The sequence below is a fragment of the Sarcophilus harrisii genome, chromosome 1, assembly GCF_902635505.1.
Source record: "Sarcophilus harrisii chromosome 1, mSarHar1.11, whole genome shotgun sequence".
NCBI classification, from domain to species: domain Eukaryota; kingdom Metazoa; phylum Chordata; class Mammalia; order Dasyuromorphia; family Dasyuridae; genus Sarcophilus; species Sarcophilus harrisii.
In genome coordinates, this window is record NC_045426.1 from 198,103,562 (window position 1) to 198,173,464 (window position 69,903).

Consider the following 69,903-nt stretch of genomic DNA (forward strand, 5'->3'; position numbering starts at 1 on the left):
GGAAGAAGCTGGGAGAATTGTGCCTGGGTTCGAGACTCCGAGCTGCTGGTTGTGTGGCTACTGGGTCGAGCTAGCTTCTTGACTCAGCTACACACATTGCTATCGCCAATTCTCTTCCCTCAGATCCTTCGCAGAATAAGGGCCCGGCAGTTTTCTTACAGATTCCTTGAGTAAGGAATAGTAAGATAAAAATTCAGGCCTTGTGAATTATAGTACAGGAGCAGCTTGACCAGGACATAAAACCTTCTAAGTCATGGAGATTCCCCAGTGTTTGTTGTGAAAAATCTGGAAAAAAGGAGGATGTTAGCAGTTTAAGAAAAGTGAATGAACAGATGGAAACTATGGGAACTCTTCCGTGGACTTCCATCCTACTCAGTTGCCTAGAGAATGACCTCTTTGGATCATAGATATTAAGGATTGTTTCTATTCTATCCCTCTGGATAAGAAGGATATGAAAAGATTTGCCTTTTCAATTGCTTGTATAACTTAGCTGAGCCTATAAAAGATATGAATGGACGGTTTGCCACAGGGAATGAAAAACAGCCCTACCTGTGTCAAATATATGTACTGCTGTCTCTTGCTCCAGTAAGAAAAGCATTCCCAAAGTTATGCTATTACATTACATGGATGACATTTTGGGATGTGCACCTGAGACAAATGTTAGAGCATGTCTACAAAGATCATAGAAACACTAAGGAATTGCTAGGTACATAGCGCAGAAAAATTCAAGACATGCTCCTTGCCTATTATTTGGGATAGCAAGTATACCTAAGGTGCTTCTAGTTAAAAACTCTCCTTAAGAACAGCTAAACTGATGATTTTCAAATTGTTGGAGATATCCAATGAATACGACCAGTGTTAGGTTTGACTACTATCAATTACATACGTTATATGACATTTTAAGGGAGACAGTGCGTGGTGCCACACTCCAGCTTACAAAAGCTCAAAGGGCTTTCAGAGGTTAATTGGCTATCAATGTGGTGAAAGAGTCACTCAAACGCCAGAGATATCAAGTTTTGCCACAAGAGGCACCACAGCAGTCCTTCACCAAGGACACAGTGTATTAAGTGGTGAACCTCCCAGCACAGCAATTAAGCCTCCCTACCCAGTGCTTGGCTAGAATTTTATTAAAGGCCACTAAGCAAGCAGTACAATTATCTGGGACAGACCTGATAAAATATACACCTTTTATGTTACCAAATTAATGTGTTGTGAGACCATCAGAGTGGCAAATTTTTATTAGCCATGGCTCAGTGCATGGTCTCCATTAAAGATAACTGAACTATTACATAATTGGATGGGCTCTTGAGAGAAAAAGTTTAAGGTTCTCTTAAGACCAACTATCTTCACGGATGCATCCAAACTCGTATTTATATAATGTACTCTGGTCTAACTATAAAGGTAGTCAGAACTCCTTTTCAGATCTCAGCAGAATGAATTATGCGTAATCTGTTCTGGCTCTTGCCAATATCCAAGGAGACTATAAATATGATGCATCTGATTCAGCCTATTCAATAGGTGTGGGCCTGGTGCCACAATGATAATTGCAGCCTCTAATATATCAGCTCTTGAAACTTCAAGAGCAAGTGAGAAAAACATCCAGGTAAGATCTATATGTTACATGTGTCCATTTCTATAGTGGACTTCCAGGTCCCCATACGATGATTCAAGGCGGTATTATATATTGATCATGTGCCTTCCTTTCCCGCGCTCCTACACTGCCTCCAGGAAGACCCTCGTGGTTTGAGACCCAATGAAATCTGGCAAATGGATGTGACCCATTATAAATCTTTTGGTGATCTGTCTTTCCTTACGTTGTCGTGAACACTTCCGGGATTCACTTTTGCAATGCCAGCAGCAAAGAGATAGCCCAGTGGTACTCATTCTCACTGAAAGCATTTGCAGTATGGGTGTTCCACAGCAATAAAACAGACAATGGTCCTGCTTATGCTGAGCATTTGCACTTTTTAGTATGAATTTACACCACTGGCATATTTAATCCTGCGAGACAGGCAATAGTGGAGGAAACAAGAGATATTAAGGCAGCTCCTCCAAAACACAGAAAGGGGGCCTGCAACCTACAGAAGAACTTCGTCTAGGTCTTTATACTATTAACTTCTTGATTTTGACCAAAGATTTTTGTCCGGCAGACGGGTTTATAACTTTTAGAGAATTCAGTGTCCAGTGCGAGCGACTCCTGTCTTTAGATAATCCCAGGTGATGGAGGGCCCAGAAAATGGTGAATGGGAAAAGTTGAATAAAGCCTTCTGCTGCTTTGGGGAGAGGTTTGCTTGTCTCACACAGGTGGAGAAGAATCAGATGGGTGCCAGCGAGCCATATTCGCCTTGTCCATGTGAGAGAGATGGAGCAACCCTTGAAACAAGGGAGAAGACAGAAATATCGAATTGGTTCTGTTGCTGATTGTGCTCACCATTGAAAAGAAGCTGTGATTATGGCATTTGACTCATGGACATCAAGATTGGGACTTCCAAAACCCTCAGGAATCATTGGATTCTCTGAGCCACTTGGACTAAAATATCAGGGATGTTGGATTCTTTGGGACATAGGACTTGGCTCTCAGGAATCAAATCATTGGGTTCTCAAAGTGATGAACTGTTGAACTGAAATCTGCTTGGAATCATTGGATTCCTAACATAAAGACTTTTGGGACTTCAAAACTCAGGGGATCATTAGTTCTTTATTTGTAAACAATGGACAATAGATTGGTTTGGACTATCTCTGGCTGCTGAAGAAGGTGTATGTGTGACTATTTTGCCACCTTCAAACTGGTGATCTTTTCCAACCCATGTTGATTTATATTGTTTGCTATTCTGCGCACATGTACAATTCATGTTGTTACCACACATCGAGCCTGCACTGACTGAGGAGGGTCTTCCTAACCGCCTCTACGTTGTGCTGGCAGCATGCCTCCCATGCTGATGGGTTTTGTGCATAATAAGACCTTCAGCCCCTGGGGAGAACCCCGCCAGTAACCCCATTTCCCTTTGGGGCTTTCATCTCCTTCCTGGATGTCCAGGTAGGGCGTGATCATCTCCTTTTGGTGCTTTCCTCGCCTTTTCTGAGAGTCAGGGCTGTGATCACCTGCTGGTCCTTTCTGCCTCTGAGGAAGTTAGGAAGGCTGTGATCGCCTCCCGCCAGGGGCTCTGACCTCCCCTGAGGGTGGGATGGCAAACCACCTGTGTTCTAAAATAAAGCGAGAGATGGGAGGCTGAGGGTTTGAGTTGATGCTGGGGTCCCAGTGCAGGCTAAGTGGTGGGCTGCCTATTAATATACATGATTGGATAAAGAATGGTCCTGCCTCTCCATACAAGTCCTGATGTGTTGTATAGGAAATGACGATTTTGGTGGGTGGAGGCAGAGAGAGAGAGACAGGAAGAAGCTGGGAGGGTGGCCTGGGTTCGAGACTCCAGGCTGCTGGTTATTAACACTGGTGAGCTAGCTGCTTGACTCAGCTGCATACATTGCCATCCTTGATTCTCCTCGAGTCTTCTACACTGACAATGAAGACCTTGATTTTCCTAACCTAGATTCCTGACTCCTGCTGATTTAAAATACGATCTTCCACAGTTGCTCACTTTTTTCAGTTATATCCAACTTTTCTGCAGTTATATTTAGGTTTTCCTGGCGAAGATACTGGGAGTGGTTTACCATTTCCTTCTCCAGCTCATTTTAGATGAGGAACAGGCAGAAGTGTTTAGTGACTTGCCCAGGATCACATAGCTTCTAAGTGGCTAAGACTGGATTTGAACTCAGGAAAATAAGCCTGAGAAGAGGCAAGGGTTAAGACCTGTCTTAGGCAGAGTGCCCGGGGGGATACTTGGCTGGCTCAACCTGTATTGAAAACACCACATCCTACAGAGTAGCCTGCCTGGTCCAGCCTGGAAGCTGAGTGACTAGCCCAGTGCAGCCGGTGGTTGAGTCTAGCTCAGCAAAGAATTAACCTATCCATTGGGTATGCCTTTTTGAGAAGTAAGCAGGCTCTCCATCTTATTCCCTATTCCTAGAGTTTTAAGAGGTGCCTCTAGATAATAAAGAGATATGAAGGCTCTGTCATTCCGCAGTGATGTCTTTGTGATCATGTAGCTAAGAAGGACATGAAGTGGCTGGTCGCTCAATGCATAGAATACTAGGCCTGGGCTCAGGATGGGCTAACTGTGCTGTGTCACACTGGTTTCTGTTGGCCTCCATTTTCTATTTAAATAGAGATAATAGCCTATATAGGATTGTTGTGTGGATCAGTGATATGATAATATTTATAAAATGCTTATATAATGGCTGCTTTACAGTAAATACTAATTAATTCTATTCTTTCCTCCATGCTTATTCTTCCCAAGTGAACAGATATGGAATTCTCAGTTTTGAGGGAAGTCTTTTTGGCTGTTGCCCTTACTGTACATTTGCATAAACACCTTTTGTAAAGAATTGAAACTAGGGGCTAATTGTAACAGGGAAGCAATATAAGTAAGGACAGGTCTGGAGACACCAAGATTGAGGTTTATGAGTTAATGTCAGGAGGACAGCTACAGGGTATCATAGTTGCAGAATAGTAGCAGCTACCCTTATAGGGATCCAAATTGCTGGTAGAGGGAAGTCAAGAGAGTGAGTATAGAGAGAGGTGTCCATTCAAGACAGTCGGACTTTCTTAATTTAATAAAATCAAATCTTTTACTGGAAGGCTTCCCCAAGTCTTTTTCATTCCAGTACCTTCCCTTAGTTAGCTAGTTCTTCTTTATCTTCACTTTACATGTTTGTTTGCTCCTATAAAATCTTTTGCCTCTTTTTTGTATTCCTAATGCCTGGCACAGTGCCTAGCATATAGTAGGCACTTAATAAATCTTTACTGGTTGATTAAACCTGAAGGAAGAGGCTATGGACAATATGTTCTATCTAAAAAGCAAAACTCAAGCATAGGTGGATGAGCAGGGTAGGCAGCTGATGTGAGATACATTGCACTGAGCAATTTTCTAATATATTAATTTTTATAAACATACATTTGAAAAATATAAACACAGAATGGCATAGTGGATAGACAGTTGGCTTAGAGGTGGTAAATCATGGGTTCATATCCTTTCTCTGACACATAGTACTGAGGTGACCCTGAATAGATCACAATTGTTCAAGAATCTAAATTGCCCAGAAAGAGTCTATCTCCATTGCTGGAAGGAATTTTTTCACCTATGTGCTCCCAACCCAGATTTAAGCCTTATCTCTATGTATTCTTATGCCAAAAATAATTCCACTCTCTTTGCTATATATGCAGGTATTAATTTTTCCATATATCAAATTGCATACAATCTTTAAAATCAGGAATTTTAGTTTCATATTCAGAAGGATATGATTATCAAGCCTGCATAAGGCCCATACGTGTTTTTGATTTTGAAGCCAGGTCATATTCTTTGGTTCTCTCAAAATGGAATCTCAAATGAGAATGGAAGAAGAAGAAGAATATGAAGAAAAAAAGAAGAAAGAAAAAGAATATGAAGAAGAAAGAAGAATATGAAGAAAAAAGAAGAATATAAAGAAGAAAAAAGTACGAAGAAGAAAGAACATGAAGAAGAAGAAAGAATATGAAGAAGAAGAAGAAGAAAGAAGAATATGAAGAAGAAAGAAGAAGAAGAATATGAAGAAGGAGAAGAAAGAAGAATATGAAAAAAGAAAAAAGACGAAGAATATGAAGGAGAAGAAGAAAAAAAATATGAAGAAGAAAGAAGAAGACTATGAGGAAGAAAGAAGAAGAAGAAGAAGAAGAAGAAGAAGAAGAAGAAGAAGAAAGGTGGTCAAGGTCATTGGTCTAAGTGACTACTATGGGAAGCTGTGAGATGGAAGAAGAGTTTGGAGTCAGAGCCCTTGGGATGAAATCCTAGTTCTTCCACTTACCTCCTTGGAAAAACCATTAATTTTTCTCGGTCTCCATTTCTTCATCTTCAAAACAAGGTGATTAAACTAGATGATCCTCAGAATCTCTTTTAGCTCTAAATCTATGCCCATATGGTAGACAGAGTCCTGTGTCTGGCCTCTCCAAATATGTCCTTCAGGTGATGATACAGGTTCTCAAAAATAAACAGCAAACATCTGTTAAAGATGTCTCTGCAAAGCCTTCTCATCATGGATTGACTCCTCATCACATAGGAACCATACCTTAACTGCTATAAACTGCTTAAGGAAGGGGCTAAATAGCACAGTGGATAGAACACCAGCCCTGGAATCAGGAGGATCTGCCTCAAACACGTACACTTCCTAGCTAGGTGATTAGACAAGTAACTTAACCCCAACTGCCAAACAAAATAATAATAATAACATACATACATACATGCACACTTTCCTTGCTGTACACAGCTCCCTAGAACAAGGGAGGGGCAAAAAGATCATTCAAGATAGTGAAGCCTGTCCTTGTCTCAACAACAACTCCAAACTTCATAAGAATCTTGTTCTTATTCTATGCTCAATTCAAGCTGCCTATCACTGTATAACCATATAACCCCCACCATTTGGAAAAGCTAAATTAAGTGACTGTCATAAGTAGCAGAGCCATAAAGCTCTTTGACTCCTAAATCCACCCTTCTTTCCTTGTATTAAAGAAACCTATATATTTTAAGAGCCAGTTTAAACCATTTGGCACTAGTAATCGTCCTTTTCTTCCTTAAATATATCTGGTGATACCATTTAGCAAGCTGCAGTTCCAAGAGGAAAAGAATTCATTGGCCTCACCGCTGTCCACTCTCTCAGTGCTGAGCTAAGCTGGGTTTCAAATTCACTATCACTGCTGATAACCTTTTAACTGCTTCTCAAAGAAACGATACCGGTGTTGATTAATGGTAAAGACCTTTGTTATCCAAATTAGGCTGAGATGTAGATGGCTAACTTTCAGATCCAAGCTCTTTCCCATTCATGAGCTGTAGGGTTACTATACCAAAGCCAGTTTAGGATGGGCTACACTTCAGATTTCACTGTTATGGGAAATGGTATATTGTGAGTGAATAAGGTATTGAAATGGGGAGAGTGGAGAAGGGAGTTGTAGAATATGGGGTTGATCTTATGGCTATAAGAGAGTTGCCTTTTGCAAGCTACCAGACTAATGAGTAGTAATGTGAAAAAAAGACTAGGAAATAATTTTCCAACTTCTCAGTGGTTCAATGGCTGCACCAAACATTAAGTAATCTGGTTTTGTTCAGTCCTTTCAGTCGGGCGTGACTCTTTGTTGCTTGTCCCATTTGAGATTTTCTTGGCAAAGGTACTGGATTTATTTGCCATTTACTTCTCTAGTTCATTATATAGATGATGAAACAGGCTAACAGGGTTTGATGACTTGCCCAGGATTTGTAAGTATAACTAGTACAGTGTCTGAGGATGGATTTGAACTCAGGGAAACCGAGTCTTCCAGACTTTAGGACTCAACAATAAAAACAAAAGCAATATGGAAGGAAACTCGAAAATAATTTTCCAATTTCTAGGTGGGTTAATGGAATGGAAGAAGTAGTATACAACCATACCTGGTCCCAGACTTTTAGATCTGGATGAATGGGAATTAGTAGAAGAGGATCTTTTGTCAATTCTGTAATAAAAATGGCTTTAACTCAATTTCTAAAGACATATTTAATACATATAATTTAATACAACTGGCTATAAGAAGTTATTTAAGTATTAAAATGAAAAAGAAGAAAGTGCCAACTAAACTAGGTGATAAGAAGGAAAATTCAGATAATGGAGTTAAGTACAATTCTAAGTGTGATACTTCACAGCAGGAGGAATTAGATCATTCCTCATCTGAGGAAGAAGAGGAAGAGAGAGAGGCAGAAACACAGTCAGCTTCTCCTGTGAAGCAGAATATGACAAGATTAGAAGAAGCATTAATTAAAGCAAAAAATAAAGGAGAAGATATCTTCATTTTATACATACATATCCTGTGATGGAAAAATTTGTTTTCAGGTCAAAAGAGGCGATACACTCCTTTTAATTTGGAAAAACAAATTGAAAAGGGTTTACTCTTTATAGGGCTATATCATCTTACATGAAGATATTTGCTAGATAATTTGTCCTATAAATCTTAACCCTGAATGATTGAAATCTTAGCGAAAACATGCTTAGAACGGGACAGAATTTTGTTTGTGGCTTTCAGAGTATCGTGAATTATGTAGGCTTCAAGTTCAATGCAATAGGCAAACAGGAACTATTGAACAAATCACTTTTGACCAACTAGCTGGTGAAGGTCAGTATGCAGAGAATTCAGAACAGATTAATTATCCTATAACAGTGTATGAGCAGATATCTAAGGCTGCAATAAAAGCAATTCCTCACAGACAAAAGATCAGGGAAGCTTGCACAAAAAATACAACAAGGTCCCAATGAACCTTTACAGATTTTAATGAGATGTTTGCAAACAAGCTGTAATCAGAACCATTGGAGATAAATACTTGCTATAGAAATAATGATATGAGACATCTGGCTAAGGAAGGCGCAATAAGTTTTTAAAAAATTATATGAGGACTAGACAAAGATGCTCCTTTAGAGGAGATCATAAGGCGCTGTACAGTGGCTAAATTCTTATTATACAAACTATGATGAACATGGAAAGACAGGGTCCCTCCTGACTTCAGGACCAGAGCTCTATCCACTGTGCCACCTAGCTACCCCTTTCCCATAATTTTTTTTTCATTTTTTTTTTTTTAATTTAATAGCCTTTTATTTACAGGTTATAGGCTTGGGTAACTTTACAGCATTAACAATTGCCAGCCTTTAATTTCCTCTTACCCCCCACCTCCCCCATATGTGGGATGATGATAGATGTTAAATATATTAAAAATATAAATTAGAATAAGTATACATCCCATAAGTTTTAGATTTTTTTTTTATTTAATAGCCTTTTATTTACAGGTAATATGCATGGGTAACCTTACAGCATTAACAATTGCCAAACCTCTTGTTCCAATTTTTCACCTCTTACCCCCTCCCCCAGATGGCAGGATGACAGTAGATGTTAAGCCCATTTAAAATATAAATTAGATATAATAAGTATACATGACCAGTGTTGCTGTACAAAAATCAGACTCTGAAATATTGTACAATTAACTTGTGAAGGAAATCAAAAATGCAGGTGGGCATAAATATAGGGATTGGGAATTCAATGTAATGGGTTTTAGTCATCTCCCAGAGTTCTTTCTCTGGACGTAGCTCATCCCATAAATTTTTAAGACAGTTTTTCTCCCCCAGAAATTGAGGGTATAAAAAGGATGACTCTTCTTCTTCTTCTTCTTCTTCTGTAAAGAATTAAGAGTTATAGATACCATGCCAAATTTGAAAAAATGCTTTTCCTGCAGTCTGTATATATACCTAAGCGATATAAAATTTTCTTGTTCCCTCACCAAAAAATGACTATTACAACTAAAATCTTGAAATTACTATGAAATTTATTATAAATATTGATTACATTAAAATTTCCCTGTTTGAGCTCTCAGCTCCCCAAGTATATTTGAAAGAAAAAGCTGGTGCGATTCATTTCCTTTCGGATCAGCTTCTGATTGAGGGATATATGCACAACATCTTGTCCAAGGAAGATAGGTGCGATGAAACCTTCTTGCAGCACTGTGATTGGGCAGATCTCTTTCGAAGAAGCAGATAAGTGGAAATTCCCATTCTATTAATTTTTTCCCTGAAAAAGATTGGTTTTGACGTTGGAACACTCTCTGTCACGATCTGGACTTTGGTCTCCACACTGGAGATTCCAACTTGCTTTCATAGGCGTTAGTTTTGGGGCCACAACATCACTATCCTGTGGTTTGGTGAAGTTTTTGTTCATGCACCACTGAACAAAATACTGCCTGGCAGCCTCTAAACTTTGCTCATCAGTTTTCTTACAGTACACTCGGATAAGCTGTTCAGCAAATTTTTCAGGTAGAAGCTGTGAAACTTGATTTTTTGTAATCAAGACTGCTTTACTTCGGTCATTCTTGCAATAGAAATAAACATGATCAATAGGATTTTTTTCTTGCATTCCATAATCCATGTTGATGACATCAATTATGAAATCTTCAGCCTTTAATTCAACTTTCAGATCTGTAAGTTCTGGTGTGGAAGCAGCAACATCTTTTGCAAGTTGCTCATATTGCTCCCTTCTAATCTTCTCTTGCCCTGTTGGCCGAGTTTCACCCACAAACTTGTATAGTTTACGACTTTGCTCTGACCACGAAGAACTCTCTTCTGTTGAAACAAGAGGTCCTGCGATTTGTTCTTTGATAAAACATATATCTTCTTCTGGAACAAGCCCATATTTCTTCATTACATTTTCAATTCCATTGGCATTAACCAGGTATTCAAACATCTTGACTGAGCCCATTTCATGCTTCCAATCATATCCTGGGCGAGCAGTCGACCTATCAAACGATATGATGGTCCATGACTAGATCGCGATAAGCTGGCAATCTGAACACACAGCATATCCCGCTCAGTTATTTGTAGTTCAGGCTGCTTTTCACGCAGTGCACGGACCAGACATCCTGCTAGATACCCGACACCTAGACAATGCTCAAATCGGTTGTGTGAGCCACCTGGAAAAACATAGTAAGCACCTCCCATCTGTTTAATATATCGAAGTCGTTGAAATTGAGGTGTGTCAATGATTCGGATAAGAAGAGGGTGAAATTCTATATGGCCATGAACAGGATCATTAAATATCTTCATTGTCTCTTCATGGTCTTGATTCAGTTGATTGATACAATCCAGCAGTTTCTGTCTTTCTTCTGAAGAACTTACTCCAAGATTTTCAAGAAGCGATTCATCAAAGCTGAGCAGCTGAGTGCCTCCGATTTTGTTTTCCCGTATGCGGCTGAGGAGCGTCGGGTTGCAGAAGCCGCGGTCGCGGAGGAAAGAGCACAGCCAATCGGGGTCCCAGCTCTGGGGATCGGCGTCGTCCTCGGGCTCCGCGGCGGCTCGGGCAGCGGCGTGCTCCGAGGTGGGAGAAGGAGTCCTGGGGCGAGCACGTTTTAAAGGAGTTCGGTATTCCCTCATGGCCTTTCCTCAGCCGCTGCCGCTGCCGCCACCTGCTGAGTTCCAGAAGCCGGCTATGCAGCTGACCGTGCAAGCGCACAACCACCCAGCGCAGGCTGCTATCTCTCTGCTTATTCTTCGCTCTCCTTGGCTTCTGCCTCCTGCTTTCTTCAGCCTCCAGCCAGCACCAGAGTGAAGGTGCAATGGATCTCTCTTGCCTCGAAGATGGGGCTTGGGCTTTCTGGAGTCCTCTCTCTCTCCTCTCTCTCGGTCCCACAAGAAGAATAAGTAGCTTCAAAAGCTCCTATTTATAGATCTCCAAAGGTTAACTCCGCCTTCTGGAGGGAGAGGGATTCTAGGTTATATCCCAGAGTACTCTCTGGCCATAAGGGAGGTGTGAATTCAGACTAAGCCCTACACGTGTGGTGTGAACTCCATTGAGTACTTAGATACTTATTGAGCTCTCTAAAGGTGTGAACACAAGCATTGTTCTATCAGTTCCACTTATTACCTTGTTTCAACTTCTGTTGATATCTTTCTAAGAGCAAATGCTCAATGTCTTAACACTTTGTAAAGATTCAACACCTCCCCTTTTTCTTTTCATTTTAGAACATAGGTGGTCATAACCTCCTTGACTTCTTAAAGAGTGAGAACTCCAAAGGTGGTCATCTACTCTGACATCTCAGGAAGGAGATGAAAATACCAAAATAAAATCAAATCAAGATCATGATTCTAAAGGGGCTCACCAGAAACAAGGTGTACATGAATCCATCAGTAGTAGTCATTTTAATTATAAGCACATAATATAACACAGGCTAGTAGTAATGTAACAAACCTTGAATCAACATGAGAATTTACACATTTACACATTGTCCATTAGTTCATGTGCCAGGAACCCAATGATTCCTGTAAGCTTTGAGGTAAACAATTTTTCGTATACAACATTATACATGTCCATAAGTCCTAAAAATAGTCCAAAAGGGACCCATTGTCCATCATGCCTCTTTTTCTGTAAAATGAGGATAATAATAGTATCCACCTTTCATAGTTGTGAGTCTCAAGCAGAATGTGTATAAGGCATTTTGCAAATTTAAAAATACTATATAAATATTAATCATAATAATTATAATTGTATGTGCTTTATGTTAGCCATGATAAATACATCTTAGCTATCAAAAGGACTATCACAGCAGTTCTTTCACTGTAGAGAGCACTGAATTAGTCCTCCATTACCATGAAAATTTTGGTGACTTGGAAGTACTTGGGATATGATGCATAGTAAAAATAATATAAATAATAGTTTTCATTTATTTGGTACTTTTAAAATTTATAAAGAGCTCATTTGATCTTTACAACAACTTTGTGAAGTAGATGCTATTATTAGCTGCATTTTACAAATGAGCAAACTGAGACAACTGAGGTTAAGTGATTTGCCCAAAATCACACTTCCAGGAAATGTCTTAATCTGGATTTGAACTTGGGTCTTCTAGCTCCAAAGCCAGCATTCTATGTAACATGCCACCTAGCTGTCTAGTAAGAGGTTTTTTACATAAAGGAACTTGTCCAATGGGAAAGTGATGGACCTAGAGATTAAAGTAAGACCATTTGGGCCATGATTATCAAACTGATCCTTTCATTTGCCTATAAATTAAAAATGACTTTTAGATTTTTAAATGAAATTTTATTTAATAATCATTTATTATTAATTTATTTAATTATTGATTAATAATATCAAAAACCATTCTTAGTCCTCAGGCTACAGGAAAGCAGGTGGGCTAGATTCCATCCAAGGACAGTAGTTATCTGAAGACCCACTCTAGCCTGAGGGTATCTGGGGAAAGTCTTTGGATGGAGAAGATAATATTTATCCTCAATTGCTGCAAGTATCCTTTAAAACAAAGAGAAGAGGGCCATTAATGTCATACTTTGAAAGTTAGAAGACCACTCAGAGGCCAGGTATATAATCCTATCCTCTCTTTTTTACAAATGATTAAACTGAGGCTAGGGAAGATCAAATGATTTGCCCCAAAGTCAAACATGTACTAAAGGTCAGGAAGATTTGAATCCAGATCCTCTGGCTCCAGAGTCAGTTTCTTTCGATCTCTGGTTTCTGTCTGTGTAAGAGAATGGTAAAAACCAATTCACTGGTCAATGATTTTGTTGTTATGAGCTATTGGGTTTTCCAAAGGCCAAAACACTGGCACACAAAACAATGGTAGATTAGACATGTACCTACATAGTCAACACTACAGATTAACTGAACTAATCAAAAAGTAGCAGCCACCATCTATGTGGCTCTGGTGCTACAGAAAAACCAGTTTGTCTCACTGGTATGTGGGCTTGTGAGTCGTGCCTGGGTCTTCAGGTTCTACTCTAGGTATAGAATCTTGACTGGGTCCCTTGAGGAATATGACCTCCTGGCAGTTCTCAAGAGGGAGTTTGTCTGTCTGTTTGCATTATAAAGCTAGGCAACCCATCTGTTATATTAGCTTCAGTGGAACTAACTACAGTAGAACAGCTTGTTAATGAGACTAGTTTTAATTGTTAGTAATTTTTACCTTACCTGAAGTTTAAATTTGCATCTTTGTAAATTCTAATGATTATTCTGAGTTCTGCCCTCCAGTGTTAAAAACAAATCCTATTCATTTTTCCCCTTTTTCCACTCCCTTCTTCCTTTCTCTCTTGCCTCCTTTCCTCCCCCTCTCTTTTTTCCTTTCTTCCATCCTTTTCTTCTTTTTTCTTCCTTCCCTTCTTTCATTTCTTTTTATAAATGATTTATTTAATTTTTAAATTTAAAATTTATTTTATTTTTAACCTTGAATTCTCTTCCTCCCACCTCTCTCTTATTTCATTGAGAAAGCAAGAAAAATAAAATCTATTACAGATATGTATAAGCAACAACAGATTTCTTCATTAATTATGTCCAAAAAATATACTTCTATCTACACTTTGAATCCATTATCTTCCTATGCAAGGGTGGATAACATGTTTCATTATGGATAGCATGTTTCATTATAAGTCCTCTGGAATTATGATTAGAAATTGCATTGATCAGAGTTCCTAATCTTTCAGAATTGATAGTCCTTACAATGTTGTTATTGCACAATTTATTCTTCTAGTCCTACTTAATCACTTTGTATCAGGTCATATAAGTCTTCTCAGGTCCCATTTTCCACATTTATTCATTTATTCCATCATATCAAAATTTTTCATTTTCTATGTGATGTCTTCAAACATTTGAGGTTGTCTCTTCTCTTTTTGAGACAAGGGATGATCTGAAGGCCCTTCCCCAGTGGATAGATTGCTGGACTTGAATCAGAAAGTTCAGAAAGACCCAGTTTAAATCTCAACTCTGATACTTAACAGCTATGTGACCATAGGCAAGCCATTAAGTCACTCTCAGCTTCAGGGTCCTCCTTGGTAAAAGGAAGATAATGAGAGCTACACTACATCCTCACATGATTGGGTTATTTATTCTGAACTCCACAAACATAAAACAAAATGAACATCTCCACATACAAAATGGAACAGGAGTATATATGAAACCACAACTGTCTCTTATGTATGGCTTGCTTTTCTCTTCAAGCACATAAGGATATTCATCAAGTAACTTCCAAAGTTGTCCTTCTTGTCTGTGTTTTTTTCTGGTCTTCCTTCTGGGAGGAGCTGTTGTCACGTTCCAATGAGATTTTATATAGATATATATATACACATACATATATATTTATTTATGTATACCCTTTGAAAACTTTAGAGTTTTACATAAATGTTAGTTATTTTTATCATTATCGCTCTTTTCTGTAAATTCTCTTATTTTCCATCTCTTTTATATTGCAGTGCCAACATTTGGTATGCAATTGGATGTATGTGGCAAAGAAGATACTGGATCCCTCCCTTCTACAGAATGGATTCTTAACTTTTTTATGTCATGGATTCTTTTGGAAGTCTCATGAAACTTATGAACCTCTTCTCAGAATAACATAAGGTAAAATACATAGGAATACCAAGAAGCCTGAAATATACTGAAATAGTTACCAACCATAACCACGATAACTACAGAAAACAAGTTTACAAAACACTAGATGAAGAACCACTGTCCTGTGGGGTGGAGATGATTTGTGTCAATAATTTGTGTCAGCAATCCATAGGCTTTAGGGGAAATTAGATTGTACTAGAGCAGAAATACAAATAAGGTATACTCAGCATAGAGCAGATAATGAAATACAAGGAGGGAATGCCATTCAGCCCTTAGAATAGACATATGGTTTCTCACTGTCTACCCACAAAAGCATCCTTTAATGGCAGAGGCATATTCCCATGCCCCTTCTTTCCCAGTTGTGTCTTTGCCTAGGCTGGAGGCAAGGATGCTTCTCCAAAGCAGACCTACCAAACAAGATTTGGGGAAAGGTTATCAAGTTGATGCCAGTTCTCAGAGGATGGTGCAGGAAACAGAGCAGGTGAGAACCAGAGAAGCTAACAGCTGAGTAAGGGCCAGGCCAAGTACAGAGATCACAACTCCCCAGAGGCTTCCCAAACAAGGGCACTGTTGCTTGTCACCCTGTTAGGGTAATTCATTTGCTCTTGAACAACTCTGCCTTTTTGGGGATGGCTAGCATGCTGGAGAATGGAAGGATGAGGGGACATCCTTAAACTATCCTTAAGACTGTCCTGTCCTTAGGACATCCTGTCCTACCTGGACAGTCTTAAAGGGACTGAGCCAATGGGAAGGACTTGATTACACTGGGCTTGTAGCTTCTTTCCTCCTGGAATCCCCTAAATTTAATATTTAAAGCAGGATTATGTCCACAGGGCAAATAGAGGTTCTATTCAACAGAAAGATAAGAACTCCTAGAATCCTCCTAATAGTAATTTTTTTTTTCTTGACTGGGTGAAAAAGGAAATTCTTTGCCTCAGTTGCTACCTAGCCTTAATCATTGAGTGGGTATGCCATTGAGTGGCTCAGCCATCTCTGTCTTCCAGGAACTAATATTCTCCTTCAGAGGTGTCCTGGATGGACAACACTTAAGCAGATGAACTCTATCCAGGCTGATTTCAGTAAGGAAGAAAGCATTAATGATTAGGGAGATCAGAAAAGGCAAAGGTGTTCAGGGAGTGGTCTCTCCAGGCAGGAAAGACAACCTGAGCCAATATACAAAGTCAAGAAAGGGAATGGCAAATTCAAGGATCAGCAAATAAGCTGGTTTAGCTGGAATGTTGGATTGGCAGGAATAATATGAAATAAACCCAGAAAGGGAGGTTGGAATTGGGTGTGAAGACTTTACAAACCAAACAGCAGAGCCTGTATTTATACTGAGAGTTGCAAAGCAGGCAACAGAACTTTTTGAGCAAGGAAGTCCTTGTTCTTTTAGGAAGGTTATTTTGGCAGCTATGTGAAATATAGTTTGGAGATGGGACAGACTGGGCCCTAGTAGGGGACTACTACAAAGGTCTATACAATAGTTTTCAAGTGGATGAACAGGATGATGTGTGTGAATGAAAAAAAGAAATGGATTTAATAAACAAAGTGTCCCAAAAGTCTTAGTTCTGTTTTGTATTATTAATAAGTTTTAAATGCACTAAGAATTTGAGAATGCCCTGAATATTGAGAAAGGAAATCACACAGGATTTAACAAGTAATGGGTGAGGGAGAGAGAAAAATCAAGGGTAATAATAAAGGTTATAAAAACTACATGACTGAACAACCGTACCCATAACAGAAATAAGACAGTTTAGACGAGAGGTAACTGAAAAAGAGAACAAGTTCCATTCTATCTAGAAGATATTCAGCTCAAGATATCTAAGAGCCAATGGATGTTGCAGGACTAGAGTTTATAAGACATATCAAAGCTGGATATTAAGGTTTGGGCAGTTAGATAGCACCATAGCGCCAGGTCTAGAATCAGGAAAATTATCTTCCTGAGTTCAAATCCAGCCTCAGACACTTACTAGCTGTGTGACCCTGGGCAAGACACAGCCTGTGTGTCTCAGTTCCCCATTTGGTAAAATGAACTGGAAAAGGTAATGGCAAGCCACTCCAATATCTTTGCCATGAAAAGTGGGAGGCAACTGAAATACAGAACAACAAGAAATTAAACTTTGAAAGTCATCTATAGGATAAATTATACCTATTATTAAGGGATTATTGAGCTGATGAGATTACCAAGAAAAGAAGCTGTAGAAAGAGAAAGGATCCCAATACGGAGCCTTCAATTAGGAACAGACATAAAAGATGATCTAGCAAAGAAGTCAAAAATAATGACCAAAACCAGAAGGAATTGACCCAAGAAAGAGCAATGTCACAAAAAAGCAGGGAGGAGAGAATCAAAACAGAAAAGTCAAGTAGGATGAAGACTGAGAAAAATCACTGGATTTAGCAATTAAGAGATTGTAACCTTAGAATTTTAGTCGAGCAGTTAGCTTGGAAACTTTATTACAAGCAGTTTAAAAGTATATGGGAGGCAAAGAAGTAGAGGTAATAAGTATGGATGGCTTTCAGAAATTTTCCTTCTTTATTATGAACTTGAAAAATATCGTAAACATAGTTCGCGCAAAACAATTAAAGAATGATATATGATGATAGTGTATGTATAATGTGGGAGGATTTTTCCCTCTCCAAAAAGGTCTCTTAAATTTAATGTGGAAGAACAAAACTAGCTTGTGTGTGTTCTCTTCTGAATTTTCCTCTACTCTGATCTTTACGTTTTTAATGTTTCATTGATGTTATTTTCTTTCTTTTCCTCTTTTTTTTAAATTACTGATTATTACTCGCCATATTTCTCACCACATTTCCCTCCCCCTCAAGAAAAAGCCTTATTGTGTAACAAATAAGTATAGTCAGGTAAAATAAATTCTTGCACTTTTACAATTTGGAATAGGGAGGCTGTGATCACCTCCTTTTCGGTGCTTTCACCTCCTTCTCTGAGAAGTTAGGAAGGCTGTGATCACCTCCCTTGGGGGGCTCTGACCTCCCTGAGGTCAGGGATGGCATGACCACCTGTGTTCTAAAATAAAAGCGGGAGATGTAATGGGCTGAGGTTTGAGTTGATGCACTGAGGTCCCAAGTGCCCAGGCTAAATAATGGTCATTCTCTACTCTTGTGCATGATTGGATAGAATAGTGCCTCTACTTACAGAGTCCTCATGTGTTGTATAGGAAATATGATTTTGGTGGGTGAGAGCAGAGACAGGAAGAGAAGCTGGAGAATTGGGCCTGGGTTCGAGACCCCGGGCTGCTGGATTTATTATGTTGGCTGCTGGGCGAGCTAGCTTCTTGACTCAGATTTACTTGTTGCTGTAGCGATTCTCTTTTACCTCGATCCTTCTTCACTGAGCTAAAAGACTGACAGTTTCCCTAACCTGAATTCCTGACTCCTGCTGATTTAAAAATACTGATCTTCACATTTGGCCCAGCGGTGGGAACCAAGCACTGAAGAAGTCTCAGGTGACCAGGAACTTGGGTGAGTATTGTTAATAGACAAATAGGAACTATTTTCTTAAAACTAAACCAATGTAATCTTTTTTTGGCTAAAATGGGACAAATGCTACCTAAAGACTCTCATCACCCCAATCCCCACCCAAAGTGGTGCTATAAACTTGTCTTAAGCTGATAGAAATACATGGGTTACTTATAACTTGGAACAGATAGAGATTTGTGGGTATATTAAAGAGGTGCATCTCCTTGGTTGTAGAGGAGGAGCAGATCTCTCGAGATAACTGGTCCCAGGTTGGACAAAGAGATGTCATACATTTCAGAGAATACGTTCCTCATTCAATTTCCATCGAGGCTATTTATACAATATTTTCAATTTTAAGGCCTATCCTAGAGAAAAGAAAAACCTGGCTCCTTCTACTCCTTCTCAAATTAGCCATGATATTAAGGAGGAAGACAATGAAGAGATTAATGACCATATCCCACAGGGCATGGAGACTTAAGTGAGCAAGGGTGTGACCTTCCCCCTCAGGCAGCTTCATTTCCCACCCAGGAGCAAGTGATTGACTCTCCTCCACCAACTCCACCCTCTAGGATGGAAGGAGGAGGGCAGTGGGGGGCAGTATTCAACACTAGCACCTCCCCAGCATCCCCAGTATCCAATTTTGAGTAGGCTGCAAGAGGGCTTAATGAAGGCAAAGAAAAGGGTGTGGACATCCTGGAACTTCAGCCACTTATCTGTCCTGTAATTTCCCAGTCTAATGCCTCAGGTCAACAAAGTCAAAGATACGCCCCTTTTAACTTAGAAATCATTAAAGATCTTAAAAAGGCCTGCACTCTTTATGGGGCTACATCAGCTTATGTTAAGATGCTGTTACAGAATTTGGGTTTGAAATCTTGACTCCTGATGACTGGAAATCTCTATAACGAGGGATGTGATGGAACTTAAAATTACATGTAGCTTTCTGAATATAGTGAGTTCTCTGTAGGATACAAGCCCAACAAAATAGTCAAAATACTGTTCATGCTGCGATCACCTATGACCTACCTGAGTATAGGTCCATACGAACGTCACAGCACAGATTAATTATTCAGTAGCAGCATAGAGGCAAATTGCTGCTAATGCTATCGTGTGGCTGCTGAGTCAGGCTAGCTTCTTTGGCTGGCCATACATTGCCATCGCCGATTCTCTTCCACCTCCGATCCTTCTACACTGACAATAAAGACTGACGATTTTCCCCTCACCTGAATTCCTGACTCCTGCTGATTTAAAAATACACGATCTTCACAGTTGCTCACTTTTTTTTCGGTTATATCCAACTTTTCACGGTTATATTTAGGGTTTTCCTGGCAAAGATACTGGAGTGGTTTACCATTTCCTTCTCCAGCTCATTTTACAGATGAGGAACAGGCAGAAGTGTTTAGTGACTTGCCCCAGGATCACATAGCTTCTAAGTGGCTAAGACTGGATTTGAACTCAGGAAAATAAGCCTGAGAAGAGGCAAGTGTTAAGACCTGTCTTAGGTAGAGTGCCAGGGGAGATACTTGGCTGGCTCAACCTGTGTTGGAAACACCACATCCTACAGAGTGGCCTGCCTGGTCCAGCCTGGAAGCTGAGTGACTAGCCCAGTGCAGCCGGTGGTTGAGTCTAGCTCAGCAAAGAATTAACCTATCCATTGGAGATGCCATGCCTTTTGAGAAGTAAGCTGAGCTCTCCCATCACTGACCCTATTCCCTCTAAAGTTTTAAGAGGTGCCTCTAGATAATAAAGAGATATGAAGGGTCTGTCATTCCGCAGTGATGTCTTTGTGATCATGTAGCTAAGAAGGACATGAAGTGGCTGGTCGCTCAATGCATAGAATACTAGGCCTGGGCTCAGGATGGGCTAACTGTGCTGTGTCACACTGGTTTCTGTTTGCCTCCATTTTCTCAGCTATAAAATAGAGATAATAATAATACTATCTACCTCCAGGATTGTTGTGTGGATCAAATGATATGATAATATTTATAAAATGCTTAGCATAGTGGCTGGCACACAGTAGGCACTAAGTCAATTCTTATTCTTTTCCCCTCCCATGCTTATTCTTCCCCCCATGGTAGACTCAGAATTTATAGGAGAACATTTCTCAAGTTTTTGAGGAGAGATCTTTTTTGGCTGTTGCCCTTACTGTACATTTGCATAAACACCTTTTTATGAGGAACAGAGCTAGGGGCTAATTATGAAACAAACCTGAGACAAGTCTGAGACACCAAGATTGAGGTTTATGAGTTAATGTCAGGAGGACAGCTACCTACAAAGTTATCCTTAGGATGCCCAGAATAGTAGCAGCTACCCTTATAGGGATCCAAATTGCTAGGGCCAGAGGAGATCAGGAGAGTGAGTATAGAGAGGGTGTCACATTAAGATAGATCAGGACTTTCTAACCAGTCCCAATTAAAATCAAATCTTTTACTGGAAGGCTTCCCCAAGTCTTTTTCATTCCAGTACCTTCCCTTAGTTAGCTAGTTCTTCTTTATCTTCACTTTACATGTTTGTTTGCTCCTATAAAATCTTTTGCCTCTTTTTTGTATTCCTAATGCCTGGCACAGTGCCTAGCATATAGTAGGCACTTAATAAATCTTTACTGGTTGATTAAACCTGAAGGAAGAGGCTATGGACAATATGTTCTATCTAAAAAGCAAAACTCAAGCATAGGTGGATGAGCAGGGTAGGCAGCTGATGTGAGATACATTGCACTGAGCAATTTTCTAATATTTAATTTTTATAAACATACATTTGAAAAATATAAACACAGAATGGCATAGTGGATAGACAGTTGGCTTAGAGGTGGTAAATCATGGGTTCATATCCTTTCTCTGACACATAGTACTGAGGTGACCCTGAATAGATCACAATTGTTCAAGAATCTAAATTGCCCAGAAAGAGTCTATCTCCATTGCTGGAAGGAATTTTTTCACCTATGTGCTCCCAACCCAGATTTAAGCCTTATCTCTATGTATTCTTATGCCAAAAATAATTCCACTCTCTTTGCTATATATGCAGGTATTAATTTTTCCATATATCAAATTGCATATTACAATTAAAGCTGAAAATCTCTTTAAAATCAAGGGGTACAGTTTTCATATTCAGAAGGATATGATTATCAAGCCTGCATAAGGCCCATACGTGTTTTTGATTTTGAAGCCAGGTCATGTGAAAGACTTGGTTCTTTGAAAATGGAATCTCAAATGAGAATGGAAGAAAAAGAAGAATATGAAGAAAAAAAGAAGGAAGAAAAAGAATATGAAGAAGAAAGAAGAATATGAAGAAGAAGAAAGAAGAATATGAAGAAAAAGAAAACAGAATACGAAGAAGAAAGAACATGAAGAAGAAGAAAGAATATGAAGAAAAAAGAAGAATATGAAGAAGAAGAAAAAAGAATACGAAGAAGAAAGAACATGAAGAAGAAGAAAGAATATAAGAAGAAGAAGAATATGAAGAAGAAGAAGAAGAAAGAAGGAAAGAACACATGAAGAGAAGAAGAATGTGAGAGAAAGAAGAAAGAACATGAAGAAGAAGAAAGAAGAATATGAAGAAGAAGAAAGAAGAATATGAAGAAGAAAAAGAAGAAGAAGAATATGAAGAAGGAGAAGAAAGAAGAATATGAAGAAAAAGAAGAAAGACGAAGAATATGAAGGAGAAGAAAGAAGAAGAATATAAAGGAGAAGAAGAAAAAAGAATATGAAGAAGAAAGAAAAAGAATATGAAGAAGAAAGAAGAAGACTATGAAGAAGAAAGAAGAAGAAGAAGAAGAAGAAGAAGAAGAAGAAGAAAGGTGGTCAAGGTCATTGGTCTAAAACTGTTTACTGTAGGGCTGCAGGATAGAAGAGTTTGGAGTCAGAGCCCTTGGGATGAAATCCTAGTTCTTCCACTTACCTCCTTGGAAAAACCATTAATTTTTCTCGGTCTCCATTTCTTCATCTTCAAAACAGTTATTAGATGATCTCCGTTAACAGCTCTAATCTGTACCCATATGGTAGACAGAGTCCTGTGTCTGGCCTCTCCAAATATGTCCTTCAAGTGATGATACAGGTTCTCAAAAATAAACAGCAAACATCTGTTAAAGATATCTCTGCAAAGCCTTCTCATCATGGATTGACTCCTCGTCACATAGGAACCATACCTTAACTGCTATCAACTGCTTAAGGAAGGGGCTAAATAGCACAGTGGATAGAACACCAGCCCTGGAATCAGGAGGATCTGCCTCAAACACTTACACTTCCTAGCTAGGTGATTAGACAAGTAACTTAACCCCAACTGCCAAACAAAATAATAAATAATAATAATAATAATAATAATAACATACATACATACATGCACACTTTCCTTGCTGTACACAGCTCCCTAGTACAAGGGAGGGGCAAAAAGATCATTCAAAGATAGTGAAGCCTCTCCTTGTCTCAACAACAACTCCAAACTTCATAAGAATCTTGTTCTTATTCTATGCTCAATTCAAGCTGCCTATCACTGTATAACCATATAACCCCCACCATTTGGAAAAGCTAAATTAAGGGACTGTCATAAGTAGCAGAGCCATAAAGCTCTTTGACTCCTAAACCCACCCTTCTTTCCTTGCTCCTTAAAGCTTCTCTATATGGCCCCAGAGCCAGTTTAAACCATTTGGCACTAGTAATCGTCCTTTTCTTCCTTAAATATATCTGGTGATACCATTTAGCAAGCTGCAGTTCCAAGAGGAAAAGAATTCATTGGCCTCACCGCTGTCCACTCTCTCAGTGCTGAGCTAAGCTGGGTTTCAAATTCACTATCACTGCTGATAACCTTTTAACTGCTTCTCAAAGAGCAATGCTACAGTGGTGATTAATGAGTAGAAGGCCTTTGTTATCCAAATTAGGCTGAGATGTAGATGGCTAAGTTTCAGATCCAAGCTCTTTCCCATTCATGAGCTGTAGGGTTACTATACCAAAGCCAGTTTAAGATGGGCTACACTTCAGATTTCACTGTTATGGGAAATGGTATATTGTGAGTGAATAAGGTATTGAAATGGGGAGAGTGGAGAAGGGAGTTGTAGAATATGGGGTTGATCTTATAGCTATAAGAGAGTTACCTTTTGCAAGCTACCGGACTAATGAGTAGTAATGGGAAAAAAGATGACGAAATAATTTTCCAACTTCTCAGTGGTTCAATGGCTGCACCAAACATTAAGTAATCTGGTTTTGTTCAGTCCTTTCAGTCGGGTGTGACTCTTTGTTGCTCATTTGATTACTATTGTAAGGTACAGGATTTATTTTGTTCTTCTGGATTCAATATAGATGATGAAACAGGCTAACAGGGTTTGATGACTTGCCCAGGATTTGTAAGTATAACTAGTACAGTGTCTGAGGATGGATTTGAACTCAGGGAAAGCGAGTCTTCCAGACTTTAGGACTCAACAATAAAAACAAAAGCAATATGGAAGGAAACTCGAAAATAATTTTCCAATTTCTAGGTGGGTTAATGGAATGGAAGAAGTAGTAGTATACAACCATACCTGGTCCAAGACTTTTAGATCTGGATGAATGGGAATTAGTAGAAGAGGATCTTTGTCAATTCTGTAATAAAAATGGCTTTAACTCAATTTCTAAAGACATATTTAATACATATAATTTAATACAACAGCTATAAAGTTATTTAAGTATTAAAATGAAAAGAAGAAGTCTCTAAATCATCTGTTCCTCATCTGAGAAGAAGGAAGAGGCAGAAACACAGTCAGCTTCTCCGTGAAGCAGAATATGACAAGATTAGAAGAAGCATTAATTAAAGCAAAAAATAAAGGAAGATATCTCAGTTTATACATGCATATCCTGTGATGGAAAAGATTGACTTTCAGGTCAAAAGAGACCATGCTCACCCAATTTGGAAAAACTTAAATTGAAAAAGGGTTGCACTCTTTATAGGGCTATATCATCTTATGTGAAGATGTTGCTAGATAATTTGTCCTATGAAATCTTAACCCTGAATGATTGGAAATCCATAAGCAGCTTATGCTTAGAACCCGGGACAAAATTTGTTGTAGCTTTCAGAGTATCGTGAATTATGGAAGCTGAAGTTCAATACAATAGGCAAACGGGAACTATTGAACAAATCACTTTTGACCAACTAGCTGGTGAAGGTCAGTATACAGAGAATTCAGAACAGATTTATTATCCTATAACAGTGTATGAGCAGATATCTAAGGCTGCAATAAAAGCTTGGTGTTCCCTCCCCAGACAAAAAGATCAAGGGGAAGCTTGCACAAAAATACAGCAAGGTCCCAATGAACCTTTTGCAGATTTTGTGAGATGTTTGCAAACAGCTGTAATCAGAACCATTGGAGATAAATGCTGCTATAGAAATAATGATGAGACATCTGAAAGCTGAAAGATGCCAATGAGATTTGCAGGGCCATGGGGACTAGACAAAGATGCTCCTTTAGAGGAGATCATAAGGCGCTGTGCCACAGTGGGCACAAATTCTTATTATACCCAAACTATGATGAACATGGAAAGACAGGGTCCCTCCTGACTTCAGGACCAGAGCTCTATCCACTGTGCCACCTAGCTACCCCTTTCCCATAATTTTTTTTTCATTTTTTTTTTCATTTAATAGCCTTTTATTTACAGGTTATATGCATGGGTAACTTTACAGCATTAACAATTGCCAAACCTCTTGTTCCAATTTTTCACCTCACCCCCACCTCCCACATGGCAGGATGACCAGTAGACATTATCTATTAATATAAAATTAGAATAAGTATACATCATAATTTTCGTTTTTTTAACATGTACTTTTATTTACAAGTAATATGCATAGGTAACCTTACATTAACAATTGCCAAACCTCTTGTTTAATTTTCACCTCTTGCACCCACCCCTCCCCCAGCAGATGGCAGGATGACCGATGAATGTTAAATACATTAAAAATATAAATTAGATACACAATAAGTATACATGACCAAAACGTTATTTGCTGTACAAAAAGAATCAGACTCTGAAATATTACAATTAACTTGAAAGAAATCAAAAATGCAGGTGGGCATAAATATAAGGTTAGAATTCAAATGTAATGGGTTTTAGTCATCTCCCAGAGTTCTTTCTCTGGACGTAGCTCATCCCATAAATTTTTAAGACAGTTTTTCTCCCCCAGAAATTGAGGGTATAAAAAGGATGACTCTTCTTCTTCTTCTTCTTCTTCTTCTGTAAATTAAAATTCAGATACCATACCGTTGAAAAATGCTTTCCTGCAGTCTGTATATATACCTAAGCGATATAAAATTTTCATTTCCTACCAAAAAATGACTATTACAACTAAAATCTTGAAATTACTATGAAATTTATTATAAATATTGATTACATTAAAATTTCCCTGTTTGAGCTCTCAGCTCCCCAAGTATATTTGAAAGAAAAAGCTGGTGCGATTCATTTCCATTCGGATCAGCTTCTGATTGAGGGATATATGCACAACATCTTGTCCGAGGAAGATAGGTGCGATGAAACCTTCTTGCAGCACTGTGATTGGGCAGATCTCTTTCTAAGAAGCAGATAAGTGGAAATTCCCATTCTGTTAATTTTTTCCCTGAAAAAGATTGGTTTTGACGTTGGAACACTCTCTGTCACGATCTGGATCTCCACACTGGAATTCAACTTGCTTTCATAAGCGTTAGTTTTAGAATACAACATCTCTGTGGTTTGGTGAGTTTTGTTCGTACCACTGAACAAAATACTGTAAACCCTCTAAACTTTGCTCATCAGTTTTCTTACCATTTTACTCGGATAAGCTGTTCAGCAAATTTTTCAGGTAGAAGCTGTGAAACTTGATTTTTTGTAATCAAGACTGCTTTACTTCGGTCATTCTTGCAATAGAAATAAACATGATCAATAGGATTTTTTTCTTGCATTCCATAATCCATGTTGATGACATCAATTATGAAATCTTCAGCCTTTAATTCAACTTTCAGATCTGTAAGTTCTGGTGTGGAAGCAGCAACATCTTTTGCAAGTTGCTCATATTGCTCCCTTCTAATCTTCTCTTGCCCTGTTGGCCGAGTTTCACCCACAAACTTGTATAGTTTACGACTTTGAATTTTCAGCAAAATCTCTCGTGCCTCAGCCAATTTGGGATCAGGAGAATGCAAAATCTCCAGAAAAATGTTATCTGTAAGTTTTACGTAGGCTTCCATATCATCAATTGCTGTAGAAAGCGTGTACTTTTTCCCCCCACTACCTTCTATTTCTATATGGGGATCTGCTTTAAGGAAGGCATGTGTCATCATTGTTTCAATGAGGTTGCCAACTCTGTGCTGGTAAGCTCTTCGGTGCAGGCAGTTGCGGGTATGGAACATGTCATACAGATTTCCGACTTCCTTGTCTCTGGTACAAATATGTTTCTTATTGTCTACTTCACATACACGGGCAAACTTAATAAAGCGCTTATGCTCAAAGTTATTTGGAATTCCAAGATGGTGGCAATCCCTGGCAAAATAATCCCATTTATCCACATCAATGCCATTGGTTATTAGCCACTCTCATAAAGTTTCTCTTCAGGTGCGTCCTTTGCTCTGACCACGAAGAACTCTCTTCTGTTGAAACAAGAGGTCCTGCGATTTGTTCTTTGATAAAACATATATCTTCTTCTGGAACAAGCCCATATTTCTTCATTACATTTTCAATTCCATTGGCATTAACCAGGTATTCAAACATCTTGACTGAGCCCATTTCATGCTTCCAATCATATCCTGGGCGAGCAGTCGACCTATCAAACGATATGATGGTCCATGACTAGATCGCGATAAGCTGGCAATCTGAACACACAGCATATCCCGCTCAGTTATTTGTAGTTCAGGCTGCTTTTCACGCAGTGCACGGACCAGACATCCTGCTAGATACCCGACACCTAGACAATGCTCAAATCGGTTGTGTGAGCCACCTGGAAAAACATAGTAAGCACCTCCCATCTGTTTAATATATCGAAGTCGTTGAAATTGAGGTGTGTCAATGATTCGGATAAGAAGAGGGTGAAATTCTATATGGCCATGAACAGGATCATTAAATATCTTCATTGTCTCTTCATGGTCTTGATTCAGTTGATTGATACAATCCAGCAGTTTCTGTCTTTCTTCTGAAGAACTTACTCCAAGATTTTCAAGAAGCGATTCATCAAAGCTGAGCAGCTGAGTGCCTCCGATTTTGTTTTCCCGTATGCGGCTGAGGAGCGTCGGGTTGCAGAAGCCGCGGTCGCGGAGGAAAGAGCACAGCCAATCGGGGTCCCAGCTCTGGGGATCGGTGTCGTCCTCGGGCTCCGCGGCGGCTCGGGCAGCGGCGTGCTCCGAGGTGGGAGAAGGAGTCCTGGGGCGAGCACGTTTTAAAGGAGTTCGGTATTCCCTCATGGCCTTTCCTCAGCCGCTGCCGCTGCCGCCACCTGCTGAGTTCCAGAAGCCGGCTATGCAGCTGACCGTGCAAGCGCACAGCCACCCAGCGCAGGCTGCTATCTCTCTGCTTATTGCAGCTTCGCTCTCCTTGGCTTCTGCCTCCTGCTTTCTTCAGCCTCCAGCCAGCACCAGAGTGAAGGTGCAATGGATCTCTCTTGCCTCGAAGATGGGGCTTGGGCTTTCTGGAGTCCTCTCTCTCTCCTCTCTCTCGGTCCCACAAGAAGAATAAGTAGCTTCAAAAGCTCCCTATTTATGTGATCTCCCAAAGGTTAACTCCGCCTTCTGGAGGGAGAGGGATTCTAGGTTATATCCCAGAGTACTCTCTGGCCATAAGGGAGGTGTGAATTCAGACTAAGCCCTACACGTGTGGTGTGAACTCCATTGAGTACTTAGATACTTATTGAGCTCTCTAAAGGTGTGAACACAAGCATTGTTCTATCAGTTCCACTTATTACCTTGTTTCAACTTCTGTTGATATCTTTCTAAGAGCAAATGCTCAATGTCTTAACACTTTGTAAAGATTCAACACCTCCCCTTTTTCTTTTCATTTTAGAACATAGGTGGTCATAACCTCCTTGACTTCTTAAAGAGTGAGAACTCCAAAGGTGGTCATCTACTCTGACATCTCAGGAAGGAGATGAAAATACCAAAATAAAATCAAATCAAGATCATGATTCTAAAGGGGCTCACCAGAAACAAGGTGTACATGAATCCATCAGTAGTAGTCATTTTAATTATAAGCACATAATATAACACAGGCTAGTAGTAATGTAACAAACCTTGAATCAACTTGAGAATTTACACATTTACACATTGTCCATTAGTTCATGTGCCAGGAACCTTGATTCCTGTAAGCTTTGGGGAAACAATTTTCGTATACAACATTACCCATCTGCAGTCTAAAAATAGTCCAAAAGGGACCCATTGTCCATCATGCCTCTTTTTCTGTAAAATGAGGATAATAATAGTATCCACCTTTCATGGTTGTGAGTCTCAAGCAGAATGTGTATAAGGCATTTTGCAAATTTAAAAATACTATATAAATATTAATCATAATAATTATAATTGTATGTGCTTTATGTTAGCCATGATAAATACATCTTAGCTATCAAAAGGACTATCACAGCAGTTCTTTCACTGCTTAGAGAGCACTGAATTAGTCCTCCATTACCATGAAAATTTTGGTGACTTGGAAGTACTTGGGATATGATGCATAGTAAAAATAATATAAATAATAGTTTTCATTTATTTGGTACTTTTAAAATTTATAAACAGCTCATTTGATCTTTACAACAACTTTGTGAAGTAGATGCTATTATTAGTTGCATTTTACAAATGAGCAAACTGAGACAACTGAGGTTAAGTGATTTGCCCAAAATCACACTTCCAGGAAATGTCTTAATCTGGATTTGAACTTGGGTCTTCTAGCTCCAAAGCCAGCATTCTATGTAACATGCCACCTAGCTGTCTAGTAAGAGGTTTTTTACATAAAGGAACTTGTCCAATGGGAAAGTGATGGACCTAGAGATTAAAGTAAGACCATTTGGGCCATGATTATCAAACTGATCCTTTCATTTGCCTATAAATTAAAAATGACTTTTAGATTTTTAAATGAAGTTTTATTTAATAATCATTTATTATTAATTTATTTAATTATTGATTAATAATATCAAAAACCATTCTTAGTCCTCAGGCTACAGGAAAGCAGGTGGGCTAGATTCCATCCAAGGACAGTAGTTATCTGAAGACCCACTCTAGCCTGAGGGTATCTGGGGAAAGTCTTTGGATGGAGAAGATAATATTTATCCTCAATTGCTGCAAGTATCCTTTAAAACAAAGAGAAAGGGCCATTAATGTCATACTTTGAAAGTTAGAAGACCACTCAGAGGCCAGGCATATAATCCTATCCTCTCTTTTTTACAAATGATTAAACTGAGGCTAGGGAAGATCAAATGATTTGCCCCAAAGTCAAACATGTACTAAAGGTCAGGAAGATTTGAATCCAGATCCTCTGGCTCCAGAGTCAGTTTCTTTCGATCTCTGCTTTCTGTCTGTGTAAGAGAATGGTAAAACCAATTCACTGGTCAATGAATTTGTTGTTATGAGCTATTGGGTTTTCCAAAGGCCAAAACACTGGCACACAAAACAATGGTAGATTAGACATGTACCTACATAGTCAACACTACAGATTAACTGAACTAATCAAAAAGTAGCAGCCACCACCTATGTGGCTCTGGTGCTACAGAAAAACCAGTTTGTCTCACTGGTATGTGGGCTTGTGAGTCGTGCCTGGGTCTTCAGGTTCTACTCTAGGTATAGAATCTTGACTGGGTCCCTTGAGGAATATGACCTCCTGGCAGTTCTCATGAGGGAGTATGTCTGTCTGTTTGCATTATAAAGCTAGGCAACCCATCTGTTATATTAGCTTCAGTGGAACTAACTACAGTAGAACAGCTTGTTAATGAGACTAGTTTTAATTGTTAGTAATTTTTACCTTACCTGAAGTTTAAATTTGCATCTTTGTAAATTCTAATGATTATTCTGAGTTCTGCCCTCCAGTGTTAAAAACAAATCCTATTCATTTTTCCCCTTTTTCCACTCCCTTCTTCCTTTCTCTCTTGCCTCCTTTCCTCCCCCTCTCTTTTTTCCTTTCTTCCATCCTTTTCTTCTTTTTTCTTCCTTCCCTTCTTTCATTTCTTTTTATAAATGATTTATTTAATTTTTAAATTTAAAATTTATTTTATTTTTAACCTTGAATTCTCTTCCTCCCACCTCTCTCTTATTTCATTGAGAAAGCAAGAAAAATAAAATCTATTACAGATATGTATAAGCAACAACAGATTTCTTCATTAATTATGTCCAAAAAATATACTTCTATCTACACTTTGAATCCATTATCTTCCTATGCAAGGGTGGATAACATGTTTCATTATGGATAGCATGTTTCATTATAAGTCCTCTGGAATTATGATTAGAAATTGCATTGATCAGAGTTCCTAATCTTTCAGAATTGATAGTCCTTACAATGTTGTTATTGCACAATTTATTCTTCTAGTCCTACTTAATCACTTTGTATCAGGTCATATAAGTCTTCTCAGGTCCCATTTTCCACATTTATTCATTTATTCCATCATATCAAAATTTTTCATTTTCTATGTGATGTCTTCAAACATTTGAGGTTGTCTCTTCTCTTTTTGAGACAAGGGATGATCTGAAGGCCCTTCCCCAGTGGATAGATTGCTGGACTTGAATCAGAAAGTTCAGAAAGACCCAGTTTAAATCTCAACTCTGATACTTAACAGCTATGTGACCATAGGCAAGCCATTAAGTCACTCTCAGCTTCAGGGTCCTCCTTGGTAAAAGGAAGATAATGAGAGCTACACTACATCCTCACATGATTGGGTTATTTATTCTGAACTCCACAAACATAAAACAAAATGAACATCTCCACATACAAAATGGAACAGGAGTATATATGAAACCACAACTGTCTCTTATGTATGGCTTGCTTTTCTCTTCAAGCACATAAGGATATTCATCAAGTAACTTCCAAAGTTGTCCTTCTTGTCTGTGTTTTTTTCTGGTCTTCCTTCTGGGAGGAGCTGTTGTCACGTTCCAATGAGATTTTATATAGATATATATATACACATACATATATATTTATTTATGTATACCCTTTGAAAACTTTAGAGTTTTACATAAATGTTAGTTATTTTTATCATTATCGCTCTTTTCTGTAAATTCTCTTATTTTCCATCTCTTTTATATTGCGTCTTAACATTTGGTAATTATGATTGTATGTAATGAAAAGTACTGGATCCCTCCCTTCTACAGAATGGATTCTTAACTTTTTTATGTCATGGATTCTTTTGGAAGTCTCATGAAACTTATCAAACTCTTCTCAGAATAACATAAGGTAAAATACATAGGAATACCAAGAAGCCTGAAATATACTGAAATAGTTACCAACCATAACCACGATAACTACAGAAAACAAGTTCACAAAACACTAGATGAAGAACCACTGTCCTGTGGGGTGGAGATGATTTGTGTCAATAATTTGTGTCAGCAATCCATAGGCTTTAGGGGAAATTAGATTGTACTAGAGCAGAAATACAAATAAGGTATACTCAGCATAGAGCAGATAATGAAATACAAGGAGGGAATGCCATTCAGCCCTTAGAATAGACATATGGTTTCTCACTGTCTACCCACAAAAGCATCCTTTAATGGCAGAGGCATATTCCCATGCCCCTTCTTTCCCAGTTGTGTCTTTGCCTAGGCTGGAGGCAAGGATGCTTCTCCAAAGCAGACCTACCAAACAAGATTGGGGGAAAGGTTATCAAGTTGATGCCAGTTCTCAGAGGATGGTGCAGGAAACAGAGCAGGTGAGAACCAGAGAAGCTAACAGCTGAGTAAGGGCCAGGCCAAGTACAGAGATCACAACTCCCCAGAGGCTTCCCAAACAAGGGCACTGTTGCTTGTCACCCTGTTAGGGTAATTCATTTGCTCTTGAACAACTCTGCCTTTTGGGGATGGCTAGCATGCTGGAGAATGGAAGGATGAGGGGACATCCTTAAACTATCCTTAAGACTGTCCTGTCCTTAGGACATCCTGTCCTACCTGGACAGTCTTAAAGGGACTGAGCCAATGGGAAGGACTTGATTACACTGGGCTTGTAGCTTCTTTCCTCCTGGAATCCCCTAAATTTAATATTTAAAGCAGGATTATGTCCACAGGGCAAATAGGGGTTCTATTCAACAGAAGATAGAACTCCTAGAATCCTCCTAATAGTAATTTTTTTTTTTCTTGACTGGGTGAAAAAGGAAATTCTTTGCCTCAGTTGCTACCTAGCCTTAATCATTGAGTGGGTATGCCATTGAGTGGCTCAGCCATCTCTGTCTTCCAGGAACTAATATTCTCCTTCAGAGGTGTCCTGGATGGACAACACTTAAGCAGATGAACTCTATCCAGGCTGATTTCAGTAAGGAAGAAAGCATTAATGATTAGGGAGATCAGAAAAGGCAAAGGTGTTCAGGGAGTGGTCTCTCCAGGCAGGAAAGACAACCTGAGCCAATATACAAAGTCAAGAAAGGGAATGGCAAATTCAAGGATCAGCAAAGCCAGCTGGTTTAGCTGGAATGTTGGATTGGCTTAGGGAATAATGTGAAATAAACCCAGAAAGGGAGGTTGGAATTGGGTGTGAAGACTTTACAAACCAAACAGCAGAGCCTGTATTTATACTAGAGGTTACAAGCAGGCAACAGAACTTTTTGAGCAAGGAAGTCCTTGTTCTTTTAGGAAGGTTATTTTGGCAGCTATGTGAAATATAGTTTGGAGATGGGACAGACTGGGCCCCTATTGAGGACTACTACAAAGGTCTATACAATAGTTTTCAAGTGGATGAACAGGATGATGTGTGTGAATGAAAAAAAGAAATGGATTTAATAAACAAAGTGTCCCAAAAGTCTTAGTGCTGTTTTGTATTATTAATAAGTTTTAAATGCACTAAGAATTTGAGAATGCCCTGAATATTGGGAAAGGAAATCACACAAGATTTAACAAGTAATGGGTGAGGGAGAGAGAAAAATCAAGGGTAATAATAAAGGTTATAAAAACTACATGACTGAACAACCGTACCCATAACAGAAATAAGACAGTTTAGACGAGAGGTAACTAAAAAAGAGAACAAGTTCCATTCTATCTAGAAGATATTCAGCTCAAGATATCTAAGAGCCAATGGATGTTGCAGGACTAGAGTTTATAAGACATATCAAAGCTGGATATTAAGGTTTGGGCAGTTAGATAGCACCATAGCGCCAGGTCTAGAATCAGGAAAATTATCTTCCTGAGTTCAAATCCAGCCTCAGACACTTACTAGCTGTGTGACCCTGGGCAAGACACAGCCTGTGTGTCTCAGTTCCCCATTTGGTAAAATGAACTGGAAAAGGTAATGGCAAGCCACTCCAATATCTTTGCCAAGAAAAGTGGGAGGCAACTGAAATACAGAACAACAAGAAATTAAACTTTGAAAGTCATCTATAGGATAAATTATACCTATTACTAAGGGATTATTGAGCTGATGAGATTACCAAGAAAAGAAGCTGTAGAAAGAGAAAGGATCCCAATACGGAGCCTTCAATTAGGAACAGACATAAAAGATGATCTAGCAAAGAAGTCAAAAATAATGACCAAAACCAGAAGGAATTGACCCAAGAAAGAGCAATGTCACAAAAAAGCAGGGAGGAGAGAATCAAAACAGAAAAGTCAAGTAGGATGAAGACTGAGAAAAATCACTGGATTTAGCAATTAAGAGATTGTAACCTTAGAATTTTAGTCGAGCAGTTAGCTTGGAACCTTTATTACAAGCAGTTTAAAAGTATATGGGAGGCAAAGAAGTAGAGGTAATAAGTATGGATGGCTTTCAGAAATTTTCCTTCTTTATTATGAACTTGAAAAAAATCGTAAACATAGTTCGCGCAAAACAATTAAAGAATGATATATGATGATAGTGTATGTATAATGTGGGAGGATTTTTCCCTCTCCAAAAAGGTCTCTTAAATTTAATGTGGAAGTACAAAACTAGCTTGTGTGTGTTCTCTTCTGAATTTTCCTCTACTCTGATCTTTACGTTTTTAATGTTTCATTGATGTTATTTTCTTTCTTTTCCTCTTTTTTTAAAATTACTGATTATTACTCGCCATATTTCTCACCACATTTCCCTCCCCCTCAAGAAAAAGCCTTATTGTGTAACAAATAAGTATAGTCAGGTAAAATAAATTCTTGCACTTTTACAATTTGGAATAGGGAGGCTGGGATCACCTCCTTTTCGGTGCTTTCACCTCCTTCTCTGAGAAGTTAGGAAGGCTGTGATCACCTCCCCTTGGGGGCTCTGACCTCCCTGAGGTCAGGATGGCATGACTTCACCTGTGTTCTAAAATAAAAGCGGGAGATGTAATGGGCTGAGGTTTGAGTTGATGCACTGAGGTCCCAAGTGCCCAGGCTAAATAATGGTCATTCTCTACTCTTGTGCATGATTGGATAGAATAGTGCCTCTACTTACAGAGTCCTCATGTGTTGTATAGGAAATATGATTTTGGTGGGTGAGAGCAGAGACAGGAAGAGAAGCTGGAGAATTGGGCCTGGGTTCGAGACCCCGGGCTGCTGGATTTATTATGTTGGCTGCTGGTCGAGCTAGCTTCTTGACTCAGATTTACTTGTTGCTGTAGCGATTCTCTTTTACCTCGATCCTTCTTCACTGAGCTAAAAGACTGACAGTTTCCCTAACCTGAATTCCTGACTCCTGCTGATTTAAAAATACTGATCTTCACATTTGGCCCAGCGGTGGGAACCAAGCACTGAAGAAGTCTCAGGTGACCAGGAACTTGGGTGAGTATTGTTAATAGACAAATAGGAACTATTTTCTTAAAACTAAACCAATGTAATCTTTTTTTGGCTAAAATGGGACAAATGCTACCTAAAGACTCTCATCACCCCAATCCCCACCCAAAGTGGTGCTATAAACTTGTCTTAAGCTGATAGAAATACATGGGTTACTTATAACTTGGAACAGATAGAGATTTGTGGGTATATTAAAGAGGTGCATCTCCTTGGTTGTAGAGGAGGAGCAGATCTCTCGAGATAACTGGTCCCAGGTTGGACAAAGAGATGTCATACATTTCAGAGAATACGTTCCTCATTCAATTTCCATCGAGGCTATTTATACAATATTTTCAATTTTAAGGCCTATCCTAGAGAAAAGAAAAACCTGGCTCCTTCTACTCCTTCTCAAATTAGCCATGATATTAAGGAGGAAGACAATGAAGAGATTAATGACCATATCCCACAGGGCATGGAGACTTAAGTGAGCAAGGGTGTGACCTTCCCCCTCAGGCAGCTTCATTTCCCACCCAGGAGCAAGTGATTGACTCTCCTCCACCAACTCCACCCTCTAGGATGGAAGGAGGAGGGCAGTGGGGGGCAGTATTCAACACTAGCACCTCCCCAGCATCCCAGTATCCAATTTGAGTAGGCTGCAAGAGGGCTTAATGAAGGCAAAGAAAGGGTGTGGACATCCTGGAACTTCAGCCACTTATCTGTCCTGTAATTTCCCAGTCTAATGCCTCAGGTCAACAAAGTCAAAGATCGCCCCTTTTGAAATCATTAAAGATCTTAAAAAAGGCCTGCCTCTTTTGGGCTAATCACATGTTAAAGTTTCAAATTTGGGTTTGAAATCTTGACTTATGACTGGAAATCTATACAAGGGATTGAATGGACAAAATTACATGTGGCTTTTGAATATAGTGAGTTCTGAGGATACAACCCAACAAAATAGTCAAAAACCATGCGCGATCACCATGACCTACCGGTATAAGGTCCATAGAACGTCACAGCACAGATTAATTATTCAGTAGCAGCATAGAGCAAATTGTTGCTAATGCTATCAAAGGGGCTTATTCAAATAAAAATGACAAAGGGAGGCCTTCAAAAATAATGCAAGGGGAATGGCCCTTTGCTGACTTTTGGGACGTTTGCGACTCTATCACAAGAACAATGGGAAAATCCATCAACAGTGAATAAGGCAACTTTGGGAAAAGCTAATGGGTGTGCAGAAGGATTATACTAGGACTGCCAAAGGATGCTCCAGGGAGTTCATAAAACGGCCCAATGGGCAAAAATCCTTTTATAGCCGACATGACAGACCCAAGATCCCAACATGGTGCAGGGCCCTTCGCAAGGGCCTAGAGATCGTCAATGCTTTCGTGTGGTAAAGTAGGGCTCTGGCTCAATTTTTAGAGGCAGAGTGGAAAAAGGGTGGGAGAACAAGACCCAGCCCCATGTCCAAAATGCAACAGGGCTTCCATTGGGCCTCAGAATGTGGACAGGTTCAGGGAAAGGGATGAGGGGCCCGGGCAGAAAAAACAGGGCATGATGGCGCCAATGGTGCACCCAGAGGTGCCCTGGGCCAATACCCCAATAGCCAATCACCAGGAAGCCATGGTGGCGAAAGGGAACACAATCACTCACCAGGAACAACCTGATGGAAGAAAGGGTTACAATGGAGTGGGTTGCAGCTGAGACAACAGAACCCCCTGGAGGTAAATCTGTTCCTTCCAGCCTTGGATCCCTTGCCTCCACAAAGTACTTGCCTTTTCCTTTGAAATGTAAAAACAGTGTCCATCCACATACGATTGGGAAACTGGGAATGTGAATAATATCCCAGTCCTTACAGGCAGACAATGGGACTTATCACCCGGAAAAAGTGGGTTTCCATACAGAATCCAATAACAGCCGGTGATGTCACCCAATTCTGATTCCAGATCAAAAATCCAGCAATTACGGGCAGAGCAAAACTGACCGACCTATGCTCACAATCTATATAAATGGCCTTCCATTGGAAGGATTGGTGCAGGGCAGGTCGGACGGTAAGATTTATGGCCCATCACTGAAAATTAAAGAACCAATGTCTGGTGGAGGATCAAAGAGCTGAAGTTGTCTGCCCCTATGGATGGACTTTGAAGGCAAAACAGGGTTTTTACCCTTTTTGTTAAAAATCCCCATCAATCTGTGGGGAAGAGCGTTTTACAGCAATTGGGTTAAAATTACTTTTTTTTAAGCGGGCTGTTTGAAGGCCTGCCAACACTTTCACCCTTTTCCAATGGAAAACTGATACCAGGTTGGATAGCAGTGGCCCTTAAGTAAAGATAAAATTCAGGCCTTTTAGATATAGTAAGACAGCTTGACCAAGGACATTAAAACCTTCCCCAGTGTTTGTTGTGAAAAAGAAATCTGGAAAATGGAGGATGTTAATGGATTTAAGAAAAGTAATGAACAGATGGAAAACATGAAACTTTGCCTGGACTTCCATCTCCTACTCAGTTCCCTAGAGAATGGCCTTTTGGGTCTAGATATTAATTGCTTCTATTCTATCCCTTGGATAAAAAGGATAAGAAAAGATTTGCCTTTTCAGTGCCCCAACTTAGCTGAGCCTTATAAAAGATAAATGGAAGTTTTACAGGGAATGAAAACGCCCACTATGTTCAATGTTGTTGCTGGCTCTTGCTCAAAGAAAAGCATTCCCAAAAGTTATGCTATTAACATGGATGAATTTGGTGCACCTGGGAACAAATGTTAGACATGTCTACAAAGACCATAGAAACACTAAAATTCAAATTTCATAGCAAGAAAAAATTCAAAGACATCTCCTTTTCAATTTTAGGATTAATATACCCCAAAATGCTTACAGTTCAAAACCTCCTTAAGAACAGAAAAGCTAAACACATTAATGATTTTCAGAAATTGATAGGAGATATCCAATGGATGCACCAGTGTTGGTTTATACCTATCAGTTAAACCATTATATGACATTTTAAGGGAGACAGTGGTTTAAAAAAGCCAGCTTCAAAAGGCTCAAGAGGTTTGAGGAAGTTGAACGCTTTATCAATTGGTTGAAAGAGTCCCAAAACCCTTGGGATATCAGTTTGCCACACAAAGGCACCTACAGGTCCTTCATCAAGGACACAGTGGATAGGTGGGTGAACTTCCCGGGAACAAATTACTCCCTACCCAATTTGTTTAGAATTTTAAAAGGCCACTAAGCGACAGTACAATTATCTGGGACAAGACCTGAAAGATACACCATCCAAACACAAATTTGTGTGTTTGAGACCATCCCAGAGTGGCAAATTTTATTAGCCTTGGCTAAATTTTTTACATGGGTCTATTAAAATAACTGACTATTAATAACTGGTGGACTCTTGAAGAAAAAGTTTTAAGTTCCTCTTAAAAGGACCAACTATCTTCACGGATCTCCAAACATAATATTTTTGTGTACTCTCATGATCTAACATAAAAAGTAGTCAGCTTTTTCAGTCCCTCCCAAGAATGTTTAGCCATCATTCTAGCTCTTACTTATTATCCAGGAGAATAAATATAAATCTGATTCCTATTCAGTGGTTGGTACAAAAATTGCCAAGCCCAAATAAAATTTCAGCCTTAATATATCAGCCTTTAAGAAACTTCAAGAGCAAGTGAGCATCCAGGTAAATCTATATATTACATGTCCATTCTCATAGTGGACTTCAGGTCCCATATTTGATGGCAATTCAAAGGCAGATAGCCTTCTAAATTTTTGGTCAATCCCCTTTTTCCAAGAAGTGCATCTCATTCTAAAACATCACACTTTCACTTTTTTGAATAACAAGAGGGAAAACTGGAGCATAGTAAAAGCCGGACCCTTCCTTTTCCACCCCCACCTGCCCGGAAGAACCTCGTTTGAGACCCAATAAATTGGCAAATGGATGACCCATTATAAATCTTTTGGTCTCTTTTTCATCCACTTTGGGTTTTTCGGGATTCACTTTTGCAATACCAGCAAAAAAGAAAGCCCAGTGGTCCTAATTCCTCACACAGGGTTTGCATTATGGGTATGCCACAAGCAATAAAAACAGACAATGGTCTGCTTATACTGAAACATTTTACCTTTTCTGCCAGAAAGATTTTAACACCCTATACCTTTTTAATCCTCAAGGCAAAAGGGAAGGGAAAACAGGATATTAAGACGCCCTCCAAAAACAAAAAAAGGGGGCCACAGGTAACCCCTAAGAACTTCTAAATCTAGGTCTTTATACTATTAACTTTTGATTTTTGACAAAAGATGCACTGGCCCGGCGAAGGGTTTTATAACCCACCAAATATGTCCAGTGCGAGCACTCCACTATCTTTAGATAATTCCAGGTGATGTGGAGACCCAGAAAATTGAATGGAAAGGACCAGATACTAACGCTTTGGGGAGAGGGTTTGCTTTATCTCTACAGGTAGAAGGAACGATGGGTAACGAATATTCGCCTTGTCCATCCAGAGAGGAGCAGACCCTTGAAACAAAGGAAGACCCAAGAAATATCGGGTGGTTCTGTTGCTGATTGTGCTCACCATTGAAAAAGTGTGGCAGTTATGGCGTTTGACTCATGGAACATAAATTGTTGGACTTAAAATCAGGAATCATTGACTCTGACCATGGACTCAAAACCCTCAGGAATCATTGGATTCTCTGAGACATAGGATTGAAAACCCTCAGAAACATTGGATTCTCTGAGACATGGGAAAAACCCAGGTCATTGGATTTCTGAGAAATGTAAGACTTTACAGGACTTCTCTCTGAAATCATTGGATTCCCAACACATAAAAAGACTTTTGCAGGACTTCAAAAACTCAAGGGGATCATTGGATTCCCCTGACATTAAAAGCAATGGACAATAGATTGGTTTGGACTATCTCTTTGCTGAAGAAGGTGTATCTGACTGTTGTTTACATCCCTCCTTTCTAGGACTTCTGGTGATCTTTCCAACCCTGTTGATTTTATTGTTTCTTTCCGCATTTGAAATTCATGTTTGTTACACCAAGACCTGCACGCTGAGGGGAGGGTCATCCCAAAACCTCTGCTTATTCTTTGGGCGGTAATACCTCCCTGCTATGGGTTTTGCATAATAAGACCCTTCACCCAAAACCCTTTAAAACCCCATTTCCCTTTGGTGCTTTTCATCTCCCTTCCTGAGATGTCAGGTAGGGCGGATCATCTCCTTTTTTTACCGCCTTTTCTGAGAAGTCAGGAGGCTGGATCACCTCCTTTTCGTGCTTTCCCTCCCTCTGGAGAAGAAGGCTGTGATCACCTCCTTGGGGCTCTGCCTCCCTGAGGGTCAGGGATGGCATGAACCTGTGTTCTAAAAAAAAGGGGGAGATGAATGGGCTGAGGTTTGGTTGATGCACTGAGGTCCCAAGTAAGTGAGGCTAAATAGTAATTGGACTATACTCTATTAATATACATGATTGGATAAAGAATGGTCCCTGCCCACTCCATTCAATCCCTGTGTTGTATAAAATAGTTATGGGTGGAGGAGAGAGAGAAAGAAGAAGAAGCTGGGAAGATTGGCCTGGTTCAGACCCTATGCGGTTTTTTGGCTACTGGTCGACTAGCTTCTTGACCAGCTGCCACATTCCATCCCGGATTCTTCCTCCGATCCTTCTTCACTGAGAATAAAGACTGACGGTTTTCCCCTAACCTGAATTCCTGTCTCCTGCTGATTTAAAAATACACGATCTTCACAGATATGGCCTAGTCAATAGTACTGAAAATTTGACCAACTACTTAAGTTTTTTATTTCTTTAAGAAGCATTTTCTAATTAAATCTATTGACTCTGAAATATTTTATTCATCTTAAAAATTATTTTAAATGTGATTTCCCTTTCCCATATTTCATCCTGGATTTTGTCTTTATACGACCACCACAATCATCTTCATAGCCATCATGTAGGAAACATTATGATTTCCAAAGCATTTTACAAATATTTCATTTGATTCTCACATAAGCCTGGAAGATAGGTAGGATTATTGACACCATTTTAGAGGTAAGGAAACTGAGGAAGATAGAAGTTAAGTGATTTGCCCAGTATCACATAGTTCATAAGTACTTGAGACACTTGAACTTAGGTTTTCTTGACTCCAGATCCAGGACTCTAGCCATAGTACCATATAGATGCTAATATGTTTGTATAAGTTAATTTTTGTTACTTGCCTTTGGAAATGATTATCATCGTTTCTTTTTTTTTCCTAAATTTTCTAACTCAAGTTATCGAAATAAAGGGTTTTTTATTTCCCCCTATCTTTGCACCTTGGTTTACCACCACCACCCTTGTATTATTGCTGTTGCTAGCATTTCTAGAATTTTATCAAATAATAATGGAGAGAATTGGAAAATACTTTGATAATTTTTTATTTTATTTCTAGTAGATATCCACTTCATAGGATGCTTGCTTTTTGATTTATATGGATACTTTTATAGTTATTTTAAATTTATTTGTTGACTTTCTAATTTTTAAAAATGCATATTCAGTTCTTAGTACTTTTTCCTATTTTCTTAACATATAAGTATAGGCCTATACAAATTTTTTTTCTTATTCAAAATGGTTTATTTTTATTCCTACTTTACATATCAATGTGACAAAACTGGCAATTTGAAAAGGGTACTTCAGCAACTAAAGCTTCTCTAAAGCTTCCTGCTTCTCTAAAACTGTATATACCATTCCTTCATATTGAAGTACATATTCCTTGAGAATAATACAAAACCAAAAGAAATAAAATGATTGTGTTCCACATAGTTACTTGACTTCAGTAGAACTTGATATACAGGTCAATAATTTGTTCCTTAGAGAAATTGCTGAGTTGTTTTCATATGAACAATAAGCACGCCAAAGACTAAATTTCCTAATGTTCTATACAAAGACTACAATTGTTTCAAAAGAATGAAATCACAATGAAATTGTGATTCCTAAACCATGAGGAATGAAGCAAAAATCTCTTTGTCAAGATATATAGAAGTTATTGACCAGATTCTTTGCTTCCCAAAGACTATATAGAGACCTTCCTAAAGGGAGAAAATAGATCTAGCGATTTATGACTCCTGCTAAAGGCAGAAATATAACATGAAGAGAGTGTCTGGATAGACAATTTGATGAAGGTCCTTAAGAAAATGAATAGAAATTAAGTATATTGCTCTTCTCTAGAAGTATATCTTTGCTTTACACAGACATATATCTCATCAATTGAAAACCATCCTGACACAAATGGAGTAAATCTGGTGTATTCCAGGCCACTTATATGACTTCATGTAATTATATTTCTGCCACTATATTAAGGTCATCTGAGTTACTTCTGCATTTTATGTTATAAAAGAAGTTATTATCTTGCAGGCAATCTTCTCAACAAAAATAAAAATTTCATTGGGCATAGATTGAAAAATAAACTTGGCTCCACTTGACTGCAAAAATCACTTCACTAGAAAACTTGATTTGAAGTTTTACCACATATTTAATTCAAATAATGAAAGAGATTCCTGATTAGTCACAGTCATTCCTATATAATATTTTTCTCCTTCTAAATCATTTTACTTTATCACCTCTATAGATATCAATGTGACAAAGCTAGTAATTTGAAGAAGTTGCTCCTAAAACCGAATGTTATGTATCTTTCTTCTTTAGAGCACTGTACTATTCCTTTGTATTAAAGCCACTTGTTCCATTGCTTGAGAGCTATACAAAGCCAAATGAAATAAAACTTTTGTGTTCCAAGACAGTTACTTAATTTCAGCATGAAACTGGATGTCTAGGTCAATAATTTATTCTTTGGATAAATCACTGAATCTGTTTTTTTAAGGTTCTGAGAATTCTCATATAAACAATAGGCATACTGAAGATAAGATTTACTAGTATTTAATAGAAAGACTGTAATTATTCCAAAAGGACATAATCACAAAGAAATTGCTCTAAATCATGAGGAATATAACCAGAGTCTTTGTGATAGAATAGTCCAAAGCAATAATTACATTCTTAGATTTCCACAGATTATATAGGGATATTAAAGGCTTTTCACATTTCCTCTTAAAAGTAGCAAAGATGGTTAAACAGGCTGATGGATGAAGATCTTAAAGAAAATGAGTGAGATTTAAGTATCTTGCTTTCCTATAGGAATATATTTTTCCTTCCATGGACATAATGTTTTTGAACAATTTGAAATCATTCCAACAGGTAGGGAGTGAATTTGACATATTGCAGACCGTTTATTTGATTTCTAGTTATTTTCTATATTTCTTACACTATATCAAAGTCATTTGAATTGCCTTTTTGTTTATATGCTGAAAAATAGTTAATCTTGTAAAGGCAATTTCCTCTAAAATCATTTCCTCCTTATGTCAAACTAAATCCTTTTTTAAAAATTTTATTATTTTTTATTTCTTAAAATTTATTTTATTTGAATAAATTTTCTTGTAAGAAAAAAAAGAAAAACAGAAAAGGAATATAAAACAAAATAAAGCAAAACAAAAGAGAGCATTGCCATGTGCACAGCAGAATATCAGGGAGGATTAAAAATATATAACAACAAATTATAGATCAAGAAAGTGTATATATTAATAGAAGAAATTATATTCATGAATGTCCATTTTTTTCTTTACTTCCTTATAAATTGTTCTTTGGTTTTTGGCTATGTACATTAATAATTTTATCCTTTATTCTACTTTTCAACCCTGCATATCCCCAAGCAAGTTACAATTAAGAAAAGATATATTTATGTATACATATGCAGATATATACATACACACACACACATACACACACACACACACACACACACACACACACACACATCTTTCCTAGGATCCCTTCCTTGTATTCTTCCCTCACCCTTGGTTTCACCATCTACCCATCCTTCCTCTCTGTATTTCTTTATAGATTTTGGAGGGTACTATATCCTTCAGTGTGTGTGTGTGTGTGTGTGTGTGTGTGTGTGTGTGTGTGTGAAGAGAGTGTGTGTTGCCTTGAAGCCATTCCCAATGTAAGTAGGTTTTCAAAATTAATGAGCTCTTCCCCCCCCTCCCCATGCTTCTGTGTCTATTCTTCCTTCGCACTTAATTTGTATACATGATTACTAATTTTACCTTAATTGCCAGTCTTTCTTTTGAGCTACCCTATTGTTGATGTGAATCTTAAACATATAGTATACATTTCTCAAGTAAAAAAAAATAAACAATTTATCCATATTTAAACAGTTTGTCCATGTTGAGTTGTTTAAAATTGATCTTTGATATTAGCTTTTCTATGTTAAATTTTCCGTTAAGTTTGGATTTGGTTGATAGGAAGTCCTGAAAATCTGCAAGTTTCTTGAAGGTTCATTTTTTCTCATTCAGAATTATAGATAATTTTTCTGGATATGATATTTTTGGCCACAGACCTAGTTCTTTTGATTGTTGGTAGATATGATTCTAGAACCTGTGGTCTTTTATTGTAACTGTTGTTAAGTCTTGTATAATTCTAATTGTAATTCCAGCAAATTTGAATTGTTTTTTCTTGTTTCTTGCAAAATTTCTCTTTGATCTGAGGGTTTCAAAGTTTGGCAATTATATTCTTGTATGTTTTTCATAAAGGATCTCCTTGAAGTAGTGATTGGTGGATTTTTTTCTATTTCAACTTTCCTCTCATTTTCTATCACTCCAGGCCAATTTTTTTTGTATTATTTCCTGCGTTGTTATGTCAAGATTCTTTTTCTTTTGGTCATAGTTTCAGGTAATCCAATTATTCTTATATTTTTTCCTTCTTGATCTGTTCTCCAGATTTGTCAGATGTTTCACATTTGGTTCTATTTCCTCATCCTTTATAATCTGTTTTGTTATTTCTTGATCTCTCATAGCTTCACGGGCTTTCCCTTACCCAATTCTAATTTTTGAAGAATTATTTTATTTTTGAGACTCTGTACTTCCTTTTCTAGTTGATTAATAAACTAAATTATTAGTGGAAAAATCAATAAAGTTACAGTGAGTCATTTTTCTAGTTTAGGGCAGCTTAGAAAGATATAAAGAAAGATCCTTTGACTCTAGAGTGGTGGCTATGTAGAAGCACATTATAGCAGAAGAGAACCACCTGTGAGTTTCAGTGCAACTATAACAAGCATAGGCTAAATAGCTAGTCAGAAAGAGATCCCAGAATATTCCTGCTTTAGCCCTTGAAACAAGATCAGATGCCATTTGACAACTGTCACCAATGAGTGACCCACTTCTAGGTCACAGTTCTATAGTGCACAGGAGTAGTCATGATCACAAAGGAGGAAAAGCCCTATCTAAATAAGAAATAGAGTGATCCAGGGTCACACCATTTTGGATACACTGAAAACTTACAGGATCCCATTAATTGAACTATAAAAGCTATAAAATGGCACTATAAAAACAGCAAAAGGACATAAAAGATAGATGCTCAGAACAGATCACTGCCAGAGGTGGTCAGAACCCAACTCTAACTTAAAGCCCAAAGTCAAGAAATGGTTTGGTAAAATGGGAAAATAACCACAAAAAGGGAGCTAATCAAAAAAAACTACTGTGGGGACAGAAAAGCTCAAGACATCAGTTCAAAATGATTTAAAACAATGATTCTAAAACATCTATAAGCCAAGCCTTAAATTTTAGAATGCAGATGAAACAAAAGTGCAACAAGAATTCCTAGAAGAGCTTTTTAAAAAAAATAATAATAAATTTTTATTTTTAAAAATACATGGAAAGATAATTTTCAACATTTACTTACAAAACTTGTATTCCAAATTTTTATCCCTCCCTCTCCCCATCCCCTAGACAGCAAGTAATTCAATATATGTTAAACACGTGCAATTCTTCTAAACATATTTTCACCTTTATCATGCTATACAAGAAAAATCAGATCAAAAGTGAAAAAAGGAGAAAGAAAAAAACAAGCAAACAACAACAACAATAAAAGTGAAAAATACTATCTTTGATCCACCTATAAATCCCATAGTCCTCTTTCTGGATGCAGATAGCTCTCTCCATCATAAACCTATTGGAATTGCCCTGATTCACCACATTGTTGAAAAGATCCAAATCCATCACTTCCTTTCTAATATTAGCTGCATTAGTTTTGTTTGTACAAAACATTTTTGATATAATAAAAATTATCTATTTTGTATTTCATAATGTTGTCTAGGTCTTCTTTGGCCATAAATTCCTTCATCCTAGAAGAGCTTGTTTTTTAAAAAGAGCAAAAATATTTTTAAAATTTAATAAGGGCAAGAGAAGAAAAATTTCGAAAAGAAATTAAAGCTATGCAAAACAATTATGAAAACAGAATTAACAGCTTTGTTTAAAAAAAAAAAAAGCAATGATATGGGAGTTAGCTGGAAGCCAGCCAAAAAATGAAGAAAATAGCTCCCTATAATGTAACACTAAATAGAGGTTTAGGGGGAGAGGGTGTCACATATTTTTCTGAATCTCTCTTCTACCAAATAATTTAATAATTTTTTTCCTAAAAACGCTCTTAGACTTAGGGCTTATTTATAACTCACTACTTATTTTCCAAAATAGGATCCCTGATAAATGACCCAAGAAATTTGAAGTTTCTCTAAAACCACAGAAGCTGATTAAGTGTCTATGATCTCTGGATGGAGCATAAGCAGAACCAAACAACAGAATCAAATTGGCATGGTGATTATTTGGTGAGTCCCATGGAGTTCATGTTAAACACATTCAAGGATGCAAATTAGAACTGATGATTCTGGGTGAATTAAATTAAAGGCGATACATAAAATTGTTTTAATAGAAAGTAATTTCACTGACTAGAGAATAAACAGAACTAAAACTACTTTGAAAGCTTTTGCTACTGATGTTCAAAAGCAGAACACAAATTTTTTTTTTCAGTGTTTAAGCTAATCTTAAAAAATCAGAAAAAGAATTTTAGCTTAAGAATAAAAACATTATATAAATGAGGAATAAATGAAATATTGGATTGGAATATCATAGGGAAATAAAGATGAGATGGACTGAGAAAAGTAGCAAAGATAATTGAACTGTTAAATCAGAGTATTAAAAAATTTAGTTTTCTAGTTTCAAAGTATACTTGAAGGAAAAAATGTAAGAGAGAACAGGGACCCTAGTTCCAAGTTATGGTTTAAAGGTGGACAAGAATGTGAGAACTTTTGGTCACAACTGAATAGTTTTCTGAGCTGTATTATTTCCTGAACTGAAATATAATAAAGACCAGAATGAAGACTAGGAGAGCAGTGACCAAACTTAGGTCACACTACCTTAGAAATACCAAAAACTTACAGATCTTGAGAAGTAGCTGTGAAAACAGCAGAGTGAAAAGCCTAATCTTAAGAAATTGACCTTCCTCATCCATTCTTAGTTGAGCAAAGCCAAACTTTAATAGAAAGTCTAAAATCAAGAAACAGTCTGGAAAAACTGGCAAACATAAAAAGAACCTGATCATAAAAAGCTACTATTTTGAGGCGGAATTTTGACAGAAACTAAGAAGAAAAACAGATGAACACATTTATGAGTAAAACCTAAAAAAAAAAAAAAAAAAAAACGCAGATTGGACTCAAGTTGAACAAAAATTTCTAGAAGAGTTAAAGGAAGAGATATAAAAAGTACAAAACTTTTAAAATCAAATAAAAATAGTAAAGAGAAAATAGGGGAAAGAAATGAAAGGAATTTAAGAGAATTAACAGCTTGGTTTAAAAAAAAACACTAAGAAGAAAATAACTCCTTAAATTGCCCAAATGAAAAAAGAGTTACAAAAGCTTACTTAACAAAATCATTCATTAAAAATTAGAACTGAAGAAGTGAAAGCTAATAACTCCTTGAGACATCAAGAAACGATGAAAACAAAATTGAAAGAATAAAAAATAGAAGAAAATGTGAAATATCTCATAAGGAAAACAACATATCTGGAAGAGATTAAGAAGAAATATTATTAAACTATCTGGAAGTCCTGATTTAAAAAAAAAAAAAAAAGAACCTAGACATCATCTTTTTAAGTAGTATTTTATTTTACTCTGCAAGTTGTGTGTCAAGAAGCTAGTTAGTGTTTTTTTCCCCTGAGGCAATTGGGGGTTAAATGACTTGCCCAGGATCACACAGCTAGGAAGTGTTAAGTGTTTGAATCCAGATTTGAACTCAGGTTCTCCTGACTTCAGGGCTGGTGCTTTATCTACTGCACCACTTAGTTGCTCCTTAGCATTAATTTTTATAAATTTTGAGTTCAAAATTTTTCTTCCTTCTTACCTGCCCTCTTTTCTCCCAAAGATGGCTGGCAGTTGATATAGTTTGTATATGTGCTGTTATCTAAAACAAATTTATGTACTACTCAAAGTTGTTAAAGAAGAAATAAATCAAAAGAAAAACAATTAGAAAGCGTAAAGTACCTGAAAAAATATGTTTTGGTCAGCATTCTGAGTTTATCAGTTCTGTATCTGGATATGAATAGCATTTTTCTTCATAAGTCCTTTGTACCTGTCTTGGATCATTGAATTGCTGAGAAGAGCTGTGTCATTTATAGTTGATCATCACACAATGTTGCTGATACTGAGTACAATGTTTTCCTAGTTCTGCTCATTTTATTTTGATGCAGTTGGGTCAAATCTTTCCAGATTTTTCAAAAATTTTCTGTTCAATATTTTTTATTGCACAATGGTATCCTATTACATTTATCTATTACAATTTGTTCATCCATTCTCCAATTGTTGGTCATCCTCTCAATTTCCAGTATTTTTCCACCACAAAAAAGGCTGCTATAAATATTTTTGCACGTGTAGGTCATTTTCTCTTTTTTATGATCTCTTTGGGATACAGACCCAGTAGAGGCATTGCTGGATCGAAAGATATGCACAGTTTTTTTGCCTTTTGTGAAGAATTCCAAATTACTCTTAAGAATGATTGGATCACAGCAGTGTCTCTACCGAGCCTGTATCACAAAGAGATCATAAAAAGGGAAAAGGACTCACATGTCAGCAACTCTTTTTGTAGTGACAAGGAACTGAATACTGAGTGAATGCCCATCAGTTGGGGAATGGCTGAATAAATTGTGGTATATGAATGTTATGGAATATTATTGTTCTGTAAGAAATGAACAAGATGATTTCAGAGAGGCCAGGGAAGACTTACATGAACTGATACTAATCATTGTACATGGCAATAAGAAGATTATACAGTGATCAGTTCTGATGGACTCTTTTCAACAACTAGGTCATTCAGGCCAGTTTCAATGGTCTTGTGATGAAGAGAGCCATCTGCATCTAGAAAGGACTGTGGGGACTGAATATGGATCACAGTATTTTCACTTTTTTATTGTTGTTTGCTTGCATTGTTTTTCCTTTCTCATTTTTTCCCTTTTTGATCTGATTTTTCTTGTGCAGCATGATAATTGTGGAAATATGTATAGAAGAATTGCACATGCTTAACATATATTGGATTATTTACCATTTAGAGGAGGGGGTTGAGTGGAAGGGAAGGAGGGAAAAAAATGGAACACAGGTTTTGCAAGGTTGAATGTTGAAAACTATGCGTGTGTTTTGAAAATAAAAAGCTTAAAAAAACAAAAGAATGGTTGATCAGTTCACAATTTCATCAACAGTGTGTTAGTGTCCCAATTTTACCACATCCTCTCTAATATTTACCATTTTCCTTTCTTGTCATATTAGCCAATCTGAAAGGTGTGAAGTGATACCTCAGAGACATTTTAATTTGCATTTCTCTAATGAAAAGTAATTTAAAGCATTTCTTCATATGCCTATAGGTAGCTTTGAATTCTTTTATCTGAAAACTGCCTCTTTATATCCTTTGACCATTTATCAATTGGGGAATGGCTTGTATTGTTATAAATTTGACTCAGTTCTCTACATATTTGAAAAATTAGGCCTTTATCAGATACTTGCTATAAAGATTATTTTCTAGCTTTCTGCTTTTCTTCTAATCTTAGCTACATGGATTTTGTTTGTACAAAATCTTTTAATTTAATGTGCTCAAAATTATCTATTTCGCATTTCATGCATTCTCAATCTCTTGTTTCATCATGAATTCTTCCTATTCTCATAAATCTGACAAGTAGTCTATTCTTGCTCTTCTAATTTGCATATGGAGTTAATTTTTATATAAAAATCATGTATTCATTTTGACCTGATATTGGAACATGGTGTGAGATGTTGGTCTATATCTATTTATTCTCTATTTTCCATTTTCCTAAGTTTTTTTTTAATTATCTTTTTGGTGAGGTAATTAGAATTAAATGACTTATTCAGGGTCACACAGCTGGGAAGTATTAAGTGTCTGAGGCCACATGTGAACTCAGATCCTCCTGACTTCAGGATTGGTGTTCTATCTACTGCACTATCTGGCTGCTCCCTTCCTAGGACTTTTTGTCAAATAGTGATTTCCCTAAATTGGAGTCTTTGGGTTCATCAAACACTAAGTTAGTATGATAATTGATTGCAATGTCTTGTGTACCAAATCTATTCTGTTGATTCACTACTCTGTTTCTTAGCCAATACCAAATACTTTTGATGATTACTGCTTTATAATATAGTTTGAGATTTGGTATTGCTATTCCACCTTCCTTTATTTTTTTCTTTTAACTTCCTTGATCTTTTGTTCTTTCAAATGAATATTTTTGTTATTTCTTCTAGTATTATCACAATTTTTGGTAGTTATGAATACATAAAGTTTAAGCATAACTGTTATTTTTATTATATTAGTTCAGTCTGCCCATGAACAATTAATATTTTTAATTGTTTAGATCTTTGAAAATTATGTTGAAATTATGTTCATATAGTTCCTAGATTTGTCTTAATATAGAGACTCCCAAGTATTTTATATTGTTTAGTTATTTTAAATGGAATTTTTTCTATCTCTGGCTGTTGGAATTTGTTGTTAATACCAAAAAAGTGCTGATGATTTATGTGGATTTATATACTGCAATTTTGCTAAAGTTGTTCATTCAAATAGCTTGTTAGCTGATTCTCTAGGGTTTTCTAAGTCATCTGCAAAGAGTGATTGTTTTGTTTTTTCATTGCCTATTCTAATTCTTTGAATTTCTTTTTCTTCTCATTGTTAAAGCTATCATTTGTAGTATATTATTGGATAATAATGTAATAATGGGCATCCTTGTTGACCTTCTTGGGAGGCCTTCTAGTTTATCCCTATTATAGATAATGCTTGTTGATGGTTTTAAATAGATAGTGGTAATCATTTTAATATGTCCCTTTATTCCGATGCTCTCTAGTGTTTTCAATAGGAATGGGTGCTAATGATTTTTTTCCAGCATCTAATGAAATAATCATATGATTTCTGTTGGTTTTGTTACTCATATGGTCAATTATGTTAATAATTTTCATAATATTGAACTGTCCCTCCATTCCTAGTATAAGTTCCACCTAGTCATAGGATACAATCCTTCTGCTATATTGACATAATCAGGTTGCTTAGTGCTTTGTTCAAAATTTTTGCATAATGATAAAGTTGGTTTTTCTCAGCAATTCAGCAATCTAAGGCAATCCCTTTGGATGGAAAATACCAACTGCAGCCAAAGAGAGAACTATAGAGACTGAATGGAGATCAATGCATACTATTCTCTCCTTTTTTTCTTCAAATTTTTTTTTCTTATGGTTTCTCCCCTTTGTTCTGATTGTTCTCTCCCAATATGACTTTTAATGTTGCAGCTGTCAAGTCCTTTGTAATCTTGATTGTGACTGATATTTGAAAGTGGCCTTTTTGGCCACCTGTATTTTTACCTTGATTTGATCTGAAGCTATTTGGCTATAATACTCCTTGGAGTTTTTATTTTGAAATCCCTTTCCTGAGGTGAACAGTGGATTTTTTGAGTTCATATTTTGTTCTATGGTTCCAGAATATCATGACTATTTTCCTTGCTAATTTTCTGAAAGATACTGTCCAGGTCCTTCTTTTGATTATGGCTTTTGAAAATCCAGTGATTCTAATATTGTCTCCTATAGGTGTATTTTCCAGAGCAGTTTTTTTCCTAAGACGTATTTTACATTTTCTTCCATTTTTTTTTCATTCTTTTGAATTTGTTTGAATGATTCTTGATGTCTCTTTGGGCAGTTAGCTTCCACTTATCCAATTCTAACTTTTAAGGAGTAGTTTTCCTCATTAGCTTTTATATTTTCTTTGCTATTTGGCCAATTATATTCCTCAAGAAGCTTTTTCCATCAGTGGATTTTGTATCTCCTTTTCCATTTGGAGTTTCACTCTGGTGCAACAGACATTTCAGGCCAATCTTCCAAGTCTTCTTGGGCTGAAAAAGTGTTTCAATTCATCTTTTTGTAGGTTCTGTCTCTCTAGAATTTGTTTAGAGTCACTATTTAAAAGTATTTGGAAGAGTGCAGGTGAGTCCCTGTCTTTATTCTGCCATCTTGACTCCACTCACAACCTCAAAGAGATTTTTTTAAAAAGGAAAATAAGTCATATGTACAAAAATACTTACAGCAGCTCTTTTACGTGGTGGCAAAAAAAATGGGAAATGAGAAGAGACTTCGCAATTAGGAAATAGTTGAACAAATTATATGTTAAGGACCATGCCTAGGTGAAAGGGCAGGTCAATTCTCTGAGAACCTGCACAGCTGTGAATCATAACACTTGAGGGAGTTGCAAAGCAGCCTTAGCAGATGTTCCTTGTGGATTGGGAATGGAATAAGTTGGAGAGAAGAGGGAAGAGGAGAGAGGTCAGAGAGTGCAATTGCCTCTCAGTCTCTGTGAATCATCATCATCCTCTCACATGAAAAGATCCATTCTACAAGTCTGAGTTAGACCTCCAGCAGCCACTGGCAGGTGGCTCCTATATCATAACAATTATAGTATATGGATGTGATGGAATACTGTTGTCCTGTTAGATATAATAATCAAACAGTTTCAGAAAAACCTAAGAAGACTTATATGAACTGATGAAGTGAAATGAATTGAGCACAACTAGTAGAATAATCTACACAGTAACAACAATATAGTAAGATAATGAATTATGAAGAACTTTGTTATTCTCATCAATAAAATGACTCACGATAACTCCTGCCTTCCAATTTCAAAAAAAAAGCAAGATAGAGAACTGATGGGCTTTGAGTGCAGATCTGTAGAGGGCCAGAACTCTGAAATAGTGTCAGCAAGGTACTTATAGTTAAGCATATATTTAATACTTAGTATGGTGATGTAATGGTTGCACACACTTAGTGTGTTGTAGTGATGTAATTATATTGAAGTATTTAAGGGCTGGGACAACTGGGAATACTCTCTCAGCCACAGCTCTCAGCCACAGACACAAGAGAAGACACCAGACTCCAGATTGCAAACTCCATCTTTGACCAGCCACATGGCAGCTCTCCTGCTTCCTTCATTCCTCCACTAAGACCAAGGACTCGGGCTAATCCCAAGGTCCTCCAGAGAGCTAACCCAAACATTACACAGATCAAGGCATATTTTTTCCTTCATTTTTCTTGGTTTTTTGTTTTGTTTTGTTTTGTTTTCTGAACATGGCTAATATATGCCTTACATGACTTTTTAAAAAACAATTTTCTAAACCATCAGAATTTAGTGAAATTCACTTTAGCAAGAAATATCTCATCATTGACAATGTTCTTTGATTCCCATAAACAATATAGATCTTCTTATGGACTTTTAACAATTACTTCTCAAAGTTTTTTTTTAAATGATATGAAGAGGAAGGCTATACTGAATAATTGATAAAGATCCTGAAGAAAATTATTGGGAGTTTTATCTTCATTTCCTCTGGGAGTATATCCTTGTTTTATTTAGACATAATATACAAAACCAATATAAATGATCCCCATGGAAAGGGATGTCTAGGCCATTTACTGGACTTCATACATCTCCCCCATTTATACACTATATTACTTTGAGTTACCATTTAGAGCTAACTATGTGCTAAAAGAACAGATATTCTAATGTAAGCAATTTCCTCAACAACAAAAAAAATCATTAGCATGGACTGAGAGAGAAGTCAGGTGCATTTAACAGTAATAACGGTGAAACTGGAAGATTTGATTAGAATTATAGTAATACATTTAATTTAAAAATAGACTGGTTAGGTATAATCATTTCTACAGAATATTTTTCTCTACCAATTTTTTTCTTATTTTAATTAATTTGCCTTTATTGCCTCTATAGATATTAACGTGACTATATTGGCAATTTGAAAAAGGTACTCCATGAAATGAATGTAATATATCTTCATACTTTGGAGTACTATGGCTTTTCCCTGTACTGAAGTAATTCATCTTATTAATTGAGAACAATATAAAGCCAAAAAAAATAAAAATAAAACCATTGTGTTCTAAGTCAGTTACTTGGCTTCAGCATTAAACAGGATCTGAGGTCAATGATTTGTTTCTTAGAGAAAGCACTGAGTTTGCTCCTTTCCCCCTCCCCATATATTTGAAGATTCTAGAAATATTTTTTATAAAGCAACATGCATACTAAACAAAAGATTTCCTACTTTTCTGTAGAAAGACAACAGTCCAATCAATTGAGTACAATCACAAGGAAATAGCCCTAAATAATGAGGAAGACAATAAAAGCATCTTTATCAAGGAATATCCCAACTCACTGAGCACATTGTTTCATTCCCATAGACTACATATTGAAATTCATATAGGCTTTCCTACACCCATAAATGTGACATGAAATAGAGGGTCTATAACCTGACTACTGAATGTATTAAAGAAAAGAAGTGGGGATTAAGTGTCTTGCTTAACTTTAGAAGCATGTTTTTAATTTAAATGGATGTAAAGTATCCCACTGATTGGAAATAGAATCCCCAGAGAAAGATGTAACTGGTATATTCTATTCCATTTATTTATTTGTTTGTTTTACCTAAGCTACCTCCCCTTTTTCATCATTCTATTTAAAATGTTTGAGTTAACAAGGAGCCAAGATGAAAGAGAGGACACACACTTCATTCTGAGCTCCCTTCTATCCTCACTACTGATTACCAAATTCTGAAATAGTGCTTGACTGGTAGAATCCAGGAATGTCGGGAGTACAACAAATTACCAGCAGAATATAATCTGGAAGGTTGCCAGAAAAGATCTGTGTTGATCAGGTGGGAGGAGGCCAGCACAGGCAGGGAGGCAGAACACGGAGGCTAACCCATGCTGAGCAGACCTTGGGTGGGGGGCAGTCTCCACCGGTGGAGAATTTGCAGGGAGGACTCTATCCCAGATTGGCTGCTCTGCTTTGGTTGCAAAGCACTAGATTAGCAGAGAAGTTACACAAACACCAAATATGATGACTGCATTAGCACCCTGGATACCTTAGAATCAGCTGGAATCAGGGTAAGCAAAAATTAGTCTTTATTCTTGGTCTTTAGAGGTAAGATTGGATTGGATGAAAGCAGAACCTCTGTGACCTCCTTCTCCCTTGTCTACTGCCAAAGTGACTGACTAGTCTTACTCCACCCCCTAGTACCTCCTACAATCTTCTGTATACCCCAATCATGGAGCTAGCATAGGATAGTGGGAAGGGCCATTTTCCAAGCATATGCCAATAGAGTATTGTCCAATTGGTAGTTATCCTTAAGTGCTCAGCTATCCTGACCTCAGTGTATCGACTCAAGAGTTCCAAGCCCATTACAACCAAAGGTAGAGTGTACCTAAAAATACCAGAGTTTCACAGGACTTGACCACACACCCCAGCACTGTGCAGCTGCATGTAGCATGGGGCTCTGCTTAGGGCAGTCACACTTCTGCAGCTCAGCCTCTCATTCCAGGGCTGATGCACACAGTAGGGTTCTTCCCAGGGCAGTCACACTTCCACACAGCAGGGATCTACCCCAGGGCACTCACACTTCTATACACAGTAGGGTTCTTCCCAGGGCAGCCACGCTCCCACCGCAGCATGGCCACTCTTTGCAGCCTGTTCACAGGACAACTATTCTCCATCTGTCCCTGGTCTGTAGAGGAGGCTGAGAACTTTCTTTCCCAAAGGCAGACCTCAAGGGCTTTTTAAAAAAATGAGTAAAAAAGCAAAACGAGTTCTAACTATAGATAGCTTCTATACAGAAAGAGAGCAGATTTCCAACCCTGAGGAGACTAATAGAAGATAGTTTCCAGACAAATCCCCAAAGAGGCATATAATCTGCCATCACACAAGGCTCTCCTAGAAGAAATTATAAAAGATCTTAAAAGAGAGCTAGAAGAAAAATGGGGAAAGGAAAGAGAAGCTCTGCAAGGGAGTATGGAAAAGGCATATAACTGATTAAAAGAAATATTTGAAAAAGTGGAAAAAGAAAACAACTTCCTGAAATGTGAATTGAAAAAGGTAATGAACTCCCAGGGAAACAGAATTTGTGACTTGGAAAAGATAAAGAGCTCTCAGGAAAGTAGGATTTGTGAATTGGAAAAAGAAAATAACTCATTAAAAAGATAGTGAAATGGAAAAAAAATTCCATAGAGCAAAACAAATCATTTAAGAACTCAATTGGACATATACAAAAAGAAGTAAAAAAAAGTTAATGAAGAAAATAATTCATTAAAAATCAGAACTGAACAAACAGAAATGAATGATTTGTTGAGACATGATTGTGCTGAGACAATCAAGCAAAACCAAAAAAAAAAGAAAAGAAAAGAAAAAATAGAAAAAATGTTAAATATGTACTTGGAAAAACAACAGACCTGGAAAATAGATCTAGGAAAGATAACCTGAAGATTATTGGACTTCCTAAAAATTATGATGAAAAAAAGAGCCTAGACACCATTTTACAGGAAATCATCAAAGAGAACTGCCCAGATGTAATAGAATCTGAAGGTAAAATAGGCCTTGAAAGAATTCATCAAACACCTTCTGAAAGAGACCCAAAAATAAAAAACTCCACAGAATATTGTGGCTAAATTTCAAAACTATCAGATTAAGGAAGAAATATTACAAGCGGTCAGAAAAAAAATGCAAATACCGAGGAGCCACAATAAGGATAACTCAGGAGCTAGCAGCTTCCACATTCAAGGATTGAAGAGCCTGGAATCTGATATTCCAAAAGTCAAAAGAACTTGAAATGGAGCCAAGAATAAACTACTCAGCTAAACCAAGCATTTTCTTCCAGGGAAGAAGATGGGCATTCAATGAAATAGGTGAATTCCATTTATTCCTAATGAAAAAAACAGAACTAAATAAAAAAGTTGACCTCCAAATAATAGGACTCAAGTGAAGCATAAAAAAATAAAAAGAATTCTTGAGAACTGTATTTCTGTTACAGGAATACATAAAGAGCATGTGTATAATTTAATTTTACTGTTCTAATATAACAAAAAATGGAATCAGAAGTGGAAACGAGATTGTATCAGAAAAAGGGAAAAGGGAAGGTAAAAAGAGGGAAATTATATCCCATGAAGAGAAGGAAACCTATCATATCTGAGGGAATTAAGGGGGGGGGGGAGGAACATTGTGTGAATCTTATTCTCATAAGATTTGGCTCAAAGAGGAAATATTAGACATATTTAGTTTACAGAGAAACTTTTCTCACCTTATTAAAAAATCAGAGAGGAAAAGGGAAAAGGAAAAGTGTAGACTAAATAGAAGGTAATACAGAAAAATAAGGGAAAGATATAAGAAAGGGGGAGGACTCAAAGGAGGTGGGAGGGATTCTAAAGATGGAAAGCTGCATGAGGCAATTGGTGCCCATAAGTTTAATACTGGGGAGGGGAGTAAGGGGGGAAAAGAAAAAGAAAAGTATAATCTGGGGATAATAAGATGGCAGGAAATACAGAATTGGTGGCTTTAACCATAAATATGAATGGGATAAACTGTCCCATAAAGTGGAGGCTGATAGCAGATTGGATCAAAAGTCAGAATCCTACAATATGTTGTTTACAGGAAACACATTTAAAGCAGGGTGATACATATAGAGTAAAGGTAAAAGGCTGAAGCAGAATCTATTATGCTTCAGGTTAAGTCAAAAAAGCAGAGGTAGCCATCCTTATTTCAGATCAAGCAAAAGTAAAAACTGATCTAACTAAAAGAGATAAGGAAGGAAACTATATCTTGCTAAAGGGTAGCATAGAAAATGAGGCAATATCAATATTAAACATATATGCACCAAGTAGTATAGCATCTAAATTCCTAAATGAGAAGTTAAGAGAGCTGCAAGAAGAAATAGACAGCAAAACTATAAGAATGGGAGATTTCAACCTTGCACTCTCAGAATTAGATAAATCAAGCCACAAAACAAATAAGAAAGAAGCTAAAGAGGTAAATAGACTATTAGAAAAATTAGATATGATAGATTTTTGGGGAAAACTGAATGGGGACAGAAAGGAATACACTTTCTTCTCAGCATTTCATGGAACCTATACAAAAATTAACTATATATTAGGACATAAAGACCTCAAAATTAAATACAGAAAAGTAGATATAATAAATGCATTCTTTTCAGATCATGATGCAATAAAAACTACATTCAACAAAAAGCTAGGGGTAAATAGACCAAAAAGTAATTAGAAACTAAATAATCTCATCCTAAAGAATGAGTGGGTGAAACAGCAAATCACAGACAAAATTAATAATTTCACCCAAGAGAATGACAACAATGAGACAATATACCAAAATTTGTAGGATGCAGCCAAAGCAGTAACACGGGGAAATTTTATATCTCTAGAGGCTTTCTTGAATAAAATAGAGAGAGAAAGATCAATGAATTGGGTTTGCAACTTAAAAAGCTAAAAAAGAGCAAATTTAAAACCCCCAATCAAATACTAAACTTGAAATTCTAAAATTAAAATGAGAAATTAATAAAAGTAAAAGTAAAAAAAACTATTGAATTGATACATAAAACTAAGAGTTCATTTTATGAAAAAACTAACAAAATAGATAAACCTTTGGTAAATGTGATTAGAAAAAGGAAAGAGGAAAATCAAATTGTTAGTCTTAAAAATGAAAAGGGAGAACTTTCCACCAATGAAGAGGAAATTAGAGCAATAATTAAGAGTTACTTTGCTCAACTTTATGCCAATAAATTTGATAACCTAAGTGAAATGGATGATTACCTTCAAAAATATAGGCTGTCCAGATTAACAGAGGAGGAAATAAATTGCTTAAATAGTCCCATTTTAGAATAAGAAATAGAACAAGCTATTAATCAGCTCCCTAAGAAAAAATCCCCAGGACCAGATGGATTTATATGTGAATTCTACCAAACATTTAAAGAACAATTAATTCCAATGTTATTTAAACTATTTGAAAAAATAGGGAATGAAAGACTACTACCAAATTCCCTTTATGACACAGACATGGTACTAATACCTAAACCAGGTAGGTTGAAAACAGAAAAAGAAAATTATAGACCAATCTCCCTAATTAATATTGATGCAAAAATCTTAAATAAAATATAAGCAAAAAGATTACAGAAAATCATCTCTAGGATAATATACCATGATCAAGTAGGATTTATACCAGGAATGCAGGGCTGGTTCAATATTAGGAAAACTATTAGCATAATTGACTATATCAATAACCAAATTAACAAAAACCATATGATCATTTCAATATGTGCAGAAAAAGCATTTAATAACATCCATCATCCATTCCTATTAAACACTTGAGAATATAGGAATAAATGGACTTTTCTTTAAAATAGTCAGTAGCATCTATTTAAGAATGTCAGTAAACCATATGTAATGGAGATAAACTGGAAGCATTCCCAATAAGATCAGGAGTGAAACAAGGTTACCCACTATCACCATTACTTTTCAATATTGTATTAGAAATGCTAACTTTGGCAATAAGAGTTGAGAAAGAGATTAAAGGAATTTAAGTAGGTAATAAGGAAACCAAATTATCACTTTGCAGATGATATGATGGTATACTTAGAGAACCCCAGAGATTCTACTAAAAAGCTATTAGAAATAATTCATACCTTTAGCAAAGTTGCAGGGTACAAAATAAACCCACAAAAATCATCAGCATTCTTATATATTACTAACAAAATTCAGCAGCTAGAGATACAAAGAGAAATTCCATTTAAAGTAATTACCGATAGTATAAAATATTTCAGAATCTATTTGCCAAGGGAAAGTCATGAACTATATGAGCAAAATTACAAAACACTCTCCACAAAAATAAAATCAGATCTAACCAATTGGAAAAATATCAATTGCTCTTGTATAGGTCGAGCAAATATAATACAAATGACAATACTCCCTAAACTGATCTATTTATTTGGTGCTATACCAATCAGACTCCCAAAAAACTATTTTAATGACCTAGAAAAAATAACAACAAAATACATCTGGAAAAACAAAAGGTCAAGATTTTCAAGGGAACTAATGAAAAAAAAATCAAATGAAGGTGGCCTAGCTGTACCAGATCTAAAATTATATTATAAAGCAACAGTCACCAAAACCATTTGGTACTGGCTAAGGAATAGACTAGTTGATCAGTGGAATAGATTAGGTTCACAGGACAAAATAGTCGATAACTATAATAATCTAGTGTTTGATAAACTCAAAGGCCCCAACTTTGGGGATAAGAATTCACTGTTTAACAAAAACTGCTGGGAAAACTGGAAATTATTATGGCAGAAACTAGGCCTTGACCCACACTTAACACCATACACCAAGATAAGGTCGAAATGGGTTCATTCATGACCTAGGCATAAAGAATGAGATTATAAATAAATTAGAAGAACATAGGATAGTTTATTTCTCAAACCTGTGGAGGAGGAAGGAATTTGTGACCAAAGAAGAACTAGAGATCATTATTGATCACAAAATAGAAATTTTTGATTTTATCAAATTAAAAAGCTTTTGTACAAACAAAACTAATGCAGATAAAATTAGAAGGGAAGCAATAAACTGGGAAAAACATTTTTATAGCTAAAGACTCTGATAAAGGCCTCATTTCCAAAATATATAGAGAACTGACTCTAATTTATAAGAAATCAAGCCATTCTTTAATTGATAAATGGTCAAAGGATATGAACAGACAATTCTCAGATGAAGAAATGGAAACTATTTCTAGCCATATGAAAAGATGCTCCAAATCATTATTAATCAGAGAAATGCAAATTAAGACAACTCAGAGATACCGCTACACACCTCTCAGATTGGCTAGGATGACAGGAAACGATATTGCTGAATGTAGGAGAGGAATGGGAAAATTGGGACACTGATACATTGTTGGTGGAATTGTGAACAAATCCAACCACTCTGAAGAACAATTTGGCACTATGCTCAAAAAGTTATCAAAATGTACATATCCTTTGATCCAGTAGCATTACTACTGGGCTTATATCCCAAAGAAATCTTAAAGAAGGGAAAGGGACCTGTATGTGCAAAAATGTTTGTGGCGGTCCTTTTTGTAGTGGCTAGAAACTGGAAATTGAATGGATGGCCATCAATTGGAGAATGGTTGAATAAGTTGTGGTAAATGTTTCATGGGCTGGAACTCTGAAACAAAGATTCTTACAAGGTGTTAAGTCAGTGGAATTGATAATACAATGGTTATCTAGTTTAGCATGGTGATTAATAATTCTCTAGTTCAGTACATGTACTTACTAGTCAATATAGTTCCACAAGATTCACACCTATAATAATGAAATTATAATAGAGTATATAAGAGCCAGCAAGGACTGAGAGACAGATTCATTCATCCCATCTCACACCACCGTGGTGGCTATCTCCTGCATTTTCTCCACTGAAAGCAAGTCTCCTCTAAAGGTCACTGAGAAAGCTAGCTGAGCACCAGACAAAGGAGACAATAAAGACTTTTGGATTTTAACACCTGGCTATTCTTGTGGGATTACTTGGCTGAAACGAAGGCTGCTCTAAGACCTCCAGAAAACCAACAAGAATACTACAATATGAATGTTATGGAATATTATTGTTCTGTAAGAAATGACTAGCAGGATGATTTCAGAAAGGCCTGGAGAGACTTACATGAACTGATGTTGAGTGAAATGAGCAGGACCAGGAGATCATTATATACCTCAACAACAATACTATATCATGATCAGTTCTGATAGACGTGACTCTCTTCAACAATGAGATGAACCAAATCAGTTCCCTTTGTTCAATAATGAAGAGAATCATCTATACCCAGTGAAAGAACTATGGGAAATGAGTGTAAACCACAACATAGCATTTTCACTACCTCTGTTTTTGTCCGCTTGCATTTTTGATTTCCTTCTCAGATTATTTTTACCTTATTTCTAAGTCCGATTTTTCTTGTGCAGCAAAATAACTGTATGGATATGTATACATATATTGTATTTAACATATACTTTAACATATTTAACATGTATTGGTCTACCTGCCATCTAGGTGAGGGGGTGGGGGGGAAGGAGGGGAAAAGTTGGAACAGAAAGTTTGGCAAGGATCAGTGCTGAAAAATTACCCATGCATATATCTTGTAAATAAAAAGCTGTAATAAAAAATAATACTTATTCTACTGAAGGTAATTTGTTAAAGAAAAGAAGGATTCATCAGTGTGGATTGAAAGGAAAAGTCAGCTTCATTTGAATGCAATAAATACTTAGTGTTTTTGTAGAAGATGTACCTAGTTAGATACAGGTAGTACTACAGAAAGATCGTCTAATTCTAATTGGTATGCCTTTGTTTCTTTTACAATTATCAATATCAGTACATTAGCAATTTGAAAAAGGTGCTTCAGAATTAATATGAGTGTTATGTATCATTTTCCTGTAGCAGGATGTCAATATTTTCTTTTGAAGTAACATAACACATCCCATTGATTGAAAATAATACAAAGTCAAAAGAAATAATAAAATCATTGTATTCCCAGTCAGTTATTTAATTTCAATTAAAAGTTGAATATCCAAGTCAAAAATTTATTCCTTAGAGAAGGTACTTAGTTTGTCTTGATGAGATACTAGGAATACTCATACACATTACCTTTTTCCCCTACTGAAAGACAGCAGTCCTTTCAATTGATTGGAATTACATGGAAATTACTTTCAACCATGAGGCCAGAAGTCTCTGTCAAGGAATATGCCAAGGCAATTATTTCATTCTTTTATAGTCATTTACCCCATTCATTTACCAAGTCTTTTACCTCTTTCATTTCATTTACCTCATTCCAATAGACTATATAATGATCTTCTTAATGGCTTTATATTAGAATCCTAGCAATACCAACAACAAAAGAGACAGCCCAAGTGGTCACTGAATTCCTCATCCAAACATTTGCAATTATGGGTGTGCCACAAGAAATAAAAACAGATAACAGACCTGCATATACTTCTAAAAATTTTGAACACTTTTGTGCACAGTATAAGATTTTACACCCCACTGGCATACCCTTTAATACTCAAGGTCAGACAATCATAGAAAGAAGAAACAGAGACATTAAGACGCTCCTCCAAAAACAAAAGAAAGGAGGAGCCATAGGTAACCCTAGAGAACTTCTAAATTTAGTTCTCTATACCATTAAATTTTTAATTTTTGATGAAGATGCACTGGCTTCAGCAGACAGGTTTTATAACCCACCAGAAGGGCAGTGTCCAGTGCGAGTAGCTCCACCATCTTTAGATAATCGCCAGGTGATGTGGAGAAATCCAGAAAGTGGTGAATGGAAGGGACCAGATGGGTTAGCTGCTTGGGGAAGAGGGTTTGCTTGTATTTCTACAGATGGAGAAGGAATCAGATGGGTGCCAACGAGCTGTATTCACCTTGTCCATCAGAGAGAAACAGAAAAAGAGAAAAATCTGGAAACAAAGGAGAAGACCTAAGAACAAAATCTTCAGAAATCATTGGATTCCCTAACACAAGATGAGACTCTTTCAGTTCTTGAAAACCAGTAGGAATCATTGGATTCCTTGAGATGAAAAATTGTTGATGAGACTATTTCAATATGTCAAAACTTGCAGGAATTATTTGATTCCTGGCACATGAACTAATGGACAATGGATTTCTTTTGGACTATTCCTAGGACTTATGGACATGTGTAAATTCTCATGTTGATTCATGTTATTTGTTACATTATTACTAGCCTGTGTTATATTGCTATGTGCTTATGTAATTATGTGTAATGCCTCCCATATTGATGGATTTATGTATACCTGTTTCAAATTAGCCCCTTTAGAAACCCACTAATCTGATTTGATTTCCCATTTCCTTTGGTGTTTTCATCTCCCTTCCTGAGAAGTCAGGGAGGGTGTGACCACCTCCTTTTTATGGTGTTTTCACTTTTTTTTTTGAGCAGTCAGAGAAAGTGTGATACCTTCTTTTTTGGGGTTCTTACCTCCTTAAGAAGTCAGGGAGGTCATGATCACCTGTTCTAAATCAAAAAAAAGTGGGAGATGTTAGAACCCTAGTGTTAACTCAATAGAATTGATACAATGCTTATTGGTTCACACATTAGAGCAAATCCTTACAAGGTGTTAAATCACTAGTATTAATAGAAACAATGCTTAAGTTAACACCTTTGAGAATTCACACATTAGCTCACACATTAGTTCACATATTTGATAGATTTCAGGGTTCGGTATGAGATATCAAAATTCACACCTCCCATAATCCCACTCTCACAGGAGGAGCCAATATTTGAGTTTACACCTCTAAAAGAGCATAAAAAGAGCTTCAGCCAGTCAGTCAGTTCGGAAGAATGCCAGGAGTTGGAGTTGAGCTAGAGGCAGAAGCTGGCAGAGGCAAAAGACAAGCTGCAAGAGCTCTTGGAACCAAGGAGGGAGAGAGGCTTCTAAGAAAGCTAACCGGGCCTAAGGAAAGAGACAAGACTTGGAAGGAGAAAAATGTTTGGATTTTATCAGCTGGCTGCATTTGAGGTGATTATTGATCTGAACTGAAACTAAGGCTGCCTCCAGAAAACCTCCCCAAGAAACCTGCTCCCAGAGAATCATTATATTATAAAAAAAAGAAGAGAACACCACAGCTTTCCACTTCCTCTATGGGAAATGGTATGACATGAAATGTTGAAGATCTTGAAGAAAATGAATAAGAGTCGTGTCTTGCTTTGCTATAGGAGCACATCTTTGTTTGAAATGGAGATAAAATATTCCATGAATTTGATATCATCACCATGTTTAATTCTGATGAATCTGGCTATTACTTTGGTTTCATATATAGCCTCTATTTTCACTGTAAGTCTTTTGGATGCCTTTCATATGGTAAAAATAACTGTAATTCCATTGCAGGCAGTTTCCTCAATTTAGAGGGAAAAGACACTAGAATAAAGAATATTTTTAATTGAATAATAAGGAAGATTCATGGTTAGGCACAATCGTTCCTAAAAAATTATTTTTCTCATACCAAATTATTTGTCTTTGGATCTTTAGATATTAATGTGAAAATACTAATAATATAAAGAAATTGCACCAGAAACTGAATGAGTGTTACATATCTTGCTTCCCCAGAACAGTATGCCATTGTATTGATTTGTATTGATATACATTACATTAATTAAGAATGATACTAAGCCAAAAGAAATAAAACTATTGTGTTCTAAGATTTCAGAATCAATATCTAGATATCTATCCAATAATTGATTTTTTATGAAAAGCATTGAGGTTTTTGTCTACTTGTTTTCTGAGATTTGGGGAATGCTTTTTAAAAAGTGATTTACTGCAGAATGTTGGAGGGGATGTGGGAAAACAGGGACACTGATACATTGTTGGTGGAATTGTGAATGGCTGGATGCAGCCATTCTAAAGAGCAATTTGGAACTATGCTCAAAAAAGTTATCAAACTGTGCATACTCTTTGATCAAGCAGTTTTTCTACTGGGCTTATACCCCAAAGAGATACTAAAAAAGGGAAAGGGACCTGTATATGCCAAAATGTTTGTGGCAGCCCTCTTTGTAGTGGCTAGAAGCTGGAAAATGAATGATGCTCATCAATTGGAGAATGGTTGAGTAAATTGTGGTATATGAATGTTATGGAATATTATTGTTCTGTAAGAAATGACCAGCAGGATGAATACAGAGAGGACTGGCGAGACTTACATGAACTGATGCTAAGTGAAATGAGCAGGAGATCATTATATACCTCAACAACGATACTGTATGAGGATGTATTTTGATGGAAGTGGATTTCTTCGACAAAGAGATCTAACTCAGTTTCAGTTGATCAAGGATGGACAGAAGCAGCTACTTCTGTAAAGAAAGAACACTGGGAAATGGATGTAAACTGCTTGCATTTTTGTCTTCCCAGGTTATTTTACGTTCTGAATCCAATTCTTCCTGTGCAACAAGAAAACTGTTCAGTTCTGCACACATATATTGTATCTAGGATACACTGTGACATATTTAACTTGTGTAGGACTGCTTGCCATCTGGGGGTGGGGGTGAAGGGAAGGAGGGGGAAAGTCAGAACAGAAGTGAGTGCAAGGGATAATGTTGTAAAAAAAAATTACCCAAGCATGGGCTCTGTTAACAAAAAGTTATAATAAAAAACAAACAAAAAAAGTGATTTACTTCCCAACTCTCCAGATTACATGTCTTTGTTTCTATGCTTTTCTTTTTCTATGCTTTTTTTTTTTGTTTGTTTTCTATGCTTTTTTTGTTTGTTTGTTTTTCTATCTTTTCAATTGAATAAAACTACATGGAAATTACTTTCAACCATGAGTCCAAACTCTCTTTATTGGGGAATAATATTTCATATAATTTACCTCATTCTTTCATTCCAATATAATATTCTCGAGGGTTTTAGAATTACTCCTAAAGGCAGCAATGTGACATGAAATAAATGCTCCAAATAGCTTGCTTGTTGAAGGATATTCATAATATTAATGGAAGTTTAGTTTCTCGTTTTTCTTTAGGATTATGTCTTTCTTTTATATGTACATAATATAGCCCATCATTTGGAAACCATCCCTTTATAAGAAGGGAATGAATCTGGTGTGTCCCAAACCATTTATTTCACTCCAGCGATCTTGCCCGTGTTCAAGGTCCTTTGACATACCATTGCATTTAAATGCTAAAGTAAAAGTTATAGTCTTGCTGGCAAATTCGCTCCCAAAAATATTGTGTTAGCATGGATTAAGAAAGAAAGAAAAAAGATTGATTTATTTGTCCATAAAACTGGAAAACCCAAATCTGAGTCTACTAACATATTTAATTCAAATATCCTGATTAGGCAAAATGCCTTCTAAAAATAACCTTCTCATTCAAGATGGTTTGCCTTTATTTCTGCTAGAGATATCAGTGTTACAATACAGGCAAGATGAAAAAGGTACTCGAGAACCTAAATGGATGTTAATATATTTTCCTTCACTGGAGCAGCATGCCAATCCTTTGTACTGAAGTAACTTATCTCTTTAATTGAGAATAGTACAAAGTCAATAGAAAAATAATTATTGTGTTCCAAGTCAATTTCTTGATTTTCAGTTGGGAAATGGATTCAGTTCAATAATTTGTTTCTTAGAGAAAACACTAAGTTTATTTTGCTGAGGTTCTAGGAATACTTAAAGAAAGCAGTGTGCAAACATCCAATGCAAAATGTCCTTGTTTTCTATGAAAAAAAAAAAAAAACAATCTAACAACATTGTTCCTTTTAATTAAGTCATATAGAATCACATGGGAATTACACTCAACCATGAGACCCATTTTTATTTATTTATTTTATTTATTTATTTATTTTTTTTATTTAATAGCCTTTTATTTACAGGTTATATGCATGGGTAACTTTACAGCGTTAACAATTGCCAAACCTCTTGTTCCAATTTTTCACCTCTTACCCCCCACCCCCTCCCCTAGATGGCAATGACCAGTAGATGTTAAATACATTAAAATATAAATTAGATACACAATAAGTATACATGACCAAAACATTATTTTGCTGTATAAAAAGAATCAGACTCTGAAATATTGTACAATTAGCTTGTGAAGGAAATCAAAAATGCAGGTGGGCATAAATATAGGGATTGGGAATTCAATGGGAATTCAAAACCATTGTTTTTAGTCATCTCCCAGAGTTCTTTCTCTGGGCATAGCTGGTTCAGTTCATTACTGCTCTATTGGAAATGATTTGGTTGATCTCGTTGCTGAGGATGGCCAGGTCCACCAGAACTGGTCATCATATAGTATTGTTGTTGAAATATATAATGATCTCCTGGAGACCCATTTTTCAAAGAATATACTGAGTATATCATTTTATATTTATCACAGTATTTCATTCCCATAGACTACATAGTAATCTTAAAGACTTTCCACGATTCAGCCTAAAGGAAGCATGCAGTGTAAGACTCCACAGTCTGATTATGGAAGATTTTGTTGTTGCTGTTGTTTTTATAAAGTTTTTTATTTTCAAAACATATGAATAAATAGTTTTCAACATTCACTTTTGCAAAACCTTATGTTTCAGTTTTTTCTCCCTCCTTTCCCTCTCCCCCTCCCCTAGATGACAAGTAATCCAATAATTTTAAACATGTACAATTCTTCTATACACATTTCCACAATTATGCTCCACAAGAAAAATCAGATCAAAAAGGAAAAAATGAAAAATAAAACAAAATGCAAGCAACAATAGCAAAAAAGTGAAAATGCTATGTTGTGATCCACACTCAATTCCCACAGTCCTCTCTCTGGGTGCAGATGTCTCTCTCCATCACAAGATCATTGGAAGTGGCTGAATCATCTTATTGTTGAAGAGACCCACGTCCATCAGAATTGATCATCGTATAATCTTGCTGTTGCTGTGTACAATGCTCTCCTGGTTCTGCTCCTTTCACTTAGCATCATCAGTCCATGTCAGTCTCTCCAGGTCTCTCTGAAATCCTCTACTGATTATTCCTTATAAAATAGTAATATTCCATATCAATTTATTCAGCCATTCTCCAACTGATGGGCATTGATTATGGATGGTTTTGAAATAAACAATAGGAACTAGTGTCTTGCTTTCCTTTAGAATTTTGTCTTTGCTTCACATGGACATGGTGAATGGGTCACTAATGGGAAACCATGTGCACAGAAAGCAGATGAATCTGGTATGTTCTAGGCCATTTACTTGATTATAGTACATCAACCATTTCCAGCACTATATTAAAGTCCTTTGAGAAACCCCTTGATTTTAAGTACTAAAATAATTTTTATTCTCTTTCTAGAAAATTCTCTGAAAAAAAAAAAGGCAAAATTTCCTTCGTATGGATTGAGAGAGAAAGCTGACTTGAAGAAGCAGAGCCAAGATGACAGATTAAAAGTAGCAACCCAGCTGAACTCTCTCAACATTCCCCTCCAAACAACTTTTAAATAATGCCTCAAATAAAATTTAGGAGGGGCAGAACCACAAAAGATTAGGATGAGACATTTTTCCAGAGTAAGAAAACTTAGGTGTTTGGGAGGAGAGGTCTGGGTCCCCAGAAGGTGAGGGGGAGGTTTGTTTAAGTACACACATATAGCAGCAACAGAGGTAGCAGCTTTGAGAGCTCTCAGTCCAAAGATGTTAAGGGATTCTTAAAAGAGATTACAGGGACCCTTTACTGGCACTGGATACAACTAGCACTGACTAGCAATTCTTCTCTCTATAGGTAGTTCTGGGTCACAATTTAGGGTCAGAAAGGAGCACTAGTTAATGCAGCTACAGGAAAGCAAAGAATCTGATATCACGTCTAGGGTCAAGAAGAGTGCTAGCATTTGTAGCAGTAGTCAGCAGAACAAATTGAAAATTTGTAGCCCTCCCAAAATTAGCCCTGAAAATAGTAGCACAAAAAAAGCTTCAAACTTGG

General features: G+C 37.0%; 2 pseudogenes; both read right to left on the reverse strand.

Annotated features, from left to right (window-relative positions):
- Positions 1–9,278: 9,278 nt before the first annotated feature.
- LOC116420983 lies at positions 9,279–11,082 on the reverse strand (annotated as a pseudogene).
- A 15,028-nt stretch (positions 11,083–26,110) lies between these two features.
- Positions 26,111–27,877, reverse strand: LOC105751078 (annotated as a pseudogene).
- Positions 27,878–69,903: the final 42,026 nt, after the last annotated feature.